The 60,948-nt window shown below is 37.5% G+C and overlaps 2 protein-coding genes across 10 annotated transcripts in view; one reads left to right on the top strand and one right to left on the bottom strand.

The window, feature by feature from the left end:
- Positions 1–2,656: 2,656 nt before the first annotated feature.
- Positions 2,657–26,128, top strand: LOC113945102 (ATPase family AAA domain-containing protein 2-like). 9 transcript variants are annotated; one of them, XM_027638951.1, is made up of 23 exons: positions 2,657–2,714; positions 4,532–4,580; positions 5,432–5,510; positions 6,484–6,573; positions 7,523–7,613; positions 7,803–7,918; positions 9,124–9,298; positions 9,976–10,064; positions 10,396–10,555; positions 11,983–12,073; positions 12,499–12,813; positions 13,405–13,510; positions 14,755–14,935; positions 16,595–16,780; positions 17,978–18,113; positions 18,264–18,460; positions 19,570–19,729; positions 20,069–20,191; positions 20,275–20,358; positions 20,894–21,184; positions 21,898–22,022; positions 24,325–24,453; positions 25,949–26,128. In XM_027638951.1, the coding sequence occupies exons 2-23, from the start codon at positions 4,544–4,546 to the stop codon at positions 25,985–25,987; spliced, it is 3,000 nt and encodes a 999-aa protein (XP_027494752.1). In that variant the 5' UTR covers positions 2,657–2,714; positions 4,532–4,543; the 3' UTR covers positions 25,988–26,128. The 9 variants fall into 9 exon arrangements, with proteins under 9 accessions (XP_027494752.1, XP_027494756.1, XP_027494755.1 ...); XM_027638955.1 differs by having other exon boundaries at positions 2,688–2,714; positions 4,529–4,580; XM_027638954.1 differs by having other exon boundaries at positions 2,709–2,753.
- A 16,935-nt stretch (positions 26,129–43,063) lies between these two features.
- Positions 43,064–60,948, bottom strand: part of KCNB2 (potassium voltage-gated channel subfamily B member 2) — a 189,135-nt gene continuing 171,250 nt past the window's right edge. Inside the window, exon 3 of the mRNA XM_027638949.1 lies at positions 43,064–45,407. Coding sequence (XP_027494750.1) covers positions 43,245–45,407 — 2,163 coding nt within the window. The 3' untranslated portion in view covers positions 43,064–43,244. The remainder of the gene's footprint in view (positions 45,408–60,948) is intronic.

The following is a 60,948-nucleotide window of genomic DNA, read 5'->3' as shown; positions in this document are numbered from 1 at the left end:
TGAGCTAAATTAACATTATGAAACAATCTCAGATATGGTATTGCTGATCTCCTGAATGAGTCACTGATGTTCTCTTAATGCAGACTTTCTTTTGCCTGAGTGTTTTAGAATGCAAAATCATGAAGAAGCAAATACAGAATTAAATTTATAAAGATTTCTTATTGTTGCTGGATCATTCCACATTTCCAAACGCTAACCATAAAGGAACAGAATTCAAATGTATAACTTATATTAGCTAATCTGGCCAAGGGCAATTCAATAGTTTAACTTTACAGCTTGTTTCAGTGACACCAGTGGTCTCAGCTGCTTTCCTACTTGAACATATCTCAGAAAATGCTATATAGAAGTGTGACTGTTTTAGTACTAGACTCTATCAGACATTAGTTTAAATTTTTAATTTATGTTTTACTTTTTGTTTAATAATTCTTTTAAATCATACTTGCATACTTGCATATTTCAGAAGTTCAACATTACAACAAGTAGAGATAAAATGTGGATTTTTTTTCAATGCTGTATTGACCCAATTTGACATGTAACCTCCCTAGGTGTTTTTCTAGGTTCCTAACACGATATTTGTATGTATGTCTGCATTACCTTTCTTTTGTCCTTTATCTCCTTAAAAACACAGCACAAAACCCCAAATGATAATCAGTCTTATTTTAAAAATTACTTGCAGTTATACATCATGCTAATTCCATGTGTGCTGACTGCTTTTCAAAGAAAAAAAAAATTCAGAGGCAAAAATCAGCAACTGTACAGAAGAAATAAAAACAAAAACCAAACAACCCTCCCAGCAATTAATTCATTTACCTCCCTTTTCATAGTTAGTGTCACCTATGATTTCAATAAAAAGATAACCAACTAATAATGAAAAGTTGTACATTTTTTGTTTGGGCCTTTTGTGGCTTTTTTGGGCTTTTTTGTGGGGCGGGGCAGGGCTGGGCAGGGCTTGGCTTGGCTTGGCTTGGCTTGACTTGACTTGACTTGACTTGACTTCCTCCACCCACAGTGGATCTAGATCGTCGCTTCAACCAACAGACATTGAAGCTGCAACTAACAAGTTTCATTGCCAGATCCAGTAGGTGGTGACTATATATATATATCTTTCTACTTTTATCCTTTCTTTCTCTTTCTTTCCTTATACACTTCCGTAAGTGTTATTTTTATGCTTTAATGTTGTTGTATTACTATAGATGATAACAACCAAAATGGCTATACACCTGTTTTCCTTTTTAACAAAATTGTTCTAAAATAAACTCTACATATATATGTTCACAAACACCAATTATTCAGTGTTGTTTCACTCTAATCCACCCCAAGGGATTTATTAACAAGAACCGGGGTTACCGTCCCCTTCTGGGCTGGTCATAACAGAACTGCCTATAGCTGTAAGGCCTGGATGGGCTTAGACCTCCTGACTTTTACATCTGATGGATGATCCACACTGTAGGTTTTGCTAAGGTTCCCCACATGTCAGCTTCCACATCTGCTGAAACAGAAATATTGTGTTTTAGCAACTTACAGATCAAAGAGTATTCGTGACCTTCTCTTCTGGATCACAGTTGGAATTTTTTTTTTTTTTTAATATTTATTGCTTTCTATGCCTTTTTGCAAGTGATGGGAGACCTTGAGCATTCCCAATTCTTACTGGCTTGACTTGGAGAGCTGTGAGCTACATACACTTTAGGAACTTTGAAGCTGTTTCTGTTCTGCTTTGAAACAGGAAAGGAACCATTTTAAATTAGCAGGTTTGGATAGCCTCTATCGTCCTGTTGAGGAGTTTGACTATGTTGATTTTCAATAGTTCTTGCTACACAGGGAAAATTTCAGGAGTGCAATAGAAAGTTAATATGCCAATATTTAAAAAGAATAAAAGTGACAGCCACTGTAGTTATAGACTTGTCAGTGTCATGTAAATCCTTGTAAAAATTATGGAAAAGGTAATGTAAAACTGAATTAATAAATAGTTAAAAGTGAGTAGCAGAATTAATGCAAGTTAATTCGTGTTTATGGAAAATAATCCTATCAAACGATCTTCATGTTATATTTTCTGTAATATTGGTTGATTAAAAGATAAAGAAAGTGAGGATTTGGAGATCCGTTGAAGCTGAAGACTTCAACAAACTTGTTACACCACTACAAATCAATCATTTTGTTTGGCAAACTTAGAACAAAGTAAGTAGTTTTTTTAATAATGTGAAACTACTAAAATGAGCCTTAGTAGCAAGCCTCTGTGCTATGGCATAATATTGTCTAGGGGCTTTCTCCTTCTTTTGACAACAGAAGAAGGTGCTGTTGTTCCTGGCAAGAAAAGGTAAATGTATTCAGTGGTTAGGCTGAAAAATCCCTATGTGCTGCTACTTATATGATACGTCTTTATTGTGAGGGTGATGAGGTACTGGAACAGGTTGTCCAGAGAACCTGTGGATGCCACATCTCTGGAAGGCCAGGCTGGATGAGGCTGGGAGCAGTCTGGTCTAGTGGAAGGTGTCCCTACCCATGGCAGGGTGTTGGAACTAGATGACCTTTAAATGTCTGTTCTAACCCAAACCATTCTATGATTCTGTGATCATTAGGTGCTGTGTGGCAGGTGCCCTGCACAGCAGAGTCCCACCAGGGACTTGGGGGTTGGGCATGGTCAAGCTTGGAACTTTTTGGGGCATTGCCAAGCAACTTCACAAACATTCCATAAACGTTCCATTGCAGTTGCTCAGGTAAAGTCTCCTGCTTGCAGCTTGTTTTAAAACTTACAGGTCTGAGACTGTGTGTGGGAGGATGTATTTGGCAGGTGCTTCATGTGTAAAGATTTAGTCACAGCCAGTGCTTAAATTGGCCACTGGTGTTTTTATTTTGGGATTGCCAGTTGCAGAGAGATCTTCACACCAGAGCATCTTTTATGTGTGGGCTGGTTCTTGTGAACTGAAACGATGACTTTATGTTGTGACTTTCAGTAGATTTGACTTGCCCTCTCAATCAATCTTCTTGGCTCCAGAAGCACCTTCATGTTTAATTAATTTTTCTTTCCTGCTTATGAGTAATTTTATAATGTCCTGTTGAGTTAAGAAATGAAGACATTGGATACAGGCAAAGCAAAGCAGTCCTAGTGTTTCTGTCTGCGTGTCCATGACTTAATTCTTTCTGTGAAGCCCAAATTGACATTGTTTTCTGAAAGGTTTGAAAAGTGTAACAGCAGGGAGGTTTGTTTTTTTTTTCTAGCGTATATAGTCATGAAACATCTGCACGAGACCTTAATTCCAGTTAAGAGAAGAATAAGCAACCTGTTGTCTGAGGAAGGCTGTAAACTAAAAATGACTTAATGCTATAATGAGGAACAACTTAAGTACTATGAAAAGCTGCCATATTTTCTTTTTGTCATCCTCCTATGATCTTCAGAATTATTTTTTTCCTTCTGAGATTTCTTTTTATTAAAATATCATATTGATTATGTGTGTTGTTTTCAATGGGGTTTTTTTGTACTTGCCTATCTGGATGACACAAAAAAGAGGCCTAGACAGTGAAGGATGGGAGACCATGGAGTGTTCCACCATACAGAAGTAGATACTAATTTAATTTACTGTTTTTCTCTATGAGTGGCATTTCACATAGAGAAATTATTTAGTTATAATTTTAATTTAGCTGAAAAAAACTTCCAAAGCATAGTGTAGTCTAAACAAAAATGTCATTCTTGCTTTCTAATTACAGTTTAACATCTTACTGTTATGCCACAACTACATTGTAAGGGTGAAGAAAATATCTTCTTCAGAAGACAAGAAAGAACAATGATATGCTGAAATACATACTATGTTTTCTGAATTGTCTTATGATTTTTGAATGGACACTGTTTACAAACAGCTGTTTCAGGTCTTACATTTTTACTTCAGATCTTAGTAAAAACTGAATTCACTGATAACTGCTTTATCTATGTTTTCTCTTGTGCCAGCCTTGCCTGTGAGCTCAAGCAGTCCTCTCTCCTGAGAGAAAGTCATGTTAAAATGATAGACTACAATCAATCATATTTCCTCTTTCTCTGTTTTGCTCTATTAAATTAGCTTACTCCACTGTCCTCTTGAATGACAGGTGTTGTTTTTAAAACATATTCATAGCCTGCTTTCATAGTTGCTTTTGTTTAGATCTGAATTAGTTTGTAGTTTGTTTCGATCAGAATTTACCATAGTACTTTATCATTTCTCAAATGACAGTATGATTTTTTTTGTCTGCTAGGAATAGCTTTGTCTGGGGTTCTACCACACTCTTGGATTATTAACCTGATAACTGATAAATCTTAAATTGATACACTTAGTTTTGTATCTGGCTAAGTGTTAAACTTTCACATCTATTAAACCCTATTTTAGAGTAGAAATCCTTGTTACTAATCCTGGGTGCCAGAGTGATGTTCCTATTCCTTCCTCCGGTACCTTAATTAACTCTTTTGTGTAATGGCATGCCTTGATAATGATACTATATAGGCACCAGATATTCCCACAGGGTTTCTGCATGTTTGTGCCTGATCTTTCTTGTTTCTTTAAAGTAGGCAAGCCTAGATATGGAAGCAACTGATGAAGAAACAGCTGACAATCCAGGTAGCATTGTAGGCTAGTTCTCTTTTAAATTTCCTTGACTATGCCCTAGCCAAAAGCCTTGTCTTAAACAATTGAGATGGACTGAACTACTGGGTATTTTTCATCTATTAAAAAAATCTGTATTGCTATTGATATTAAAAGCTACAGCCAAATATTCTAGGGCTGTTCTGGCAGTGAGCTCACAGGTATTCAGAGAAAAAAACCTAGAAATCCCCATGTTTTTCCAAACAGCTTACATGATAAAAGGCTGTGGACAGGTGGGAATATATGTCATGTATTTTGAATATATCATAATTTGCAGTAGTACTTAAACAGTTCAACATTGTGTGCAGTAATTTCACCAGAAGGAAGTGAAGCAAAAGAAAGTGATGATGAAGACACTGAAAAGCATTGCCTTATTGAGCGTTATCAAGATCCATTGGAAAGTTGGTTATAAGTTTCTCTTAAGAGAAAATTTCTTGCATGGAAGTGAGATTTTTTTTTTTAAGTGGAAATGCATGCACACACACCACACTCAACTTTAAATTTCTTACCTTCATTCATTAAATGCATGTATCCTGTGGACATTCAATTTTTTTTTTTTTGCTATTTGTCATCCTTATTGTTTTCAGTAAAAAAAGTGACCTATCTATCCTTGAAAGAATAGTAATTAAAGAGACCTGATAATCTAACTCATGTGGTTTTCAGTTCTCCTAAAAAATCAGGTGTGTCTTTTTTCACTTCTACTGTGCACTGATTAACCCCCATCCCCCTTGAAACTTCCCATGAACTTAGAGGTGGGTGATACACGTCTTGTTTTCTGCCTCTTTGACTATCCTGCTTTCTCTTAAAATTGCCTTTGCTTTCAACAGAACCAAGAAAATGTAAGAGAAATTCTTCAGTCCCATCTTCACCTGTCAGAGAGAGAGATTCATGCAAAGGGAATAAAAGGTTTGTGTATGATTAAGTGATAGTTTTTCAGTCTGAAAAACTGAATAATGCTTTCAAGAGGTTTTGGATGGGTGATAATGATAGATCAGTAGTATGATTATTGCCATGGTAGTCTAAGGGAATAAAGAAAACAAACACTGGCTGGGGGAGGCCACCCTTTTTACCAGCCGTTAGGTTTTATTTGAAAATGTAGACTGCTGTGTTTGAGGTCATTGATAAGGTGATGATGAGGGTTGTGGCCGAGACTCTGTAACTGAAATCCATTTGTTCTGGAACTGAAGGCAGAATGTCCCTCTGAAAATCTTAGACTATTTAATATTGAGGGATGTAAATTGTTTTCTTAAAACTAAAGAAAATTTAGATAGAGGGAGGGCCTGTATGAAAGTTTTAATGGACTTTTTTTTAATCACTCAAACAATGATTCTGGTGTCTCTTTGGAATCAGTTCATGTTTCTGTATGAAAGTATCCTTAAACAAGAAAAATGCTAAATGAAATTATAAATTATAAATTGTAATAGTAATGACAAAACAGTATGAGATCCTGTAAGCAGTTAGAGCAGAGAGAGTGCTACCCCTTGCTAGATAGGAACACTTTGTTTAGCAACCTTGAGAGCAGACAGTTATTGAAGGAAGGATTTTTGAAGCCAGATTTTTAAATGAGTTTAAAAGATTAATGGTTCACAGACTGGCTACATAATGCTAAGTGAAATTTGATTTGTGTATGTGAGAGAGAGATTGGACAAAAGGAGAAGCTTGGTTAATAAATTTCTTTGCATAAACATTTTACCTTCCTAAGAAAAATCAAATAATGTACTTTGAAATCAGATTCGTAAGGAGTCTGATGATCTGAAAACTTATTATATCTCAAAGTAAACTCTGAGATAGTGTTTACTTAAATTTTGTTATTACTTAGTGCACATTTTAATTTTTTACTTTGAATTGTTTGAATGTTTGTTTATTGCAATGTTTGCAGACAGAGATATGAGGTCCCAAACAGTGATTCCCCTTCCTCATCTGATCATGAGAATTTTGAGATACAGAGGAAGAAGAAAAATTTAAGAAGGTTAATGAAATTGGAGAATGCGGGAGGGAGGGGTCTACTTGGGAGGACTTTGCATATGCCTATCCATGGAGTGTTGCCATCTCCATCTTGTACTCTTTCTAAATTGTGGCAATACTTAATCATATCTGTTGGTATTGACAACTGTAATTGGACTGTCTAAAAATGGATTTTTAGAGTTGATTTTTAATAAGCAATTTGATTTCTAGGTGAGAATGGGGAAAGGGGTAGAGACACACACTTTGATGTAATTTCTTAATGTAAAATTTTACTGCTTCTGTACTTTACTTTGGTTTATTCAGAAAGAAAATCACCACAACAGAAAATGTTATAAATAGGGAAAATAGGTTTTGTTACTTAACAAATGCTCTAGAAAAATTATTGTAGTAACAGCCTAACAAAAAAGTTTTCAGCCTGATATCTTTCAGACATTTCTTGCCCACACATTCCAAAGTCCTCAGGAAGGTCCAGGAGTGCTGGGCAGCCTTTATAATGTTGATCTCCACTGAAATAAGTATTCTCTTGGACTGTAACTTTTTGAATGTAGAAGGTAAAACTATTTGAAACATATCAGTGTGTTTGGGGAGGGGAGGGATTCTTCCGTCATACAGATCAAGGTCAGTCCATGGTCTCTCCATATGGAATAACTTGTTCTAAGCTTGCATTCCTATATGTGCTGTGTTGACTGGCATGGATATTCCTAAGTGCTAAGAGTTGTTAAAATAATTAACTTGGTTTAATGCCTGGAGTGACCATTTTCCTTTATTTAATCATGGCCATTAAACATAAAAGGTGGAATAAATATCTGACTATTTAGGAAGTTTATGCTGATTTTTAATGTCTTCTGCATTCACTTGCTATCATTAGAAAATCAGAAATCCTCCATCTGCATCATAAGTTAGAAAGCACTTTTTTTTTCCTCCTTAATTCAAGTCAGATCTCTTCTGCTCAGCTTTCAGAAAGGTGACTTAAAGGGAGTTAAGAAGAATACCACAAAAATTGGAGCCAGTCTGGCTGGTGTTGAGCAAATGCAAATAGATGCAGTAAGTATTTTTGATTCATGTCAGTGAGAGGTTTGTCCTCTACAGCTCCCTCAGTTTACAGTTTTCTCAAGAAATTTGAAAATTGCCGTGAATGTTTCTTTTGTGCTGATGTCTAATTTCTGATGGAATCTTATTGAGGTTGCATTTTTCTTTAACATATAAAATATGTTCTGTTGACTTCAACTTTAGGTACAATTTGATGGCGTGGGTGGTCTTTCTGACCACATTTCATCTTTAAAGGAGATGGTCATTTTTCCCTTGCTTTATCCAGAAATCTTTGAGAGACTGAAAATTGAACCTCCAAGGTAACAGACACGATTTAAAACTATAAGTTCTCATTCGCCTATTTTCAGGGGAATATTCAACTAAGGTATCAATAAGTTCCCATGCTTCAAAATTCTCAGCAATGTTGTTTTGTTTTGTTTTTTAACAGTAGTAAAGTGTAATGTTTAAAAAATTGATAGAATCCAGCATATATGTAGGTCCAAAGATTTACTGTGTGGTGAGATTATCTTTTAAAAGTGTCTTGCCTTTCAGACCTGGAGTTGGAAATGTTTACTTTAGAGTCCCATATACAAGTGGACTTGATTAGTTTGTAAGTAGGAAGGAATTGTCCACTCATAGTCAACTGTGGTTTGTTTTATGAAAGTCCAGTTGCCTCTCCCACCAACTTTTTTTTTTTCAAGTGCTAAAGTATCAGTTTTACAACTGATAGGACTTGCAACTTAAAGCTTGCAGTGCTTGTTGTGCTTGAGCTAAAATAAGAAACTCTCTGCATCTTACACAGCTAAGTGACTTCTGTGTTACAAAACAAAATTCTTAGAGATTTAATTGCTAGCTTTATATATTCTTGGTCAGCAAAACTCAGTTGTGATATATTGAACTAGGACTTTAAATTCTTTGCCTTCAGCAACTTCAAAAGTATTGCAAACAACGAAAAGAAAATATTTCTGTGTTTTGCTTCTTTATTCATTGAAATTCTTTTTGAAGCAGCACTGTACTGGCTTTTCTAGTTGATGGAAATGTAGAAATGCAGAATATCTTTCCAGGTTTAGACTACTTCCTCTTCAAAAACTTAAAGTTTTTCAAGGGAGAATTAAATGTTTTACTATAAAATCATGCCTTTTGTGAAAACAGGAATGTATATGCAGTGTATCATTGTAAAGTCAGCCCAGTCTCAGATTCTGCACTGGAATTTTTTTCTTGTTTGGCTCCAATCACTCCTGTTGGTTTATCAGAAGTTTTAAGTGTCTTTTTGGGACACTACAATCTTTTCTCAAGGTTTTGTATTTCTGCATCTCCTCTTTATTCATTTTGTTTGCTGCCTTATTGAATTGTGTAGGAACACTTTTGACTTTTCTCACACTTCAGCTATTACCACTATCTTATCCATTAAGTATTTTGTTTAGGAGAGCAGAGTTGTGTGTTTTAGGAATGGGGGATTGTAACAGGTACTTTTCACGATGTTTGTTCTTATGTCATTTTCTTAGTGTATTTTTTTAAATTGTAGAGGCTGTCTATTCTATGGTCCACCTGGGACTGGAAAGACACTGCTTGCTCGTGCACTTGCTAATGAATGCAGTCAAGGTGACACGAGAGTAACTTTTTTTATGAGGAAAGGTGCTGAATGCTTGAATAAATGGATAGGAGAATCTGAACGACAGCTTCGTTTATTATTTGAGCAGGTAAGGTTGAAACATGCCCTGCGTTCTGACCAAGTTGTAAATAATTTTCTGTGGTTGAGAAGAATTCCTTCTTTTTCATGTTTTGTCAGCTCCTTCCACTGAAATGGGACCGTCAGTGTTTCCTTCTTCAGTGGAGTTTTGGGGCTTGAAATCTTGACATGTATTGGGAAAGACTAGTAAAACAGACAAGAAAATTCTGCCACGTGCCACCACTACTACCTCCACTCCCTTGCCCTCTAATAAAAAACCCCCAAAAAAACCAAAAAATCCCAGCAGCCACACAGTCACAAAAGAATTTTCGAGAAGCAGGAGGTGGTGACTATAGATCAGAGGGAAACAGATGCAGGCTGAAAGCATGGTCATTTAAATTGGTAACAGAGGGTTGCTTCCCAAACCTGTAACTGAGTTAAGTCCTGTCTCTGTTCTTGGTGGTTACCAAATAACTGTAAAAACTACTGGTATGATTTGTTTCTTGTCACTCAGTCTCAGTGGGTTGACATAGGCTTCTGTCTTTTGTTACTTGTGCCTCTTCACTCTCTTAGCTCAATTAGTAGAGTTCCCCGATGCTAGTGTGAAAAATCTAGTTTGTGCCTTTCCAACCAGAATGTTTTTCATGCATTTTGTCTTTCAAATAATGCTGTTTTACTAATGTCAATATTCCTGTGTTTTCATTGTAGGCCTACCAGATGCGACCTTCAATTATTTTCTTTGATGAGATTGATGCTCTTGCTCCTGTACGGTCTGGTAAACAAGACCAAATTCATAGGTAGGACATGTTTTGTATCTACACAGAAGCTGCTTGATCTTTGTGAAAAAAAGACTGCAACCTACTTAACTCGGTGTGACACATTCATTTATCCTGAAAACTAGTAATTCAGTGCCAGTGAATCTCAGATGATTTTTTAAACAGTAATTGAAAACAATTCCAAAGCTTGATATCAGCACAAGGTCTGTGATACATTATCTGTATTTTGTTATGTCTTATAACAAGTTTTCTGCTAACCAGCATCTCATCAATAAGAAGTTGTCCTTTTGAGTGATGTGGAACTGAAGAAAATTTCCTAAACCAGTGTATGAAAATTGTATTTTTCTGTTAGCTCTGTTGTGGGGACACTTCTGACACTTATGGATGGCTTAGACAGTAGAGGAGAGATTGTGGTGATTGGAGCTACCAACAGACTGGATTCTATAGATCCTGCCTTACGAAGACCTGGACGCTTTGAACGAGAATTCCGCTTCAACTTGCCAAACAAAGAGGTCAAAACTTGAACTCAACCTTAATGCTTATGTAGCAAAGTCTGCCTTTATAACAAACCCCTGTAACAAGGCAGCATTGCAAAGCTGTGCAAGTCTCCATCAGTAGTGTACAGCTTGGACAAGAGAGGGCTGTCTGGAGGGACTGTGTTATACTGTGGAGGGCAAACCTGGTACTGAATATATATGATTATGATGATTTCAACAAGTAATTAGTTCTGTAATTAGTATTGGTTTTGCAGTAACTAGTGAAGAAAATGGGATGCTGCCAGTCACTGAAATGTTTAAGAAAGAATGAATGTATGAATTAGTTATAAAGTACTGCTGTAGCATCTTGGAAGTGAAAGAAATGGTCTGCACACAGGAGTTCTTTGTTGGTAACAAAAACTTTGATCAAGGGTGGTACTGGAGTGAATTACGTCGGGATTTGACGTTCTTACTGGAACTTATTAACAGGGACTTGGACTAATATGTGAAGTACACTGCACAGTTGCAGTGCTTGGAAGGCTTCTAGTTCAATTGCAATACCTAAGCAATGAAAAATGGATGTAGAGCGATCAAAAAATATTGGGGTTGTGGGGAGATAGTGTGCAAAGCTGGACCTCTCTTTTTATGTTTTCTCTCTGACTATTACTGATATTTCTTAGCACTTTTTGGTAAAAGGATAATAGGCTTATTGAATTGAATTGAAAGCTAGTAAAAGTACACCAAACAGTGCATTTAACACAAACATTTCTCTCCAGTTTTCATCTGCTCTCAGAAAGATAAAATGAGGTGTCATGAAACAAATCTAATACATGATTCCCCACTGTGGAAGAATTCTAGAAATCTGCCATAATTAATCTGTGTACCAAGAAATACTTCAATGAAAGTCTTGCAAAGATCTGAGATGAGAATAGGCAATGTTTGACATTTTCTGGATTAGTGACAGTAGTTTAAGTCATACTTATTGTTCTTCTTGGCAGTAATTCTAGCAATTTGAAAGAAAGTGTGAGGACTTTTACTTGAATGAACTGGCAGAAAAGCAAATCTGATGAAGAAATGAGATTGAAATTTTGCTAGGTTTGAGAGAATTTTCTTTGACAAAAAAATCTCCGTTTGAGAAAGGTTTTTGCTACATTTTTTTCTCCAGCATCATTAGGTCTCACACTTGTGAAAACTCACTTTTTATGGAAGATAGAAATGCCTTTTATTTCGCTGCAGGCCCCAGCAAGAGTTTAGTGTAACAATGTTGTAACAGGTAGCGAATTATTAATTTTCCTACTTGAAAATGCAAAGGGCATATTAATAACTGACCTTTAAAATACTTAAAAGTTTAGCAGATAAGAAAAGTATTTTTATTAGTGTAAAAGGTTTTGTGGGTTTGCGTTGTAGTTGTTTTTTTAAGAGAAAAATTAGGGCAAACTAAAATGCAACTGTTTTGTTTTCAGGCAAGAAAAGAGATTTTCAAAATTCACACACGAGACTGGAACCCGAAGCCATCGGACAATTTACTTGAAGAACTGGCTGAAGAATGTGTTGGTAAGTTTGAAAACAGTGTAGGTTACTGCACGCAACTTGAGTCCTAGGAAACTTCAACTTCTACCAGGCAGTACTCGAGCTCTCATGCCTTGCTGCAGAGCAAGGCAGTGAGGCAGCTGACATGCCTTAAAAGCAAACAAAGTTAGATACTGCTTTCAATTTTCTTTTTGTCTCTCAGAACATTGAATGGGTTTGGGGCATCTTTCCCAGGAGCAAAGTTTTGATGAGCAGGCTGCTTCTTAAGTGCAGAATATCGGGCTGTAAGCCATGTAACAGAACTTCTCTGCAGTGCAGGAACTCTTTCAATTGTCTCTTAATCTGGTAATTTTTTGGCTGCATACAAAGTCTTTCAGCGCTGCAGTTTAGAAATCTTGGCCTTGAATTCTGAGACTGACATAACATTTGATTCTTGTTTTGTTTGTTAGGATATTGTGGTGCTGATATTAAAGCCTTATGTGCTGAAACTGGCCTCTGTGCTTTGCGGCATTGCTATCCTCAGCTGTATGAAAGTAGAGAGAGACTGCAGATAAACATGGATTTGATTAAAATAAAAGCAAATTATTTTTCCATGGCCATGCAGAAGACTGTTCCAGCTTCACAGAGGGCTGTGCCTTCCCCTGGGCGGGCGCTATCAGCTATTTCAAAGCCACTGTTAAAAAACACACTGGAAAGAATTTTACAAGCTTTGCAGAGAGTATTCCCCCATGCAGAGCTTGCACCAAAGAAGGACCAACAACAAGGTATGATAATAACATCCATTTGTTTAAAAATCTGCCGAAGAAAAACTTTTGATTTGTGCAGTCAACATACACAAACCTGTCAGCTGTAATTACAGCACAGTTTTATACTTTGCATGTGCACAGTGCAGGATGGAGCTGTGAGTGACTCGCAGTATGCAGCAGACAACTATGTGTTCTTTGCTGGAGCATCCAGTTTCTGACAGTAGCTAAATTTGCATTTATAATTTCAAAGACGGATCTAACGTTTAAAGTATGAGGCACCTCTTTCCAAAGAAATGCTTACATGGAGGGAGAAGGGTTTTTCAGGTGTCTGGAAACTACAGAAGTTGTTTTTAGTCATCTTTATTCTAAGGAAAAAAACAAGTTTTTGTCAACAGCGGAGTAATACCTAATGCAAATCATGGGACGTAGGACAGCTTTGTGTAATTTCCTTGGATCTGTGGTAGAATGAACTCTTCAGAAAATAGCATTCAAATGACGAAATACAAGAGAAGTGTTTTCCAGCACTGATTTTGAAGATGTATTGATGCAAGGGATATGGACTATTCAGGAAAGTTAACAAACTTCTGTTGTCTTTAAATCCTATTGTAGGAAATTATGTGATTGACAGTGATGAGGAATCACCATCAATCTCTGAAGAGAAGCCAACTCATAAAACACCTGATCACAAAAAGGCAGAATTCCGCACTTTTAGCAGGTATGTTTGTCCCCTTTGTGGTTACGTTTTTAAAATGGCCAGGTCTGTAAACTGGTGTGAAGGGTGCAGGATGGGTTGTGTGTGTGGTGATCAATATTTGCAAGAAGTAAGCATGAAGACACAACTGTGTACTAATGTTCTGAGTACACTGCCCTAACCCATCAAACTGAATGGCCCACACCTCTTTTCCTGAGTCAAAGGGGTTCACAGCTTATTAGAACATGTTGCTTTAATCCATGCTATTCCTTGGAAGACTCAAGACCTAAAAAATGTGCTCTCTGTCCTTTTAGCTTAAAAGAACTCTGTGGATTTGTGTAGCCATCTTTTATCCTTTTACTTTCCAAGATTGTTAAACCTGTAGCCGACTACATAGCAGAAACAAAATTGAGAAATGGTTTGCTGAACAATGTCTGTATTTTGTATCTTTAACCTACTGAGTTTATGTAAATATTTTGATGTTTTAATTGTGGTTGTCCTGTAAGCCAACTGTTAAAAAAATATATTATCATTGTCACTGTCGGATCAGTTATTTTTCTCTGTTTCTATTCCTCTGCTGACCTCTCCACAAGTGTGTTTCACACTAGTGAAGCAAGATTACCAGAAAATGAAGAGACTACTCAAGATGAAACCATTGGAATGACTGAATAAAATAAATATAAATTTTATGCATATGTAGTGTACTGCTGTAATTTAACTAGTCATATCATGTGTTTCTTCAGATACTGCTGATGTATTTCGGTACCCACATTAATTTTTTTCCTAGATATGTTTTGCACCTTCCTTCCTACCATCTCCAGGAACTATGGCCAAATTTCAGCTAACCTTGACAGGTGTAGACACGTCACAGTTACCTAAAGACATGATGAAAATGGTTGTGTATGGGCAGTAAAGAGACCTGAATTGGTTTGTGCTGAGAGAAAGAGTTGTTCTGCCCCGTATCAGGTTACTGACCAGTTGTTGTGTGTGTGTTTGGCTGGCCAGTCCCCCTGTTGGATTTAAGAGCTGTTACTTAACCCAGCCAAAGGAATAGCAGACATGCTGGGGATTGCAGGGTTCCTTAGTGGAGGTATGGTACCAGTTTGTGAGAAAGGAGGCTTTGCTAGTCTTCCTGGTCACAGCCCAACTTATTATTTGCTGGAACAGGGAGTATATTTACAAAAAAAAGAAGTTCATAGGAAAAAAATTAACATCTGTGTGCCTATTCATTCCTCATTTTTAAACTTATTTTCTTCTTATTGCTTTAGAAATCCTCGTGACCAGCCAACATCTTACAGGCCACGGTTCTTACTGGTTGAAGAGCCAGAATCTGGGCAAGCTTTTGATTTGGCAGCTGCAGTAATACATACCCTTGAAAACTTTCCAATTTATACACTAGACACACCAACTTTGTTTGTTAGCACATCACCAGATGAAACATGTATACAGGTAGCTTTTTTTTCTTGTTAATCTTGTAAGATTGGTGAACTGTATACAAAGTAGTGAAGTAGGCAAAATTGATTGTTAATGGAGGTGGCCTGATTTTAACATTCTGTTACATTTACTTCTGTCTTTAAATCCACTTTTCTTCTACATGGGGTGATACCAAGTAAGGATATTATACATAGCCATGTTTTTCATTTGAAATGAAGCAAGGAGAATGTTGTTAGTAGCTTTGGAAGCTGGGAGGTGCTGCTAATAAACCCCTCTTTGTGGCAGGAAATCCTGCTGGTCTCAGTGGGATCCAGAAAGTTGTTTTCGTTGCTTCTACTGTGCTACCAGTAGATGGCTCTGCATCAACCTGACGGCATGTCATGCACATTTTGTAGCCTTTTTTTTAATTATATCTGTCGAAAGCCAAGGTTTTGAGGAAAAGAATAGTTTCGTTTATACACACAGATATACAGCTTATACTGCTGCAGTACATGGAGTAAAATAATTAAAATTCATGGAACATTTGAATTTGTGCAGTGATGTGTTTTCCTTAACTAGAAAAATGAAATATAAGTGGCTGGAGAGCAGCCAGGCGGAGAGGGACCTGGGGGTGCTGATCGACAGGAGACTGAACATGAGCCAGCAGTGTGCCCAGGTGGCCAAGAAGGCCAATGGCATCCTGGCCTGCATCAAGAACAGTGTGGCCAGCAGGAGCAGGGAAGTGATCCTTCCCCTGTACTCTGCATTGGTGAGGCCACACCTTGAGTATTGTGTTCAGCTCTGGGTCCCTCAGTTCAGGAGGGATATTGAGGTGCTGGAGCGGGTCCAGAGAAGAGCAACGAGGCTGGTGAAGGGACTTGAGCACAAGTCCTATGAGGAGAGGCTGAGGGAGCTGGGGTTGTTCAGTCTGGAGAAGAGAAGGCTTAGAGGCGACCTCATCACTCTCTTCAACTACCTGAAGGGAGGTTATAGCCAGGTGGGGGTTGGTCTCTTCTCCCAGGCAACCAACAATAGGACAAGGGGACATGGGCTCAAGCTCTGCCAGGGGAGTTTTAGGTTAGATGTTAGGAAGAAATTCTTTACAGAGAGGGTTATCAGGCATTGGAACGGCCTACCCAGAGAGGTGGTGGATTCACCATCCCTGGAGGTTTTTAAAAAGAGATTGGACGTGGCCCTTAGTGCCATGATATAGTAATTGGAGTTGGATCAGGGGTTGGACTTGATGATCTTGGAGGTCTTTTCCAACCCAATCTATTCTATGATTCTATGATTCTATGACTTGGGTGTGTATGCACTCTGAACTGAAAATGGGATAGTCGCAGTTGTGTAGCGATTTTTCCAGACTAATGCATCTTGCTGAAGGGTAAGTATTTGTTTTTTTCAGGCACACCACCACATCAGCTGAGTTCTGAGGCTCTTTAGGAGTTATGTTACATCTAAGTTAGTTTTGAAATCCAACAGAGATTCAGGTCTGTTTCTGTCTCTGTAGCAATGTCTGTATTTTAGTAAAAGTGAAAATTTTAACATATTGTTAGGAGTCATTCATTTATTGGCTTGTCTTGATATTTTGGCATCAGGTACTCCTGTTTCATAAGACAGTTTGACTGATATGTAATCATTTAGTAGCCTGTTCTACATGATCTAGTTCTCTTACCCAAGCATTCATTTTACCAGTTAATGCGAGAAGCTCAAAGAACAGCACCAAGTATCATATATATCCCACAAATCCCTTCCTGGTGGGAGACTGTTGGACCTACACTGAAATCTGTTTTTACAACACTACTGCAGAACATCCCAAGGTTTACTCCAGTTTTGCTCCTTGCGACATCTGATGTGCAATACAGAGATCTCCCAGAAGAGGTATTTCTGTTGATACTTTTCTTTCTTTATTATTCAATTTCTTCTTAATTTATAACTCCCTGAAGCATTGGAGTGCTGTGCTGCTCTTAAGCAAATTCATACTCAAACCCAAACCAGGTTTCTTAAAACTTGCTTAGACAAAACAATGATGAAAGCATTTCTCTAAAGTGTTTTCTGACTAAAGATTGACTTTAACCCAACTTTTTTTCCCTTCTCACATACTCAAGGTTATTAGATAGATATATAGATTTGCTTCACACAATTGTTTCAGTGGCTTCAAGATAGTTAAGTGTGTCCTTAATGAAGAATATATGGCACTTGAAAGGTAGCTAAGAAAAAGACTGTTTTTCTGAAAATATTTATACTGAAAAGAATATGGTGGTCACACAGTTAACTGATGGAATATAACTTCAAATTTAAATTATTTTATAAAGATTTCAGTTACAGTCTTCATCCAGGTGAAAACTTGACAAATTAGAAAGCTAAGGTCCAATTCCTGTTTAAGTAACTTTGAAATAAATTTTTAGTTGTGTTCCTTAACAAAATTGATTAAGAGCATATGCTGAGCTTTGTAGACATCTGAGAGTGTTCACTAAAGGAAGGTGTTCAGAATGTGAATATTATGCTCTGATTATTTTGTCTCAGTAACAGTTTTTATACTGTTAATAAAGGCCTTCTAAAATAAGGATTGAAATTCCTTCCATACCTTTTGGTAGTAGAGATGGAAAAAATGGAGCATAGCTTGGAAGTATGCAATTTGGGACATCTCATTTAAATTAATTAAAAATATAATTAAAGAAAACCCAAACACCTGACTAAAAAACCAGCACTTTTCTGCTGAGCCTTGCCTGTTTCGCTCTCTGGCTGCCATAAAGATTCAATCTAAAAGACAGCAAGGCAGGTAAATACAAAATAATACAGTCTTGGGGGTGGTGAGCGTCACCCCTCTTTCAGTGGTTTATCTTGCAGTTTCTTACTGGAGCTTGAACTCTACAAGGTATTCTTTAAAGAAAGTATTTTAATTTGCCATGCTATAAAAATCTAGCCTTTTAAGGCCAAGAAGATAACTTTTCATTGATTGTCTTATCCAGATGAGTATTCAGTTTAATTTAGAGAGGTACTCATCCTTTTGGAACAGAATATAAAAAATTTGTGTGGCCTTGTTTATCTGAAATATCTTTTCTCCTCATGGTTTAGATAAAAGCATTGTTTAATAATGAATATGAAGAAGTTTTCAAAGTCCCGCGGCCTACCTGTGCTGAAAGAAGACATTTTTTTGAGGACTTAGTTATGAAACAAGCTGCTCAACCTCCTGCATCAAAAAACAACACAGGTGAGGAGGATATTCTACGTATAAAACTTTGCTAACTGTAAGTTAACAGCTAATACACTATTTGCTTTGGTGGTAATTTTTTATCAATCATTTCTCATGTGCTTGTATTTGAGTACCATCAATTGACTATCATTTCCTGATTAATTTAAGCTTGGCAGCCATTGGAAGTCTTGCCCGTAGCACCACCACCTAAGCCTCGACAGCTGACAGAGGAAGAAATAAGACAGGTGGAGGAGCAGGAAGAGGATACATTGCGTGAACTTAGAATTTACTTAAGGGATGTGGCTCATAGACTTGTCATTGACAGACGTTTCAGACCATTTATGAAGCCTGTTGACCCAGAGGAGGTAAATTAGTGTTGATTTGTAATCCCATTATGGCTGTGTGTATTCATAATTTCTCTTTGTGTATGTTTCTTGGTGTTTGCTGTTTCTAGGAAGGTTTATCTTTGTTTTTAGGACCATACTATTCTGATTTTCCAAGAAGCAGGAAGTGAATTTTACTTTTACTTTTGTTGACTCCTTGAAGCTCTCAAATGTCTGTATTTGAGTCTTCACTGAAAGTCCTGTGTTCTTTTAAAATGTTTTTAAAACTTTAGAATATTTCAGTTGGAAGGGACCTACAAGGATCAGCTAATCCAAGTGCCAGTTACACCAAATGCTAACACAGTTTGCTGATGAAAAAAAAAGCAGAGAGATCTCTCTCTGTAATTATAAACAGTACCTATATGGTTGTTTTATTAAAGCCAAAAGCTCTTTAATGACTGTCAATAGTTTCTGTGAGAACAGGAGTAGAAGCAGCAGCTTGTCAAATAACTTTTCAGATACTGTTCTCACTTTTATCTGTACCTTTCCTCAGTATAAGATCAACCATAAGGGGTGCATGTTTTTTCCTTCCTCCCATACATCTCTCATTTAATTTATTGAATAAGTCTAAGCCAGAGGCACATACTTCAAAGTCAGTTTTAGTTTTAAGATAGCTTTGCCTTTCAGTGAGGTCCCATTCTCCTAAGCATCCACTGACTTGTCTTTTTCTTTCTTTGTAGTTTCTGAGATTTGAATAATCTAAACAAATGTAGATGTCCTAATCTAAACTAGTCAGTAGGCTCCTTTTATGATCTGAGTAAAGAAATCGTCCAGTTAGCTCATTTGAAAATAGATGCTGTTACAACCCTCCCCTGAAGGTGGGGTAACTGAGGTTCTTGTTAATAAATCCCTTGAGGTGGATTAGAGTGAAATAGCACTGAATGACTGGTGTTTGTATATATAAGGTTTATATATATAAGGTTTATTTTAGAACAATGTGGTTGCAATGGAAAGGAGATATGTAGCTGTTTTGGTCATTATCTATAGTAATATAACAATATAAAAGTGTAAATATAATTAATAATTAATAATAATAATAAATTTTGGTAGCTACTATATTAAATCTCTAAGCACATATATTTCATTTACAGGCACCCAATTACAAGGCTGTTATTAAACAGCCCATGGACCTCTCGACAGTTCTCTCCAAGATTGACATGCACCAGTATCTAACTGCAGGAGATTTTCTGAAGGACATTGATCTAATCTGTAGCAATGCTTTAGAGTACAAACCATATGAAAGTCCTGGAGGTGAGGATGTGCTTTTTATCCCTAGTTTGGAAAAATTTTAAAGATGTAAATTGATAAATGTCATCTGCAGACAGTAGGTGTGGGAAGAAATGCTCTCTGGGGTTGTTTAAAATTGCCAGGTTGTAAATAAACTGTTTGCTCATGAAATTGGGGTAGATGTGTTGATTGGTAACTAGTGCTTTTGCTTTAATAATTAACTTTTCTGTTATTATGCTGAAAATATTATCTGAGATAACATTTCAGAACCTGCCTATGAAAAGAGAAAAATCATTCTAAGTAAAACAAAATAAAGGGTTTCATTGTCTAGTAGAAAACGCTCAGTTCCAACTAACATTTCAGATTGCCTCCTGAGTCACAAAGCTTATGCTTTGAGTGATACTGCATATTCCATAGTGAGGCACGAACTGGATAAAGATTTTGAACAACGCTGCCAAGAAATTAAAGAATCTCGTAAGGAAAGAGGTATGTTTTTTGATGCTGAGGATTTTAAGACTTGTCTCACTCTTTGTAAACAACTATGCAAGAAACAATTCTTTGCTCTGCAGGGTGTAAGAAAACAGTCCCAAAGTGTAATGAAAAAATAACGATGCCAGCAGTGCCTGTGGATGCCAGTACCCCCTGCTCTAATGGCAACTTAAGTTTTATTCAGACTTTCTTGGAGAAGCTGATAAAGACAATGCCACTTTCTCTGTTCCTGTGGCCTAAGAGCAGGTTCCTATGATGCCTGGTTTTTCATGCTGGAGGCATTAAATTTTTTATTATGCTTCACAAGGTGGGATAAATCCTGAGGTCATTCATTCAGTGTGGTTATGAAATTCAAGTGCAGTGGGTGCTTGACTTTGTAAGAGCCTGGCCTTGATGACCCAGCTGACATTTAATGGCATTTACATCTTAAAGTCCAAAACATTGTATGTGGCTGTTTCTGAATATTCAACTAGTTTTTAGTTACATGGAGCAGTGTATTCCCTTTCTCTGCCTATAATATATCTAGTAGCAAACTGACCTCATTAACTTGCAGCTTTTTCTCTAGACACATGTAGGGAGATGGACAATGGTACTTAAGCTGTGGTCATTTTCCTTGCAAGTAAAATGATGATGCTGCGTTTTGGAGAAAGAACTGTTTTGGTAATGGTTTGGATTACTTTTTCTTGTATCTCTTTATAGATAAGTCAAAAAGAAAACACAAAACAAAGGAAGACTCTTCCAGTATTGCAGCAAAGATGAAGAATGTTCAGTTTGCATCTTCCCAGGGTACTTTTGTGGAAGAACATGAAAATGTACTTCAAGGACAACAGAAAAATGGGACAGAAAATGAAAGAGAGAAAGTGACCCTTGTGGCTGAATCTCTCACTGAAAGGAAGAGTGTCGTACTTCCTGAACAATCAGACCTAAGAAAGGCAAGCGGCATGCCAGATTGGCAAAAAACTGGAACTTCTGAAGATGGACATTCAAATGGTAAATGAAAGGTCAAACAGGTCATTTATCTCCTTTCTCTCCTTGAGGAGGGTTAAACTATTTATTAGGTTTTAACCTTCTTTAATTCGCTTCTATTACTTCCATTGTGTGTCTCTCAAATAAGCACAGTGTTTCTTGCATAATGATGCTGCTCCTCTAGCTATGCCAACCAAATTCAGTTTTATGCAGTGTCTATTTTTTCTGATTCTGCAGCTCATTTTTCAAATGGTATCTATTTTAAAGATTCATACCTATTGTACAAGTATCTTCCCTGTAATAAGCATCTTAAGCTAAAAAACTGTACTTGAAGCAGTGAGGAATAGAAGAGTCACATGTGGAATAGAAGAATTATGTCCTAATGTTTGAAATGTAAGATGTGTTTCCTAATCTAAAATACTTTTTTTTTTTACTGTTCCTTTCTTTTTTTTTATCAGAGTTTTACTGTGCAGTGCTCTTGTGGCAGCATGACTATTTTTTTCCTAGTTTTACCCTGCCTTTTTTCTCTAGTGCCTTTTTTTTTTTTTTGTGTCCGATTCTAGTTTTTGTGGAGCAGTGCCAGAAAGAAAGGAGAAGTCAAGTATTTCTCACTGAAAAAATGGTAACACTTATGTCTCTGTTGCAAAGAGGTACTCTTTTCCAGGTACAGGATACTTCACTGATACTGTAGTCCAGATAAAGAGAAATCATGACTTAAGAAATTTGTATCATTCCAGATTCACAAGTCCGTCATACAAATTATGCGGGACGTTCTCAGGTGGATGAGCAACCGCAAGTATGTGACAGGAAAGCAATGAAAATTCACACACGGGGAGTGTCTGTGGATTACTCTGAGCTCAAAGTAAGTCTAATTTCAATTTTGTTAACACTGAAACAGGACATTTTCTTGGTACCTCTATGATTTTAAATTAAGTCAGTTGTTAACCAATGCCAATTCAAACAACTTATGAGAGGGATATACAGCTTGTGAAATAATTCAGCTTGTGAAATAATTCAGCTGTTGTTTCCACAGCTGGTGTGGACTGCTGCTCTTGCTTTTGCTGAACTAAATTTTAGGAGACTGGATTCTCTTCCTAATTTTTAATGTAAAAGGGCTTGTTAAATTTTAAAATAGCCCACTGACTACCTGCTACTACTGTTGGTTATTAATGTCTTAGCAGTTTTTATGATGAACTGGGGATGCAGGTGTTTTTTTGGTTTGCTGTTCACTTGTTTTCATTTATTAGGAATTGGAAAAGGGCCTTGATTTTTAGCAGTGATTACTTGAAACCTGAAATTAGCAGGTTGATCTTAAGCTCAACCTGGATAAAATACTAATACCTGCTTTTCTCAAATGCTTTCAAAATCCAGTGTTAAAATTTTGCCTTCATACAGTTGCAGTGTTACAAGGTTTTTCCAGGCCCCTGCAGGAGAGAAGTTGCTATCCTAGGCTACAACTCGGGAAGGAGGCAAAAATAGGCCTAGCTGCAGGGAGCAAAAAAGATTCCTCTGCATGAGCTGGGATGAGAGATTCCTCTGCATGAGAGGGTAGAAGAAGGACCTGACCTTCAGGGAATATAGCCTTGAGGAGAATTTGAGAAATTGCTAGATTGAAGTCCTGGAGGTTGGTCAAAGCAGTGGAGCCTCCTCTTTACCTGCCATGATGAGAAAAGGAGTATTACCTGGATGTTCCCCCTGTGTGGGGACAATGTGACCAGAGAGAAATCTCCATTGGTGAAGTGGCTTCTCAACACAATTTCTGTCACATTTTTAAGAGTTGGCCTGATTTGTAGAGGTGAAACTAACTTTCTAAGCTGGCTTTCTAAGGAGGTAAATTTCAGGGGGTTCTATTGTTCATGTGTGCCTGTGTAATTCAAGAGGCCACATAGGCTTTTCTAGAGTCAGGGTGCTAACAGCGTGTAATCCAAAGTTATTGCCTACTGACTGGAGAAATGGTAGAGTTATACTTCTTTCAGCTGCAAGCAGAGAGCTACAATCCTGAAACACATCTTTTAGAAAACTTGTTTCCTTAACATGGGTGTCACTGGAACTTGCTGCCTGTACCAGAAAGCTCCTCCAAACTGTAGCTGCTTGGTTTTGTATGGGGTTTTTGTTTGGTTGGTTTTGTTTGGGTTTTTTTGTAGTTTGTTTTTGGTTTTTTGTTTGTTTTTTTGGTGTTCTCTGTGTGTGTGTGTGTTTGCTTTTTTGCTTGGTAATACGTGTAGAACTTGATGAACATACAGAAGAGCATACAGTTACCTATGTGGCAGCAATTGGAAATAGTTTCATATGGGATGTTGGCCATGAACCTCTGTCATGTCCTATCTCTTGTGCTTGCAGCAGCTGAAAGAATGCTATGTGATTTTTGTGCATCTTCTTTGCATGTTGTAGAGGATGAAGCTGAAGGGAATGCTCAAATCTTGTGCTAGCTGATCTGAGGGATGCAGAGTTTGATAGCAAGCAGTTGTCAGGCAGTAATATTTTTGTTTGGTGTGCCTGCTCTCTTAAGCTACATCTTCACAGCCTCACACAACACACAGCTACTGAACAGACACAGCAGTGCTGCCACTAGCGTGTTAGCATTGCTTTCCCAGAGATTATCACATTCACATCTTTGGTAAAAGAAGGGACTGTATGAGAGAGTGGTAATTTGCTACAGGCGGTCACACTGCTAGTTTAGTCACTCTTGAGTGGCAAGGTGGGAGCTAACTGATGTTAGCCACAGTACACATTCAGCTAGTGGGTAAAGATGAGCAACTAAGGATGGTTCCGTTTCCAGCTGTTACAGCTGTATCTGAAAGATCTGTACCCTGGTTTCCAAAGACGCATTTTCCAGAGCCTTGTATTGCATTTTGAATGAAATGCAACTGTGGCTTTGCTGTGGCAGCTACTCTATGACAGAGTGGGTTGCGTCATTCCCTGGTGTTTTAGAAGCAGATGATTGGCAATTATGATCATTGATGTCATACATTGATGAGTAAGAAAATATTGCCTGAAATGTAAACCTCCCTTTTCTCTGAAGTATAAAAAATACTTTGTTTTCTCCAGTTAAATCTTGTCATCTATTTAATCAGTTCTCTGAAGCGCCACTTTTATTTAACAATATAAGAAAGTAGGATGTATCCTGCGGTATTCTGAACTGTAGTTTCCAATTTTTTTTTCAGCAAGTATTGGATTCTATTATTGTGGCAACTGAAAATGTCAGTATGTCTTGCATGGAAAGACTTTATGCTGTTCTCAGCCAGTGCATTTACCAACACAGGGAAGATGATGACAAAACTGAATTAGTGAAGGTAAGTTTTATTGTCTTATAGCACTTTCTATCATACACGATTATGTGTGTGTTTGTGTATGTGTTACATAAATGTATGTGTGCACTGTGAACATTATGCTTATTTAGCATTATTCTTTACTGCCTAGTTGCCTGTTTCACAAGACTTTTTCATTTCAGTCTGGAAGACATTTATCCATATTGCAAAACCATTGTTATGTTTGGCATAATTGTTGGCAAACTTAGCAGGAAAAGGCTTGAAGACAATGGGTCCACCCACACAGGCCTCTCAAACCAGTTAACCTCAGTCTGCCAATAGTCTTTCTCCAGAACCTTTTCAGGGGTGGGGGCTGCAAAAGGAGGGCACTTTTCTCAGTCTGTCACTTCCTCTTTCTTCCCTTGCAGGCAGTAAGGAGCACATGGTAATGCTCGTATAGTAGTCAGTCCATTCTTGAAAAGAAATTAAGTATGAAACATAGCAAGAATTTGAGACTTTTCTCTAGTCTCACCAGACTTTGTTTTTAACTAGCATGGCCCAAGCATCTTTAATTTGACAAATGGGGAGCTTTCTGCCTATGACAGTTTGATGATAATGGGTCAAATTCTCTAATCTCTTCCTCTAAGAGAGGATTTCTGAGTTGTCAGAACTGAGCAGAAATCTTCCACAGGCACCCATGGTTCCAGTTGGGCATTCCCAGTATTGAGTTGATTCAGATAGGCTGGATATTCAGTCTAGCTTCAAGATCCTTGAAACCATTTGTCTTTCAGATGCTTGTGCCTGAGAACAGATAAAATTCTTTATGCCTCTCATTCTGCCTTAAAAAAAAGCGTCTTCTCTTTGGCCTTAGTCATCTTGATCTTTTCTTCCACAACTGACAAAGAGTTAGAAGAGATGCTCTGCTCTGACTGTACAGCACTGAGGATTTTGTGGATTCAGGGAGGCTAAGCCTGAAAAATGCACCCTTCTCTCACAATAGCATAGTGATGTGTTTTATCATGAGAAGGGACCTGTTTATGTTATCTCAGGGCATGTGAACTTTTATGACTGGACTTCATTTTTTTGTTTGTTTTCTACTTCTACCTTTAGCTTTAACCAAAAAATGTCTTCTATTCAGAGTGACTGCATGAATTAGCTGGGAGCAACCTCTACTGTATGAAGAGAGAGACTTTAACAAGTACTTAGTCAGAGTGCAGAACAGAACAGTTCCAGCTTTTATTTGTGGCTCTTCAGGAACTGCCTCTTTTCTCATTGTTGAAACCACCATTGATGAAGATCCATAGTCCCATTATGCAAATCACTGCAGACTCTGTAGCCTACTTCTATTTTGGGTTCCTAAGGATGCGTTTGAAGCTAGGGGGTCTAGAAAGATGTTGTGATGGTGGTAGCACATGTATTGGCTAAATATTGGTAACAATTGTATGTATGAACAGATTCTTAATTCTTTTGATGAAGAAGCAAACAGGGTTCTCAAGTTTGCATTCATGCTGACTCCTGATTTGTCTTTTTTTCTTATTAGGCAATGAAGAAAGAAATTGCTGCCTTAAATTATCTCTGATACTTGACTTCAGTATACTTTCTTTGACATACTCTGAAGTTGATGTATGGCTCCCAAATAGATAAATTATGTATAACATCTCAGTAATTGCAGCAGCTATAGAAAAAAGAATAGAAGAAAGAAACTTCTTTCAGTACATAACTGAAACCAGACATAACCTCGACTCTGACTGTGAATCGTCCCATTGCACGCTGGGTTAAAGAACTCGTTTCAGAACAAAATGTTTTCTTTCCATGAAAATAGCATGAAATTCTTCTAGAGGGTATTGATTCTGTCTACTGATTTTGTCACAAAGCTTCCAAACATTTTCATCACTGTAAGACAGTTCATGGGAACTGATTATTTTTTCCTCCAACTTCATTTCTAGTGAAGAGAAGTGAACTGAGAGATTTAGGTTTTCCACCTTGGACATGGTAATCCTGGATGTATATACGGATAGCAACAAGATGCTGGAAAGCAATGCTGCGAAAAGTGACCTGGGGGTCCTGGTCGATGGCAAGTTGAATATGAGTCATCAGTGCCCTGGCAGCCAGGAGGGCCAACTGTGTCCTGGGGGTCATCAGGCACAGCATCGCCAGCCGGTCAAGGAGGGGATTGTCCCAGTCTGCTCTGCACTGGGGCAGCCTCACCTCTAGTACTGTGTACAGTTTTGGGAACCACAGTATAAGAGAGAAATTAAGCTATTAGAAAGTGTCCAAAGGAGGGGTATGAAGATGGTGAAGGGTCTTGAGGGGAAGCCGTATGAGGAGCAGCTGAGATCACTTGGTCTGTTCAGCCTGGAGAAGAGGAGACTGAAGGGAGACCTCATCACAGTCTACATTTTCCTTGTGAGGGGAAATGGAGGGGCAGGCACTGATCTCTTCTCTGTGGTGACTAGTGACAGGACCTGAGGCAATGGCCTGAAGTTGTGTCAGGGGAGGTTTAAGTTGGATATTAGAAAAAGGCTCTTCATGCAGAGGGTGATTGAGCACTGGAACAGGCTCCCCAGGGAAGTGGTCACAGCACCAAGAGAGTGTTCAAAAAGAATTTGGACAATACTCTTAGGCACATAGTGTGATTTTTGAGGATGTCATGGGCAGGGCCATGACTTGGACTTTGATGATTATTGTGGGTCCCTTCCAACTCAGAATATTCTGTGATTCTGTGAGAGGCCAGGACTAAGATCAGCCTCTCAGCTGTGGCACGGGCTGGCACAGCAGCTGGTCTGTCTTGTGACTCTGTTTGCCCTGTGGCCTCACAGGAGCGGGGTGTGTACCTGGCTGCCCCATCCCCAGCCCCAGCAGCCCTTACCAGCAGCAGCTGGTGCAGGATAGGACTACACCACCGCTTTGCAGCCAGTGCAGGAGTGTTGGAAGGAGGTAACCTTTAAGGTCCCTTCCAAACTCAAAGCATTCCATGGTATGTGTGGCCAGCTGTTTATAAATATTTATGTATAAATGTGATGTATACGTGTGCTCTGTGTGCATGTGCCTACTGAGAACACAGCTTTTGCATGCTTATAAAGTGAGCATTAACTATTGACACTGCATAAATGCATTTTTTTGCAATTATTTTCTGGATTTTAAAAGGAAACAGATATGGGGAAAGGAAGGATATGAGTATAGAACATGGGTAGCCTGAATTTGACTTTAAATGGGCCTGACGGAATTCCCTGCTGAAATGAAGAGGTTCTTTAGTTGGCATCACAGACAAGTTAAAGTTTATATTCTGAAACAGATTAAGTAATTTTTTATATATATCTTGGAAAATATGCGGAGATTCAGTGGCATTTCTATTGCTGTTTACCTCACTAATCACTGGTTTGCACTGTTACTGCAGATGTAATGGTTTGGAATACATTCTAGTTCTCCAGGAACTTCAGAGTCCTCCCAAAACATTCTCCATTTCCCCCCCCCCCCCCCCCCCCCCCCCCCAAATGGTACAAATTGCAATGATTTTCTTGGTCTGAAGGCCTCCTTTTCTTTTATATCTCTGTGTGAATTGGTTTCTTATTATTTTCATCCTGCCTCAACTAGAATAAAAAATCCTATTAAAAAGTACTTATTAGAAAAGCTGGGAAGGTAGAAAAAAGAAGTCATGCACTGAAAACTCCAAGGTACCTGATCTAAGCTTTTTGCTGTGTTAGTCCAGTTTAGCTCTTTAGCTGTCTTTCTTTCAAAGCTGCTGAGCTTTGTCAGGTGTGCTGTATTACAGTCCTTTGTTGCCTAATAAAACTGCTTCTTTCTCACAAACTGTAATTCCTCCCTTAAAGTGTTACGGCATAGTTTTGGTGGTGGTGGTGGTTTTTTGTTGTGGTTTTTTTTTTTTTTTTTTTTTAAATCTTACTAGCAGTGCTGAGCCAGGAGACAAACTGAACCGGTAGACTTTAGAACGAGATACATTAAAATTGTCACACCATGAAACATACATTTAATTATAATAGTGGTTATATAGTATTACATGCAGTTACTTTGGAACAAAGGTGAAGGAGATTGTTTAATACTCTTGATACATGTTTAATCAGCTAAAAATGCTGCTCTGCTATAATATACCTTATTAAATTAGTTCAATGGTAATTATTATGTTGTCAGGGTTGACAGAGAACCTGTCAGCAGCCTGGCAATTAGTGATGAGGAATTTAAACGGCTTTTAGGAAATGTTTACTGTAATGGTGGACGGAACAAACGTAATGCAGCCCAGACCAAAGGTCACCAATCAAAATGTGTATAATGTCACCAATAGCATGTCACAGCATGCTCAGTGTTTTCAGTGTCACCAGTAAGAGTGTGTGCAGTGTCTTATGCTTGAGACTTTTGACCAATTGTGTTGTGACACGATAGTGTACAAAGAGTATAAGAGAAACACTTGACAGCAATAAACAGCTTCCTGATCACCTTGCACCTGGACTATGTCTGACTCTGATATCTGTGTCGCCTTGGCCGTTCCAACACTATCAGCGACATTATGTGATATGGAATGATGGAAAAATCAAAGTAACAAAGTCTTGAAAGTTCTTTTAAAATAATATTACTGAAATTATTCATCATATATAGAAATACAGGACAGACTAGACTTCTGGTAGAATAGTATCTAAAAGAACAGATCTTGGAAAATCAAATTACTGACAGTAACTTTCTATTTGGTGAAGGATTTTACTTATGAGTATGCCAAGATTATGCAAGGATAATACCATGTAGACATTTCACAGATTTATGGGTGTTGTTCCTGAGGCAATCACACAGAAGTAATTAGATGCAGTAAATTTCTGAGAGGAGAAAAATACAGTGGGTAAGGCTGGTCTGCAATAGCAAATAGTTATAGCTCTGCAACCACCTTCTGTCTTTCCTTGATTGTCTGGGTATGCATCTGCTGTGTTTCTGCTGTTGTTTTGACTTTGCAGGCAAAAGTGGCAAGGCTGAACCAATGACTCCCTTGTAACAGTCACAGGCCATGCTGGTGCTGGGGAATTCCCACGGTGAGGTCTAAACCCAACATTTTTGCATGTCAACAGCCTGTTCGGGAGATCTGGAGGTCACTGCCAAAGCACATGGCCCCTTTGTGGATGGATATTTTTGCTTCCAAGGGGAAAGATTTCTTTATGGAACTCTACTCAGCAGGAAAGGAAGAATTTTCTGTTTAATTAACTACAGAAAGTGAAAGAGAAAATGAGTGTAATTTCCTTGGACCTGCACAGAAGCAGGGTATTATCCAACATATATGTTCCCATTTTGCCTTTCTAACTTAGATTACTTGATTAAGTATTAAAGATTTAGACTGCTTTCCTTTAAATAAATGCATTTTATGGAATAAAATGAAAGGGGAATTTAAAAATAAATGAAAGGATAAATTTCTCCTGTTGAGAGTACTGTTAGCACTTGTAAGATATGTGGATGATTTCTGAAGCTTAAACTATAGATCTCATTGTATGCTTTAAATACTAGACATTTTAATGGCTCATTAAGCTAATATACGTATGAAAGAATAAAAACTGCATTATTCTCAGTTAATGTAATGCAGTTTTAGAGACAAATGTATTACAGTATTCAGAATAATGAACTCAGCAGGGCCTCCTCCCCTTTGCTGAGATTAATTCACACACAGAAAAGGAATTGATAGGTATTTTATTCTGTCCCAGCTGAAGAACTACATGCTTTAATGGATTTAAATTATGTTTATGGATTGCCTTTTATGTGAATGAAGATTGCCTGATAAAGATATACAGAAACTGTCCCTGAGTTACTGGCCAGGTACCAGATATCTTTGGTATACTGAGTAATGACTGACATTTGGCACCATTTTCTGTGGAATTATACCTGAGATACACAGTTTCATCTTAGGTAACTATATTTCCATGAAATGGTCATTAGAGACCTCTCAGAAACTTCGCTTGTTTAGAAGTAATAATTTATTTATGTGTTTAAGTTTGCCAGGCACTAGGAACTAACAGCTTTGCAACTGTTCCCAGTGTGAAAATAAGATCTTAAAAATATGGTTGTCTGGCTCTGCTGGTTATCTGAACATTGTATGTGTTTAGCAAACTGGAAGAAAAAGGATGAACTTGCAACAACTTTAAATACTGTGATAATATTAAAGAGAGACATACTTAATTGTATTTCTGTAGAAGTGTCAGAGGAGATGAGTTGTAGTGAATACCAGAAAATTTGAGGTTCAGTTGAATGGGTGAAACTAAATCTGATGCTGTTACCAACCCAACTGTTGTTTAAAAATGGGAGGTTGGTAGACTTCATTAGATTTCTAACACTGTTTTAAATAGCTCTTGTGATAGACAATACCTTTGAACATATGCATAATAAGAAAGTAGTTTGCCTTGATCAGACATCACAATGAATGTAAAATTAATTTGCAGTATTAGTATACTCCTGAAATTACAGTTTTATTCATTCAGAGCTCTGGATATATTGCTGACAGTCCCTGTGTTTTAATTCGGTAGAAGTCATGACTAGAAATTGCAAGGAGAACAAAACATGCTGATTATCCAAAAATCAATTTCATTGTTAACTGTGGGGAAATACTGAAATGAAACTTTACTCAGAGAAAGCAGAGGTAGTGGCATATTTATGCAGTGATGCCTGTTAAAATTTGTTTCTTCTTTATTAATTTTCTTGGCTGAGAATGAGGGCTCAGATATGAAAATTGAAAGCTACTCTTTTCTGTTATTATTTCACACAATAGAATTAATTTTCTTTCTGTGTGTACTAATTTCTTTAGATTACTGGGAATCTTACTTTGTCCTCCCCAAGAAACATACTTGTGAAACTTGCTCAAAGTTACTAAACAGGGTTTGCTTACGTGCTCCTGATGAGCTCCTGATGGTCAGGCAAGCAAGAGTGGGTAATAATTAAAGCAGCAGTTGTACTGTTGCTGCTATAAGAAAATTCTTGTTTGGGAGATGTAACTGTTCATGCCAGAATGAAATTATCCTAGTCTAGGTATGTTTTAATTTAGTGCCAGATATATAATCTTCATAGCAATTACAGTGAAGTGCACGTGTTAACACTTCCAATTTTCTCTGTGCATGGAAAATGATGTCCTAGTAAATGACTTATTTTCGTTCAACTGTGAATGAGGGCTCTGGGAACTGTGAGATCTTTCTGCTGTGCCTTGGTGAACTGAGAAGTCTCTCTAGATTGTAGCTATATCATAGCACATATTGCAAAGTATTTCAGAGTTTTGGTTTGCAGGCTACAGTGCTAAGACAGTGCCAGATTCCATATGTGCTCTGTGTGTGTGTGGGTGTTTGTATATGTATGAGGAGTCACTTGCTCAGGTGGTCAGCAGACTTGCCACTGGAAGATGAGTCACAGGTATAAGATGTTTCTGTCATATAGCATCCTTGTAAGGGATTGGAGAACTGAAAACTCAGTTCCTTTCCAAGAATGGTACAACTATGCTGGCTCTTTATATATTTTAATGAAATCATCAAACCAGAACTGGTAAGGAATTACAGTGGAAAATGTGGTAAATACAGATTGTTCCTTGAGTGGCTGAGCAAATGAATTATACTTCTTTATGGATCTGTGTTCTGTCATTGAATGCCCTAGTGTTTAATAAGGTCAAAACATTTCCTGCAGTTGGGGGATTCATAATAGCTCTTTTAACTCTGGATTGTCCAGAGTCTAATCGGAGTGAAATTCGCTTTAAACTTTTTTCCATAATGAATGCGCTAAATTGCAAAAATATCTTAAGAAGCTTTTTTAACTTCAATAGCATGGATATAGATAATGTACTGATACTTCACAGTTGACAGCTCATCTGTTGCCATCTAGCAGAAACAAATTGACCTGGGAAGAGATTTTGAAAAATAATGGCAAATTGCTACTTGAAAACTGCAACATAAGAGAGAAAATCATAAAAATAGATTTCTTCTGCAAAATATAACAATAGTTTCATTAGTAGTTTAATAACAGTGAATGATAAAATAACTCAATCTGAATGTTTTACAGTAGGAATACCTAAATGCTAATTTAGTAGAGATAGCAATAAATTGTTCCTGTGCTGATTTCCAGTGTGGGAAACGTGATAATCTATAGAAAACATGAGTATGAAGGGTGAGAAACACCAAAACAAATCATGCTTATTTATAATAACTTAAAAATGTATTCCTTCCGGTGCTGTATGCTTGATATGTCTTTACTTTCTGAAAACAAAATGTACTTTATAGTTATAGTAGCTCGACATTATTAAATGCTTTTTAAGATACAGTTTAATGCATTTGAAGGCACATTGTTGATTAACAAATATTTCTGTCTCTCTGGTCTTGTGGCTGTGTCTTCATTAGAGAGAGGAAAATACACATTCAACTTCCTCTTAGCTCACCTGTAGCTACTAGTCCCAGATAAAATCCCCATTAAGCCAAAGGGTTTGTAGTTTTCAGCCAAGTTAGCCAACAGACAGGTAAGCCCTTGAAGGAAGGTCATTAATTGACCTATGGGTTTTCAGTGACAATGTCTAAGTTCCCACTTTTTGTTCTAGTGCAGAACAAAAAATATAAGTCAAAACTTCTGTGTTTCTTGCAAGATGCAGTTATGATTTTTATTAGTGTTTTCATCATATAATGATGAAATGAAAAGGACTTTACATTTTGCAGTTCTGGTATCACTTCAGTGTATGACTGAGGAGAAAATAGTGTTGAAATATTGAAAAGTGCTTGCTTATTTACATGAATCTTCTTTGAGATAGAAGAATGGCCATGGGTTTCTGGAGACAAAAAGTGGTCTGAACCAATTTTACTCAACTTTTGATATAGTTTCTTTTCTACGCTCAATGAAAATTTGCATTCAGAGTCAGCAGAAACATGATTTAAGCCTATACAGTAAATTAAGATTTAATATTATATCCTGAGTATTGAGGTTATTTCCTTCCCTAATATTTGTATCTAGAGATTTTTTTTTTCTCTGAATAGATTAGGGAGGAATAGGAAGAATGCTTTTATGCTAATCTACTGCCATCTCAGTACTTTGTCAGTATGATCTCTATTGACCTGCTCTGTTCCTGGTCTGCCAAGAATATTTCTTTCTTTAGGATCTAATCCCAACCACATATCATATTTGTGGGTTACCATAAAACAGTTTGCTTGCTTTCTAGCTGTACTTGTGTTCAGTCATAGGTCAGATTGCACCAATAAAATAGTAGATTTTCTGTACTTTATTTTCTTGCTAGCACTGAGTCAGTTCCTTTCTTAGGCCACTTTGGAGCTGGGATGAGATGGTGGAGTGCTAGACATTTGTTTGAAACGTGCTCCCCAAGAAAGAAAAGAGGGAGAGGAGAAGACAGGAAAAGACAATATAGCTAGAACAGAAAGATCTCAGCTCAGGGCATGACTGGAGAGATTTTGAACTTGGAACTACAGTGGTGTATCTCGGTCCCTTGACTGACCAGACTCAGTGTTTTTAGGAAATGCTACCACTTTTTTTCTCCTATGTGACCTTTCTGTGCAGTCAAAATCTGGAGGGTCAGGGGACGTATACAAGGCTGACATTTGCTGCAGGATAGAAACCTATGGTAGCTGGAATATGGATGCAGAACTGCAGTTTTGCAAGTACTTTTGGGTACCATCATTAGATATGTGGGCTGCAGGCTGCTTGGTTATTGAATAATATATAAACCCCCAAGTATTTTCCTTAGAATGCAAATATTCAGATCAGTGCCAAGAAGAAGAGACAGGGAGAAGCAATAGGAAGGATGTGGGTTTTGTTTATAAGGAAAGAGGAGGTTGGGAATGTGTTTGAGGCAGAATAGGAGGATGGAACAAATTTAGATTTATGTTCAGTGCTGCACATTCATAGAGGGAAACCTTAGATTAAAAGCTGAAATGGGAGAAGTTCTGCCGTGCAATGAATAGTGTATTAAGAGATGTATAGCACAGTGAGGTTGTGAAACTAAAGTGTGCCTCAGTGCTCTCGCATAGAAACTATTATCAGCATGGCCACCAAAGGGATGAGTTTGGACTTCCAGTTTTATTTCATTGTAATGCTCTTCAGATGTAGAAACTTAAAAAATAGCTTTCTAATTTGAAGGTGAGAAAATCATATTCCTTATTTTTTGAATAGTAGAGTGGCTCTATTATAGGTGGATTTGATGCAAAACTTACCCTGTAAAAAAAAAAATCAGTTATTTCCCTGATTCAAAGGAGTAAAATAACCACCACTACAACTTAAATTTTCTCTTACAGATCTTGACCTATTTCAAAATTGGTCCACTTTAGGCAAGAAGGTGATGGGGTCTAAGCTAGGTTGTTCCTTATTTGTTTATTCACTATGTCTGAATGTTAGGCTGAGGTACCTAGGTTTGACTGGCCAAAAAAACACTACTAAATATTTCCATGCTTGTGCTTTCCATCCTGTTTAGCCACCCTTGTAAAGTCATTTGAGGTTTTGTATCTATGACAGTGCAAGTAATAATTAGCAGTAATTCTGAACAGAGAGGAAAAAAAGGCTTAGAAGCATTGCATTTAATTAAAAAAAATGGATTCTGACTTTATTTGCATAGCCAAGTGATTTATTTCTGTACATATTGTCTGCCAGAGATCCTTTCATAATGTTAAGTAATGAAATCTGAAGACATTATGGGTTATTATTTTGGTATATATGCAATGTTCAATGTAAAGTGGTTTCATGACGAGAACTGAAATGAGACACAGATGATTCATTTACACATTTATTTACTATCCTGCTTGTTCTATCAGACTGAAATGGAGAACAATGCATTTATTTTACAGACAATTGACATAAATTAAACAGATATTTTGATGTTGAACAATTGTACAGACTACAACATGCATATTAATATGTAGATTGGTGCAGAAATATTTAGTTGATCAGCAAAATCTATTATGACAAAAATAATAATCACATTTCCTTTCTTATGAAGTTAAAATGCAGCTGATATGGAGACATTGATACGAATATCACTAAATGTGAGAAGTTATTAGTCTAGTGAAATCAAATGGTTAGTTGAAAAAATAAAGCTATTGCCAAAGTTTTATCTACAGAAAGAAACTAAATCAAAATATTTCTAACAAATACAATAATAATGAAAAAAAGCATGTTTGATGCAATTACCATTGCAAAATGCCCTATTATTCCCCTGCCCCACCCCCAAATACAAACAACGCATGAAGCAAAAGCAGCATATTCTCCCACAAAATGTCTGGGGCATTTTGTAAAGGCAGATGAATGAGATTAGACAAGACTTATCACATATGTTTTTATCTCCTAGTGACAGTACTTTTAAAGAAAGATATGTTAATAACATAGCAATTTGTGATGAAATGTTGCTAAATCTGTAAAACTGAACAATAGTGAAGACACTACTACGTCCCAAGAGAACTTGAAAAAATACTGTTGTGCTTTTTTTGTTTGCAGCATTCAGAGCATTCACAGAGGAATACAAAGTAAAGTTCATTAAATTCAATAAAACTAATAATAGTCATGCTACTGTATCTATGAAACTAACACAGTAATAATGTATAAACATGAATTAGTACACATTTTTAGTTGATATTTACAGTGATCTTAAAGCAATAGGCTATGTATTCAATGCTCAGCTTCTTTGTACACTAATCCCTCCATGTTTCATCTTATCAGCATGGCTCCTTTGACTTTTGAAAGAGTTATATAGGTAAAACTCTTCAGTACTCTAAAAATTTAGAGGTATAAATCCAGAACTCTGCATCCTAGCAGAAGTACCCATGATTGTCCCCAAAAGTGGTTTGTTTTTTTTTCCCCCACTTTATAACATGTTACAAACTGTTCCTTTTGCCTAATGCTATCATATATTGCTCCATCCTTCAGTTTTATACAGGCAGAATTCCAACTGGCATTCTGCTTAAGGACTTCAAGAACAGGCATAAGTGTTTTGTATTCTGAACCTCCACTGAGAGATGCTATCTGAGCAAAACTTAGAGCAAAAATATCACTAAAACTTATGTCCTTCACCTTGAAATCATTAAAAAAGGTAAGAAAAGGAATAGGCTTTTTGTTTCATGCATTACTTTTTACAAGGTATGTCCTAGACATCAGAGCAACTCAGCACACAATCAAAACCCTACTAATTCCTCAATTTAAATAAATTTAAACTGTGATTCAAATGGAAAGATATCTAGACATGGTAGATAGGCACAAAATACTCAAGCTGGGCTTCTGATCCTCCATCACTGTGCGGCCATTTGCTTTTATTCATACCATATAAAGAGTTACTGTTAAGTGAAATAGGGCTACTTGCAGTCAGTTTTAATAATTCCACTGATTCTGGAGTAAGTCAGTCTAGCGTTGTCTGTACTCTCTTAATCAAATATAACACCAGCTTTAGACTAAACTGACTGTAGGACTATGCAGTACATACGAGTTTGGTCCAAACTACAAACCTCAACTATCCAAAGGTTATCAAGAATTTATCGTTTGAATGATTTCACCTGTGCTAAGCTGGAGAACACACTGGCGACAGCTTCATCTTTGACTATATATTGATCTTTTTATGCAATACTACTGATGACAATAACAAAATCTGCTTGAATAAGGGATTTAGCCAAGACTACATGGACTGGAGATAGTAATTATGGGTGAGATAGTCTATGTCTACATTAGCACGTAGTACAATACAAGCAGATTTGTTGAGGAAAAGAGTTGGTGCTGACAATCTATACTACATGTACTGGGGTACAATTTTGGACTAGCTCTCATCTGGTGCCAGGGCCTGAATGCTTCATCCTGGCTGCAGCATAGCAGATGCCCTCATGGAAGAAGTTTTCTGGTTCAGCTTCATCTAAAAGTAATCCAGTTTGCATGGTCCGGGATTGCTCTGTGATGTGAACCAAAGCATGAAAAGCAGGGATAGCTGAGAGATTCATGTCAGGAGTGCTCTCTTGATTTCCACTAAGATGCCAGTGTAAACATAGCCATAGAATTCCAGGTTTAGAAGTGTACATCACTCCTGCTGATGCTGAATATGTATTTAAATACTTATTTGAGTTAAAAAATTACCCTAATGAAATTAATTACACAGACTGCTCTTAGATTCAGGCTTTACATTAATCACAGGACTACAATCAATGCCTAAGGTAATGACAGGTCCCCATTCTGTTGATAGGTTTAATTAGGAAAATCTTATCTTCTTTTGGATTAAATGTTAACTAATACCATGTTCTTTAGCTACTTTTAAGTAAAAAGAGCACTAATATTTGTCTCCTACTTCCTTGTTCCACAATGGCATTCATCTGGATCTGTGTTAGGTGTCATAAAAGAAAATTCAATAGTAATCAATAATAATGTAGGACTATAAGGTATCACTGCTGTTTTGGAAGAAATCTCCATTGTACTAAAGGGTAATACTTCCTAAATATCATAACACAACATTTTCAAAAAATACTGCTTAAACCTGCCACAAAATAAATACAAAGACAAGTACATTACCTCACCTGCAGATGTCCTGTGGTGTATGATCACTGAACAAGAAAACATCACATGATGCAAACAGTTTTGTCTCTCATTTTTGCCTGCCAGTCACTTAACCTTTCTTTGGTAAGGAAACTGATAGAGGACCTGCAAAGAATTTGGCTCCCAGAACACCTGATCTGTTGTTTTAGAAAGCATTTCAACTGGAGTTTAAACTGAGTACCGCTAAGTAGTAAAAACAGATTGGACAAGAGACAAATGTTCACACTTAGACCAATGGCACTCTTAATAGCATTTACCAGTCAAGTGCTTTTACAAAAGTTCTTGCAAGAACACTGAAACATCTTGCATGGAGTATGGGGACACTGTGGGGGACACTGGAGGATTCAGAGCACTTTAAAACTAGAAAATGTGAAGCTGTGAGATGGTATGGCTAGAACAATAACAGGAAGAAGTGACAATCAGTTCTTGTTCCTTGGCTCAAATGCAACAGAGTTCATCTGGCTATTTGCACCAGACTACCAAAACACTTCCCTGACAAGACACACTTATCATCTTCTTGGGTGCGTTGCCTTCTGCGTGCTCCCAAGAAGAAGAGAAGATTGGTATTTGGATGGCAATAGGAAGAGATCCAAAGATCAACAAAGATAGCAATACATAGTAACTTCTTTTTCAGGAAAGTCTGAAAAATGATTACACGTTGGATGTTCATGTGGTAGGCGAGTGGGTAATAGCATCACTGAAAACCTCAGTAGAGACCTGTTGGTTCTAGGATAAAAATTAAGAAGGAGTTGGACTGGAATTAAATCTTTTGCTACTGACATTCTTCCTCGTTAAGTGTGAACAAGAAGTATTGTATATATGATTTATTATATCTCTTTTTTTACATAGTTTACTAAAATATGCCTTGTTTACTTACAGTTTTCGGCCCTTCTTCACCCTTTGCTGTGTTTGCATTTCTTGCTCAATCTGTGCTGGCTACTTTGAAAAAAGAAGACATATTGCATTTTTTTGCTTTTAAAATATTTTTTACATGATCAAAATATTAAGATTTATTTTCTATCCAAGTGATTCAAAAGCTATTTGAATGAAAAAGCCAGTCAGGTAAGCCCTGGATATTTTTACTAGTCTGAATGTATTTGCAATAGGGCTTCAAAAAGACAACTGGTTTTGTACTGGACTGTGGTTTAGAGATGAGTTTGAAGGAGTTAATTAAATAATTTGAAGGTAAACCTTGAAGGAAACAGAAGCTCAGTCAACATGTAGGGGAAGAGGTCTGCTTTTAAAAGAATTTGTTTTCCAAGGAATACAAATATGTTGCCAGGTGTTACCTGTTAGGAAATGACTCCAGAATCCAATTGTCAATTTGATTTATGAATGTTATAGGTAAAAATACAACTGTCTATACAGACTTTGGGTTATGTAATAGTGTGCTAAAAAGCTCTTCAAGTCAGTTGCTCTAGTATTAGATCAGATATCACCTCTCTAAAATGAATAATGTTTGAATTTTGAGACCAATTGTGAAGTGAGGACACAGTGCATTAGATTGCTGCGTTAGCACAGAGGCTCCTATGTTCTATACAATGTAGCATTAAAAGGCCTTTTGTGTTTTCATTTAAAAAAGTGTATTTCATATAAATTCTGTAGTGCAAAAACTTCCTACACCATGTTACATTCTTTACATTACACTGTATGCTTCCCCTGTAAACAGCTTTCCTGTAGGAACTTCCTTTGCAGTTTGTGCGATATATTATTGCCCCCATCCCACCCAGAGTTGAATTAATGTGACTATCACTCAAAAACTGTTCTAATTACTCTGTGAACATTTTTTAAATACGTGCATTTGGTTTCATCATTGAAAAGGAATTAAAACTTTGATTCACGATTCTGCATTTCATAAAAAATATAAAAATAGATTCATTGCAAAACTATCTCCCTGAACATTCTTTATTTTCCAGTGATACGAGGAATCAGACCCCTTTCAGGTGAACAGGGGAGTCACTTCTTCCTAAGACTCCTTATGTTGTTTTGAAATCACACAGCTGAAATTGGAGACTGACTCCAGAACTCAAACACATTCTCCCCTTACTGTGGTGAATGGGTAATATGTCTGAGATTTCTTGAAAGTTTTAGAAAACCAGAAAAATATACTTGCGTAATTTTGCATAATTTGCTGCATATCAATTCATGATGAATGAAATGTTCCTGGATTGCACTTCTTACATCTGCTGTACTGGATTGAAATCTAAGTCCAGTCCTGCAACTGCTCAAGTAGATGTTTTAATCAGGAATTATGCACGAGCTAGGTATCCAGAAATGGGATCCTGTACATGCAGTCAAGACTGGAAAAACTGTATGTCTAAAACTGTGCTTCTGGAAATAGTATTCAGCATAGTCAAAAGTATATAATGAAATTATTCAAAAGTACTTCCAAAGCTCAATCATTTTGCTTCCAAGATTTAAAAAAAAAAAAAAATCATCTGTTAATAAAGTGAATTGCATTTCTTTTGCTTCAAAATAAATGTGTTTCTCTGAAAACATTTAAAATACAGTGGCCAATAAGGGCCTGGTCTTTCATCTGATTTATATAGTTAAAACTCCTGTTGATTTTCATCAAGAGGGAGAGAGTTTTGCCATCCTCATTTATATTTCAGTCAGTCCCTTTTTCCACCAGACTCCCATTGGTTTGAGGGGAAATTCATCTGCACAAGGATTGAGGCCTTAATTTTACCACTTTCGAATTTTTAGTGATTTTAATAGGGCAGAATAAACTTTGCATAAAGTTCAGCTCAGAAGAGCTTAAGGAATCAAATCTGTTCCTGCAATATGATCCCTATGGCTGGACTCCTCCCTTTCCATCAAGTGGCACAGGTCCGAGGGGGCTTCTCCAAAGTGTAAGGGTCACGTGGGAGAAGAAGGACACAAACCTCAATCTTGCCAGAACACCATTATTGTCTTGAAAGATAATTTTCTGTGGATCCAGAGTATGGAACCAGGTCCCATTTGGTCTTAATTTGGACTTCAATAGTTCACTAGGATGTAAAGGCAGATTGAACAGGCCCATGTGATTTCATAAAACTGCACATAGAAAATACAAACCAACACTTCAGGCATATAAAAATTGACTGGCATTTGGTTTCAGTCACCAAAAATATCCAGGAACTAAAAAATAAATAGAGAAGATTAATGACTATAAAATATCAAGAGCTAAATTTTGGGACAGCGAGACACAACATGATTGAAAAATGTTACGCAGAATGCCATATAAATACACAAAACTGAATGCAGCAACAAGTTGCAATGAACTGCAACTAAAGAAAAAAAATTATTTTGAGAATTAATGACCAGATATTTTTTGAAAAACCCCCATTATATTCCCAGTTATTGACTGAAGAGACACTTCAATATTATCTTGTTACAGACATTAGAAAACTTATGGAAATATAGAAAATGGGTTTTTTTAACCAAATGATAGTGCTGTGCTCATTGTTGGGCCCAGTCACCAGGATCCTTATTTTGGGGCTCTTTAAACTTGCCTCTTTTCCATGGGGCTGGCTTGAGTGAGGTCTGTGACATCAGTCCAGCCATTTCAATCAAAGGGCAATGTTGCAAGAAAAATGATTGCTCCTTTGCATTAAATGCATTAGGTGCCTGGTTGCTACTTATTTAAGTGACAGAAAATGACAGATGAGTAAAAATTAACCTAGATCCACTATGGTAAGTAGAAGCCTGATGTTCCAAACCATCCATTGGTTGGTCTAAAGTGCTTTTAAGGCTTCCTAAGAAAAAAAAAGGGGAATATTTTGCAGGATGGGCTTTTTATTATTTTGGGAATTAAAGCAATCTATAAGTTTTTTTTATATTATAGCATAGGAAGCTAAGGATGCTGGATAAAATAAAAAATAGCTTTTTTTCAGATGGTGGTTAGATGGGTACTTTGTAATGAAGGATTTGGTTCAGCATCTTTCTTTTAAAAAGCTGGAGAAGTCAGAGAAACCAAAGATGCTTTGGTAGTTGTCAATGGAATGATTGACATTTCCCTTTATTTAAGTATAGCAGAAAGCCTATACTCCGATTTGGAACAACAATGGAAGGATGGGTTGAGGCAAAGTTGGTGAGTCAAGTGATATCTTCTGTCAGTTCAAATCACTGAACTCAAAACCACAGACAAACTTTGGGGTATGGAAGACCTGGGGCAAATCACATATACTTGAAGCCTGTTTTTCTTCAGCTATATGATTCATGACAACAAAAGGTACCACTTCCCCCTACAAAACTTGTCTCTTATGTCCTTACACCACAATGGCTTCAACAACATTGCCATTACTGAATTATGAGCACTGCATGTAAAACAAAAGGAAAGAGAGCTCAAAGACCATGTAGAAGCAAAAAGTGTTAAATCAAAGGAAAAAAAGTGAATGTGGAAAATATTTTTAATACCAAATTATATTCCAAGAGGTTGAAAACTTTTGTATATATCTGTATAGCCATTTGGCACTATTTATTGCCACAGAAATAACTATGGTGTGTAAATTTTAAAATGGAGCTTTTTCTTCAGTTATGAAATGTTGGCAGTTTTCTATAAAAATATCCAATGCTTCAAGTTCTGGTCATTAAATCTTTGCTTTTCCTTAGGATCATTAATTAAACTGACAAATGCAATAACTGAAGTTATGCAAATAAAAAAACTATCATGATTTACAGCACAGATAAACTAAAATACTGTAGTCATTAATTAACAGATATACTCATGAGCTTTTTAACAGAAAGCAAGATACGTGAGATGCTTTAAGTAGAAGTTGCAATTTTGCAACATAAGTCTGTACAAAACCTCCAGGCAGCACGCTGTGAAGGAAGTACCTGTGTCCCAGGAAATGCTTTTTCCATAAATCCTTTTTAACAGTAGCTGTACCCCCAACCCCCAACTATTTACAAATATATGCATTTTGCAAGCTCAAAGCACCTTGTTTCACATCTTTATGAATGCATGCATTGACATTTCATCCTTTCATGTGCAAATTCTAAAATTCATTATAACCAAGAAAAAAAATTAAAAGAGTTCAAAACCTGTCTACAATCGTAAGTGAAAGGATAAAAAATGTCAGATGTTGCAGAACACTGGCTCCTAACAGAGCTCTCTTTATTTTATTCACCATTCTTGAGTAATTTTTTCTGGTTTTTTTTCAGTTTGTTACAAAAAGCAGTCTTTTTTTTTTTTTAAATTAAACAGTATTTAAACTAAACAACTCTTCATGCCATGCAAAAATAACATTTTATGCACTTTTGTTGAGGCTTTCCATGTTTTAGTTCATAGGCATTACTAACAGTGTTTTAAGAAAAGGTATTTTTATTGCTTCTGCAACTAGTCACATGCTAGTTTCACGTGTGGGACAATAACCAGTTTCTCCTGGACTTGAATGAATTTCTGGGGCAAATAAATGGTTTTCCATTTTGTGACCTTCTTGGTTACTGTCTGGCTTTACCTCACCCACAGCATGGTAAATGTCTTGAGTACAGTTGTGGCTCATGCTTTTGGGTGAAGAGCTGACCTGTGGCTCCTCTGTTAAATTGTTGCCATCACTGCGTTTATCCCCACAGCAATTTGTCTTGATATCCTGTTGTTTTTCATGTTTCATACCATGTAACTCCATAAACTCTTCTTCTTCTCCAGTGTCTATTTCAGTGAAGCTCCTTCTCTCTTTTGAAGGGAAAGTGAAAATCTTTTGCTTGGGAAAGAGAGGGGATGATCTTTTAACAGGTCCCTGACAAAGTGCAGATGCATCAGCACCAAGTACAGGTCGTTCACCTTGTGGGGAATTTTCTTCTAGGAGAATGGTGCTGATGTGCTGGGGGGTGGCCTGTGTGAAGTCTGCTCCTGCTATCACTGGCAGTGGCCTCGCGGTGCTCGGTGGAGTTTGTGGAGCACCACCTCTATTGTCTTTAAAATTAACTTTAAGGGATCTAGATTTTAATGGGTTGCTACCTTTCAGGGAACTTTTGGGGCTTTCCATGGAAGTGTCAAAATGCAAATGACCATGTAAAACAGTTTGGGACCCACTGCCATCACTGATAACAGCTCTGTTGATTGGATTATAGTCAAAGGTGACGTCAGTTGGAGAAAATCCTCTGTCTTTTGCAAATGGTATAAACTGAGAACTCCTCAGTCTTTGGTTTTCTTCCAGGTTAACAGTATCAGCTGGAAATCTCATTTGCAAGTGAGAGCCAGGAAACAGAGAGAGGGGAGACCTCTCTGTTTCTGTGAAGTCAGTTGCACAACTGGCAAAACTGTCGATACTGGATGTGCTTCTCATGTCCGTTATGATGTCTGCAGGTCCAGTTGGTAACGGATCTCTCTGACCTGAAACTTCTTCCATTTCTATTTCCTCTTCATACATGGGTGGCTTTGCAGACTGGTCTTGGTAACCAGCATTAAGGTTAGGCTGAGACTGAGTTTTAGTAATTTCATTATACAACATCTCCAGTTTTTGGGCACTGAGGTGCTGAGGGCTGGAGGATGCTGCAGCATTGTTTAATTGCTCATGAGAGTCTTGTTGACTAATTTCTTGGTACTTGTTCTCATATGACTTGTTTGAGCTTGTTTCAGACATTGTCCTTCTGGCCCATTTCCACCGGCTTGGGGAGAGGTGGTTGTCATCAGATGTCTCCTTTGGACTGACTGCTTCTCCAAGCTTACCTGAATCTACTGCTACATCTATCATTTCCATACTGCGAGCAAAGGCATCTTTAAGATTCATGGAGACAATACTGCCATTTCTTTTAGCTCGCTCAAGTGCTTCTCTCCTCTTAATTGCCTTCTCCTGTCTTTTCTGCTCCTTATAAAACTCTGAGAAATTGTTCACAATAATTGGTATGGGCAGGGCTATGACCAGCACTCCAGCGATACAGCAAAGTCCTCCAACTATTTTACCTAATAAGGTCTTAGGATAAATGTCACCATATCCTACAGTAGTCATAGTGATTGTTGCCCACCAGAATGATGCAGGGATACTTGTAAATTTTGTAGCATCCTCGTCCTTTTCAGCAAAGAATACAAGACTCGAAAATATCATTATTCCCATGGCTAAAAATAATATCAACAAGCCTAATTCATTGTAACTCCGCCTGAGTGTAAAACCTAAAGACTGAAGGCCTGTTGAATGTCTGGCAAGCTTAAGAATCCTTAGGATCCTCATAATACGAAATATCTGAACCACACGTCTGACGTTTTGGAACTGCAGGACACTTTTATTGGACTCTGTGAGGAAAATGGTGACATAGTATGGCAAGATAGCCAGTAAGTCAATGACATTTAATGGGCCTTTGAAGAACTTCCACTTATTTGGTGAGGACAGAAAACGCAAAAGGTACTCCATGGTAAACCAAGCAATACACACAGCTTCAACGTGTGCTAGCTGAGGGTTGTCATTTGGCTGCCCAAATTCATCTATTTCTTGCAGCTCTGGCAATGTGTTAAGAGACAAAGCAATAGTGGACAGTACGATGAACAGAATGGATACAATGGCCAAAATCTGTAAAACAAAATAAACAATAGTTTGGTTAGACTGATAGAAATGTACTTGTCAGGGCTTGCTTAAATCCTTTTAAATGTGCATGTGTCAAATAAACACAGAATGGTGGAAGCTGCTTTGGCTGCTACATTTATTATTTTTTTTATTGTTTTGAATTTTGCACAGAGAGAAAACATTAGAATCATCTTAAACATGGTCAAAACCTGATTGCTTTACTGCCTGCAGTAAACCAATTCATTTCAGAAAGCAAGCCATGACTGGTCTTACCATTTTAAAATTACAGTAGGAGGTGATATTTATTATTGCATGTTACCAAGTGAATATATAGTTCCTGCTAATGTGATGAACATTATTAATTTTCTGCATTAATTGTCATTATGTAAAACTTTACACAGTGCAGAGAATTGATTGGGAATTACTGTGTTTAAGCTCTTAATTTAGTACTACATAGTGCACACCTTTCTAGACAAGCATAAATCTACGAGCTGGATAAACAAGAATCATTGTTCAGGAGACTAGTCCTGCCTAATTGTCATATCTAAAAAAATTTCAGATGCTACAAGAATTGAAGGCATTGGCCCTGAATTAGGTTGAGAGTAAGATCTTATAAAGCAAGTAGTATGAAGGAGAACTCAGTTTCTCATCATTATTAAAATGTATGTACAAAATTGCTTCCTAGAAATGATGTTTTGATTTGCCTAAGGATATGGGTTTTCTGATAAATTTTGTTACTTATTTTCATAGAATCATAGAATCCTAGAAACATAAAGGTCAGAAAACATCCCCAAAATCATCAAGTCCAACCTTTGACCAAACGCCACCATGCCACTAAGCACCATGCTAGTCATTTCTTGAACACATCAAGGGATGGTGATTCCCTAGGCATCCTGTTCCAATGCCTGACAACCCTTTCAGTGAAGAAATTCTTCCTGATGTCCAAGCTGAACCTGCCCTGGCACAGCTTGAGGCCATTTCCTCTTGTCCTGTCACTGGTTGCCTGGGAAAAGAGGCCAACCCTCTGCAAACCAAGGCCAACCTTGCTGCAAACTCCTTTCAGGTAGCTGTAGAGAGTGATGAGGTCTCCCCTGAGTCTCCCTTTCTCCAGGCTGAAAAACTCCAGCTCCCTCAGCCACTCCTCATAGCACTTGTGCTCCAGTCCCATCACCAGCTGTGTTGCCCTTCTCTGGACACACTCCACCACCTCAATGTATTTCTTGTAGTGAGGGGCCCAGAACAGGACACAGCACTTGAGGTGTGGCCTCACCAGTGCCGAGTACAGGGGGACAATCACTGCCCTCGTCCTTCTGGCCACACTATTTCTGATCCAAGTCATGATACCACTGGCCTTTTGACGACCTGGACACATTACTGGCTTGTGCTCAAATGGCTGCTAAGCAGCACTCCCACGTCCTTTTCCACTTGTCCACTTTCCAGCCACTGTTCCCCAAGCCTGTAGCACTACATGGGATTCTGGCCAAAGTGCAGGACCTGGCACTTGGCCTTGTTGAACCTCATACAGTTGGCTTCAGCCCATCAATCCAGCCTGTCCAGATCCCTCTGCAGAGCCTTTCTACCCTCCAGCAGATCAACACTCCCATCCAACATAGTGTTGACTGCAAACTTACTCAGGGAGCACTCGATCCCTACATCCAGATCATTGTTGAAGACATTAAACAGGACTGGACTCAATACTGAGCCTTGGGAAATCCCACTAGTGACAGGATGCCAGCTGGATGTAGTATCCTTCACCACCACTACCCAGGCCTGGACATCCAACTAGTTCTTAACCCAGCAAACAGTACACCTGTCCAAGCCACAGGCTGCCACCTTCTCCAGGAGAATGCTGTGGGAGGCAGTATCAAAGGTTTTATTGAAGTCCAGACAACATCCACAGCTTTTCCCTTATCCACTAGCCAGGTCACCTGGTCATAAAAGGAGATCAGGTTGGTCAAACAGGACTTGCCTTCCCTAAACCTCTACTGGCTGGGCCTGATCCCCTGGTTGTCCTGTACATGCCATGTGATCACACTCAAGATGATCTGTTCCATAACCTTCCTGGCACTGAGGTCAGGCTCACAGGCCTGTATTTCCCTGGATCATCCTTCTGACCCTTCTTGTAAATGGGTGTCACACTGGACAACTTCTAGCCATCTGTGACCTCCCCAGTTAACCAGGACTGATGATAAATGATGGAGAGTGGCTTGGCAAGTTCTTCAGCCAGTTCTCTCAGTGTTCTCAGGTGCATTCCATCTGGCCCTATAGACTTGTGAATGACTCAGCAGGTCACTGATTCCTCCTGGATTGCAGAGGGTTTATTCTTTTCCCTCTCCCTGTCTACCAGCTCAGGGGGCCAGTTGCCCTGAGGATAAATGGTCTTTCTATTGAAGACTGAGGCAAAGAAGACATTAAGTACATCAGCCTTCTCCTCATCCTCGGTGACAATGTTCCCTCCGGCATCCAATAAAGGATGGAGATTTTCCATATCCCTCTTTCTGTTGCTGATGTATTTATAAAAACACTTTTCATTATCTTTCACAGCAATGGCCAGACTGAGTTCTAGCTGAGCCTTCTCCTTTCTAATTTTATCTCTACATGGCCTAATGACATCTTTGTACTCTTTCTGACTTGTGTTCTTCTTCTTCCAAAGGTGTTATACTCTCTTTTTTTCCTGACTTCCTATGAAAGCTCACTGTTCAGCCAGGATGGTCTTCTTCCCTGCCAGCTTGTCTTTTGACACATAGGGAGGGCTTGCCCCTATGCCTTTAAGATTTCCTTCTAAAAGTATGTCCAGCCTTCCTGGACCCCATTGTTATTAAGAATGTTTCTGAACTCTCTGAACCAGTGTTCTGAACAGGCCAAAGTCTGCCCTCTGGAAGTCCAAGGCGGAGGTTTTGTTGACCCCTTTCCTTACTTTAAAGCTCAGTTGAAGCTCATTCATAAAAACATTTACTCTCATTTCTCAGAAATAGTACTGTTAAATCCACTTGGTGATGTTCCAAGAACACACTAAGTCTGACAAAATTGCTGGAACACTGAAGAAGACTGAAATGCAGCTAAGCAGAACGCAAGTATGAAGGGTGTATGCAGAGAAATTGGTCACAGTGGTGCTAATGGGTACAGAGATGGAAAGGCCACCCCACTGTAGCTTTGAGAAAAATATCAGTAAACTTTTTTTATCTATGGGTTACTAATCAAAGATTCAGTTCTTTAAGTACAAACTGAAATTGGTCATGGTGTGACGGTCTGTGTTTGGCATCATCTTGTACTTATATGCTAACTTCGGCCTTTTCCAGCTACTAATTGTACAGAACAGGTATCACCTTTAATATTCTGAATTATTCCAAACATATTTATTTGTATTTCTCCCTACCAGTGCTGATTCTCTCTCTCTCACTTTTTTTTTTTAACTATATTTATTGGAGAAATAAGATCTGTTAATTTCTCCTGCCAAGTGAGTTGTGGACCACCTGTCTTCATTCTTCATATAGCCCATTCAAGAAACATCCTTAGGTTAATCTATCCTATTTAGGACGGCTATACATCCCTTTAAAATTTCTGCTACCCATATCAGCAAAAGAAGACGATCTTAGTAAAGAATGAGGGCAATAACACTGCATACTTGGGCAGAGCTAATTAACAAAATTTGTGATGTCCTGTAGCTAGGACAGAAACAGACAAAGGGCAACACTATAAGAGAGCAATAACTGCCTTTCAAACTGTGAAAGGTGCCTGTATCAGATTTCACTGGAATAAAACTACAAGCTTAAATAATATACTAGTAAATAGTATACTAGGTTATCCACATCACCGAAATCACTGTGAAATAGCTAATGCAGTCTTGAATTCTCTAAAATACTCAATAACTTAATTATCTTTTCAGAATCCAAAGAACAAATGAACAAGACAGAGGTCTGAATTGTTGAGCTTGCAGTTTCTGCCAAGCTGATGGAGCCCCACTGGGGCTGGCATCAGAATGTAAATAACAGCACTGGAAAAAACTGTATAATACCAGGACCCAATTACTTGACATGCATTGTTCATTAAAAAAAGAAAACTGTAAGAACATATCTGCCCAATTGTCATCAAGCTGATTTTAATTAGGCATTTCACTCTGTCATGAGGAATTTACTTTATCCCTAAACGTTCACCAGCATACAAAAGATCCTAGAAAAGAGGTGAGTCAGTGAATGTGACATCACTAAAACTACATGCATTTTATAGGTCTTGAACACAAAACTTTCCTGTTCAGAGTTGCCACCCAGGGTGTTTTATTGAAAACAACCATCTATATGTTTGTTCCAGCCATTCATTCACATGCTTGTAACACACAAGCCTGAAGTCTGCCAGCTATTTAAAAAAAAAAAAAGCAGTATATTCCAGTCTATCAAGCCTGGAATTTTTAGTGTTTTATCCGTTTCATCTATAAGCATGAGTCTGTTCTTGGTGAAAAAAAATTACAGCAAAGTACAGTAGTTTGGTTTCTTCTAATGTAAGAATCTAAAACTTTTATTTGTCTGAGACACTGTTATGTATTTAAAGTTATGCATCATTCCACATAGAATATGTTTTAATTATTGCAATTCATTAGATTTCACAACACATTAGGCATAAAAATGCCGAGAGAATACCAGGAAGAGCAAGAAAAACTATGAGAAAAAGAAGAAGAAAAAAAGGAACTCCCTATTCTACTATCTACAAAGAAGACTTTGCAGATAGTACTATGCTGGTAAATTATCATAGAACAGACGTATCTTACATTAACAGAAGTACAGAGTTTATAAGAAAGACCTGTAGCAATCTGCTAGGCTGGCTATGCTGAAGAGTAAAAAACCACTGCTGACTGAATCTTTCCCAGGAAAATTTACTGTTTTCTAGGTATATTTCTGGAACTGTATTCTAGACTGAAATAACTGGAAAATTTGTGTACTCCAGGTATTAAACTATGACCAGTTCTTGGCATACTATTTTTAACCTGCATTTCAGAATATAAACAATACTCTGTTAAATGACAGATTTTGGTAGTTTATGTTATTTAGTTAGCACATAAAAATCCAGCTTTTATTAAACTTTAAAAGGATTTCCTTATAAATGGCAAAATGTTTCTAAAAACATGGATTAATATTTAAGATTTAAATTCCTTTCTTATGGGCTGGATATGAGGCATTTGAACCTGCTGTTGATGCAATGAATAGTAAAATATTCCTTAAATTAATGATGCAGTCTTAACAGAGTCCTCCAGATGCCGTTGTTTCTGATTTCTAGGGGGCAAGGACTGATATCATTCTCCCAAAAATATTGTGGTTTCCCAGTATTAAATTGCCACTAAAATGTGGCTTTTTTCCTGTGTACCCATTTCATTGCTCATTATTGCCAGCAGTGTGAGGAATTCCTCATAAAATGGGCATACAACTGAGGCAGAAAACAAAGGTGTAATGGAACAGCCTTCAAATTGCTCCTTGCTGTTCTGCAACAACTGATATGATATATGAAAAAGCTTCTGACATAATTGATATGACACTGTTATTGTTATATACAGCAGTGAAAAAGTATGTATTAGGTTCACATTGAAATATAGCTGCTCAGAGGAAGTCTAGTTGAGCCCTACCTAAGAGCCAGTACAGTAAAATTGATTAATATAGGTTACAATCTGGAACCAGGTAAGATTGTATTAGCAATGGTGTTTCTTTAGTCTTTTTGTTCCAGGGTCAGATCTAGCATAGGATCTAGACCATTTAAATAACAGACAGCAGTATAGTCTCATTACTTTTCAAAGTTTTAGCTTCCATAGGCACCGAAATTCATCAGGCTGTTACATGTTCTTATCTTTCTGCATTTAGATGTATGATACTGTCTTCAAATAAAGTGCTCTGGCAGTATCTTTAGTTCTCCCTTTATAAAATCTCAGAAAAAAACCTGTAATTGTTCAGCTTTTTAAAGATTTCTGGAGCACTCTATCAGCTTTCTTGGGCAATTAGCTATATAATTTCAGAAGCATCTGCTCTTGGGAAAGAGTTGTCTTGATCTAGATTTGGACAGCTGGAGCTGGTCTAGGTTCTTCAGATCAACCTGAGAGCTACCAAGTGCTGTAGCCTGCAGGCTGTGCTGTATCTTGCATGAAAGTGTTCTTAGCTTATAGCACAGAGCTCCCAGCATCAGCCAGGCAATCCGCTGACTCATAGCCACACTGGCAAGAGCAGAGGGTCAGATCATGGATGTTTTCATTTCTCTGAGGGAGTAAGCCCATGAAAGTGGAAGATATATTGGTAGGCTTGATGAGAAGTTAATAGAAAACAGTTTACATCAGCAGCATCCTTTCCTGTCAGGTGCCTTCAGCTCGTGATATTGAGTTTGCAACTGAATGGAACAGAAAGTTTTGCTCAGTAGAAGCTCTGTCTTGTACATCTGCCTACATTTGTGTGCGTTCTGTTCTTGACATCTGGGACTAATCAAATGAGATGCTCATCGGAGCAGCAAAGACAACACTACAAATTGAGCTGCCTTCCAGCTATAAGTATTATCAAATGAGGAATTTCAAGATTAGTCAGGATATCAGTCTGTAGATATTCAGGAGAAGGGGCCATTTTAATTTCCTTCAGTGATGCAAAGGAGAGGCACATTTGTATAAACTGCGTAAGTGCAAAGATATTTACCAACTAATAACAGCACTCATCAGTACAGTACCATGGCTCTGCCTTCAGCAGCCGACACTGCTGTTCCTTACTAGACACTACAGAACAAGGTCAGGACACAGCATCTCTGTCCCTTGTCTCTTCATGGTCTCCCATAATTTTTGTCCCTGGGACTTCCCAGTTACAAGCATCACCTGACCCACAATTCTACAGAGCTTTGCAGAGAGGACTGTACTCAGCTCACACCTGCACTTCTGCACTCAAAACATCTGCTGATGTGTCACAGATCACATCATGAACAGTCTGACAGATTTAGAAATCTTACTTTGAATCTAAGGTTTCAACAGACCACATTGAAAAAGTTCAACAAAAAGACATTTTGCTACTGATAACAGGGTATTGCCCTCGCTGGCTCATACTAATTTTTAACATAAGGTACTTGGCCAGAAGACACAAAAAAGAAGACAAACAGGGACAAACCCTACTTGGATTTGCTCCGAACTGGAACACAATGGAGTTATGGCAAGCCTTAAGCATAACAATTCTAGCAAATCTTAATAGTCCTGCAACACCAAAAATTATCTAAGAATAGATGTTTATGTTTGCAAATGCTCCTTGTCTTAAGCCATGGAAAAGTTCATTTCCAGTTACTAAAATTAGACCTAGGTAACAATTTAAAGTTATCCTGAAACTGTTACTCGGAAATAAATAAGACGTTGGTCTTCAGTTGAATCAGATACTCTGACCTCTGCCTCCACTTTGTCATTATTAGAGCTGAGTCAGTACTTGCAAGAGTGAAGACAGAATTTCATGATAAAGTAAGAAAGAAGTTTATATCATTCTGTCACAAAGTTTCAAAACAGACATCCTGTGTAGTTATCTTACAGAGCCTGCAAATACTTATTATAAGTGGAAAACTCCCACTGTCTGTGCACATCTGCCCTTTCAGAGTGCAACTTTCATCTCTTCTTACCTCTCTTAGAATAACCTTTAATTGCAGACTGCTGGCACAGGTCTAATAGTTCCATATATAATAGAGTGTTTAATTTTTGAAAAATAAGAGAGGGGAATAACAGAATAACATAAATTTATTTCATCTTACAGCTCTATCATAGTTGCCCTTTCAGGAACATATCTGATAATGGCTCTGAAGGTATGTCTCAATCACTGAACAGCTTCTCTCTGCTACTCTTGATTTCCCTCCTTGATGACGTTATTTAGAATTCTGACCTTTCGTTTTCCACTTTTTCCTAGATCATTATTATTAATATCGTTAAGGACTCAGTTTGAATGCTCTTCATTGCTCTTTCAGGGGTATTAATTAAGCCTGACATTAACCTTCATATATGAAGGTTAAGCTCTTAGTGTTGTATTTATCTGGCACCTAAACAATACAGTCTTTTTGTCTCTTTGCATTATCATGACTGCCACTTTAAAAGCTTAGTTTTGAAGCTCATTTAGGAGGTTTTTATTGAAGATTTCATGACTAGTTCCATAAACACTCCTATCTTCCACTTTGTGCTGACCTTCTCATTCCATAGACTAATATTTGCCTTAGAAGACCTAGAATCTCAGAGGGGATAGATCTGCCTAGGAAAAGATCCTTTGTTCTTTGAGATTAGCGAGTATACTTCTGGTTTAAATTAACAGTAATAAAATGCATCTCTCCTGCATTCTGTTACAGGTAAATTACTGGGTTTTGTATTTATGCTATTAGGATAACAGTAATGGAATACAAACCGTCCTGCATTCTGTGGCAGGCCAACTGTGTTTACTTAATGACTTGATTATTGCTTTAGGGAAGGATGACCTTGGGGTTTGTACCACCTAGAATTTCAGCATAAGAATTTAATAAAATGTAGCTTTGAGAATTGGATTATGGCTGAATATGGAGGTGGTTTGGTATAAGGCAGTCCTTAGTGGGTAATATGGAAAATGAGAACTCTGGGAGTGACTGAGTCTGTGAATCTGAACACAGGAACCATTAAAGTCTCTCAGAACATTAGTGGCACATTAGCTACATAGCAGAAAACTAAGTACAACACTGCAAAAATTTGCAGGATGTATTTAATAAATACTGTGACCAAAAAGTGGTCTTGGAGACCAGAGAAATTGCACTATGAACAAGTAATAGGCAATGGATTGCAAGTGTGACTATTAGCTTGATTTTTAGCACAGCCCTGAAGAGACCTGCTGTAATTAGTTATGGGCAAAAGTTGAGGAAAATACTGGGGGCATCTATTAGATTGGTGAAGATGGGAGACCTTAAATAGTTGGAGATGAAGACAGTCTTCATAGTTTGGGAAGAGGTATATGTATTCAATTCAGCATCAGTGGAGACAACCCTGAATGCCAAATTAGCACAAAGCTAATGGGCATTACTTTGTTTCTGTTTTAACAGATTAAAACCCATATCAAGTCAGCTATAATATTTTTTATTGTTGTTGAACAGCAAAAGGCTATCTCAGCTGGAGACATGAAATCAATTACTTAATGATAAATAACAAACTGTCCCCTAGGACTTAATGTAGAAGAAACAGCAGGTCCAGAGTAAATGTAAGTGAATGGGAATTGCTTTATTTTTTTCACTAGGAATTAAATAAGCCCATGACTGTCTGTCATATCATTGGCAGAAGTGGAGCAGGTACCCGCTTGAAATTAGCATGTGACTAGTTTAATCAATTAAATAATTTAATGTAATGTATCTTACAGTGAAAATAAAACGTATATAAACTAATGCTTTCTTTGCTCTATAACAAAAAGACAGATTTAAATCTCCCTTACAGATGAACACAAATAATTAACATCAAGAGTAATGTTAAAGGCTTTATTTACATATAGCTTTTTGACCACGTAAAGATTATTTTTAAATGGAACAATTGTATGTAAGAAACTCAGCTATATTTATCAAAAATGAATGAGATGTCTTTATTAAAGTCTTTACCTGCCCTCATTCAGAAGTTTTCTAAACTTTTGGCACGTTTCCTACATTTAGGTTGTGTTTTGTACTAGCTGTATAATTTTGGGGCAGTAAAAGCTGTGTATTATTACTCAGCTGAATGTACTAGAATCTTCAAAATTTACACTGAAGTCATGACAAGGAGCTTGCAGTTTCCTTTGCATAGCAGACCGTACGCAAGATCTGTTCTGCGCTACTCGCAAGCACAAAAACATTGGCTGCGTTACAGGAATTCCATTTTCACTAAAACCCCACCCACAACAAAACAGCCCAGCCTCTAAGCCGAAACGAGGAAGTCGTCTCCAGCAGCAACTCGTCTGACTGCCGGAGGCCGAGGGAGCGGGGTTGGGAGCGGGGCGATGGGAGCGGGCGAGGCGGGAGCTGTCCGCCGGCGCGGTGCTGAACGCGGGCCCAAGGCAAAGCGGATGCGGCAGGGCGCTATCGACATTCACTGTAAACCCCTTTTATTCTGTCACATTAAATACACGAAAGTATGGAAAGCATACAATCTGTAAAGATAACTCTGGAGAAATAAAGATAACTCTGGCATAATATTCGTTTCTCAGAAAAAATACCATTGAAAGAGGTTGGAATCTCACCAGAGGTGAGATATTTTTACTGCTTGCCACTTAGTAATTACAAACGCTCAGCAAAACTCGGTGGAGCTAAACAAGCAGGAGTAATGAAAAATCAAACCCCAATTGTTTAGCTCTAACAAGTTTTAGCATATGCTGCTGACTGCATATAATGGGGGAAATCAACACACCTGACATACAGATTTATTTTGACACTACTAATTTTGATATTCAAATTCAACTTAAAAGAAGAAAGCTGGATGTAACTAATTTCAAAAACGAGAAACTGGAAGTTAAATGTATTGGTTCTCACTGTTTGTATTTGCCATTTAGTTTTAATGGTATTCACTTATGGCTGAGACCTCAGGTTATTAACCAGGACTGTACACTTGAGTCTAATTTGCTGACAACTATATTAAATTTAAAAAAAAAAACTATTCTCATTCCATCATCTTTTTTTACCATTCACTAAGACTGTTTTTTAGTCATATCATACAGTGAGTAAGGATGGCCTCCCACCTGAAGGCAGTTGTTATCTATCAGAGATTTGCTACTCAGACTTACTTGAAATTAAGACAGGCACAAAATTCAGACAACCTTTAGTCATACTTTTAAAATAGTTTTTTCTATCTTGTATTATTTCAATTTCTATACAAATTTCAGAGCTGCAGTACTATATAAAACATCTACATCAATCTGAAGTTTTATATAAAGGTTATGCCAGTATTTCCCACACTTGTAGAGTCAGAGAAATTGTTAAGAAAATGAGCCCAGTCTGTTGTGCCTCTTTTGCAATACAGTAGGGTGTAGTTAAAGGTCTGTATATCTTAACTGTCTTCTTTTTTTTACTAAACGTAAGGTGACTTTCCTTTCTTTCTCCCTTTTACCTCATAGCTAATTTAGACTTCCACTGGAAGTACATGTAATTTGATAGTTTTTCTCATTGCTACATAGACTTGCATTTATAACACTAAAAATATTAACTATAGCTCCAAGAGAAATAGATGAAACTTTCATATCATATCATGTATTTTAGGATGCTATAAAATTCTAGCAGATTTAATAAGTACACTCATTGCATTCTTCCAAGACTGTTTCCATAACCATAATAAATAGAGAGAAAAAATAAAAAAAGAGATCAAACTGAAGAAAACAGATAGAGCTGTTTATCAACCTTTAGTTGTTTTTTTTTTGTGTGGGGGGTTTTTTGCGTTACTTTTTTTTCCCTTTTTTTCTTTTCCTTTCCACTTCCTGGAGGGTCTTATTCTTATCCTATTGGGACAAATTGCCATCTATGCATCTTCCTTTCATAAAGTAAAGCACTGTTCCTCCTGGAGGCTTTCAGTTCCTTGAATTAATGCAAATTTATTATAAATATATCTAAAATCGAACACTGACTTAACTTTAGAGTCAAGTACTGATATATATTTTTATTTTATGCTCATCTTGCTATAAATCATTAAACAATTTTATATTCCACATAATTCATACTTTATCTTTTCATTATGTTTTTGAGGACAATATTTAATATGCTTTATGTATTTTGCAGTGTTTCGTTATTCTAACTACACAGCAATCCTACCAAAACTTACTGAGAGCCCAGTCATGAAATAGTATGATGATCCCTTGATAATCCATTCATAACTTCCTTATGATAGGAGGACCTGAATTGTTCAATCTCTTACTGCTTTTTTAAAGTATTTTTTTTCTATCCATGGTTCATTGCATATCACTCTTGATTAACTTCTCAATTTTAGAAACTGTTTTCTTAAATAAAACCCTAAAAGTTAAATACAATGATAGGGAAGGTTAATTCTAGAAGATAAAAGAAAATCTGCAGCAATTTCATTCACCATAACACAATCAATGAAGAAAGAAAACTGATTTGGTTACATGTAGATGTGTTATAAAAATTTCCCACCAGTTTCAGTAGCATGAAGATGTGTTACAAAGAAGAAAAGCTGACAACTTGAGAAACCAGAGGAAGGGAAACTAAATAGCTAGTTTTTGTAAATGTAAAGTAAATGGCAGGATTCATAGGCTATGTCTACACTGTAGACTGAGGTGGAGTGGAGCCCGATTTAGAGTACTTTGAAATAAACCATCAGGGACAGCAAAGCCAATGAAGTTGTTGCAGCACAGGAATTGTGAATCTTCCATAAAATATTTAAGCAGCTTAAGTATGAACATCATCAGAAATCAGACAGAGAACTCAAATGAATAATACTAAAGCAGAAAGCAGTCTGCATGGAACTCAACCTCTGATTTCCCCTACCACCATGATCCAAAAGCAGCTGGAGAACTGATTAAAGTAGTTAGGTGAGAGTTAGCCAAACAAAAATCATTTGAGTGATGGATCTTTTTTAACATTTCTGCCTTAATCTTGTTTCTGTTAGAAAGGATGTTGTGGAGGAAGAATGTTTTTTGACACTGACAGCTAAAACGGCACTAAATGTGTTAGAGAGCTTGGTGTGAAACACAATACTTTAAGAAAGGTCCAAACCAGACACAGATTTGGAGAACCTTTGAAGGTGCAATAAATATTCATCCTGCATTTTACTGGAGTACTCCTATTCCAGATTTTTTTTAACCCACAGGAACACACTGCTAGTAGAGCTACTATGGTAAGACTCAAAGATAGATCTGGGAACAAAACTACACATTTCAAGTAGACTTCTTTACCCTCCTCTTCAAGTTTGTCTTTCATGTGGTAAGAATGTTTTCTTCAGTGACTTTTAAAGCTGTGCTGCTAGGAGTTTTACCTCCTGCTGTGGCTACACAGCCAAAATTCGCAAAGGTAGGCATTAGATTGACAACAGTTCTTTGGCCAGGTTGGATCCTGAGCAACAGAGTCCAGGTCCAGAATTTGTGTTAGAAAATTTTCCTTATGTTAGATGCCACTCCAGAATTACTTTTGAAACTTCATCTGTAGTACTCCAGTTTCAAGCCCTTATTAAGGTGTGATGTATGCTGTAACATATCCACAGACTATCAATGCTCTTCAAACAAATACATAAATGTCCTCACATTGTATTTACGAATGTCAAATTGTAACTGAGTAAAGACCTGATGCACAAAATATATTATATGTTATTAAAATACTACTAAAAGGTACTGCTCATGCTGCTGTGAGTTCAGACTAACACAATATTAGATGAGAAAATGCCTGTAAGTTACGCGAACCTTCCAGTTTAGGGCTGTAATTCAGACTCTGCTTTTAGCACAAATAACTAGGGCAGGTGCTGAACAGGGTGTTCAAGGAATGTCTGTTTTATCATAAACTGTGTGTTGGACAGAAGAAGAGCTGAATATTCCCTGCTCTATGGAAAAGACTGGTTCTGTCCAATCACAAATAAACATCTATTAGGCTTCAAACACTTATGGTCTATCTGCATCACAGGCCCTGGTTTAGTTCTCAAGAAACCAAAGGGAAGTTTGCTGTTGCCTTTTCAGACTGCACAAGTGGATTTAGTATATTTTGGTAAGCTCTATCGGGGAGCAAAGGAAGACAGTCTGACAAGCATTAGTCTAGAGTTCCACAAAAGTTTTAATATTTTTCCTATTTTGTATTTTAACCAGTAGATGTCTCTGTTTTATCATGCAGTTGTTGGGAAGGACACACTATTACTGTTGTCACAACACATATTTAGTAAAAAACCCATTTGTTTCCCACGAAATGAATATATGTGAGTGTAAAAATGCCAGCTTAATGCTCTCAGCATAACCTGTTGATTTCTGACCAACCTAAGCCCCAGAAGCTTTGGTGAGAGCACTGGCTGCTAAGCAATTTTGAAAATCATCTTTATGGAAATGTCCCATAGGATTTTACGAGGACAAAAGGGGAATTGGTGAGATTCTATGGATATTAATCTAAAAAATGCAATGCATTTAGTACAGATTCCTTTATCCCATGGGAAGGCTCTCAGAAGCAGCTTACAGAACAGTATGGAGTATTTGATTTCTACATAATGCCTCAGGAAATTCCAAGTTGTGATAGATGAATTATCTGCTCTGCTTCATCAATGTCGAATGAAGTAATGTTTAAGATGATATTATTTCTGCATCTACAGGTATGAAGACTAGTAATGTGTATTATTTGAAACTTTCATACCTAACTGAAAAGATCAGTGTGATGCAATTCTATTCAGACATCTGTATTTTCCTCATTTGAGAAATATATAGAATATATAGTTATTCTAAAACCTTACAGAAAAGATCAGCAGTTTTAACATTATATTCAAATTCTATTATTTTAAATATATATAAAATGAAGATATATGATTTCAGAACTTGTAACTTCTTGACTTTAAGTAATTGACTAAGAACATGATAGCTTTCTATCAATTGTTTCCTGACTGTATTCTTGTTGTCCTGTGGCAATAATCCATATATTTAAAATCCTAGGACCTAGTTTTCTTGCTCTGTTTTCCTGGGTATCTTTATATTTGAAATCCTGGATTAGGTCATCAGAAAAATTGCTAGACTGGATTTACACTGAGCCCTGAACTGCATCAGAACTTTTTGTCTGTGGGTTGCTCCATCCTGGTCAGATGCTCCCTTGGTAGAAATCCCTATAGAAACTGTTAGGATTTGTGGTTGTGCCTCATACTAATTAAACTGCATCAACATATTATCTTAGAGAAGAAAAATGTTGCCTACTTTAGATGACAGTTGTTCCCACATGAATCAAAGCAGTATATTGGGGCTTTTTTTTTCCCATTGAGACCCAAGTCAATGTTGGAAACAGAGCTTATCCAGCTGGAGGGAGCATTCTGTCCCAAGGACAAATATCTGTTACAGACTTCCCCTGCATGTTCATACTTCCAGGCACTGTGGCTGTTTCTCCTACTGTTATGCTCACCAGGTGAGCTGGTTTTTTGCCCACATTTATGCTCCAAATGCACTGTAATGAGAGGCATAGATGACCAGTCTCTGAGTCATCAGTCCTTTGTCACTGGTTCTGCCTCCTCAGAGGGCGGCCCTTCCCGGGAGCCAAGTAGAACACTACACAGTAGAAATATCAGGCCTTACCCTGGAATGACACAGCTTTCCCCAAAATGTATGAACAATGAGGAGTTGATTGTAGAAGGGGAAGTAAGTGCTGAGTAGTTGCAAAAGGACCAAACTGTCTGTTGAATCTTTCTGATTGTCAAACTGATGGTCAGGCCACAGAAACCCAAGAGGTTTCCATGACTGCAGCTATACAGCAAAGTTTCTACAGCTCCATCAGGCTTAAGACAAGAAATAAATCTGAAAATAAATATGTCAGGTATGAACGCAGCTATCTGCAGCAAGGTTATGGACAATAAAACTCATCTTCAAAGAACCCTTGAACATGGAACAAATACATTTACTCTGGCTATGCTCCAGGAAGTATC

Source organism: Corapipo altera, unplaced genomic scaffold, assembly GCF_003945725.1.
Source record: "Corapipo altera isolate COAL_440 unplaced genomic scaffold, ASM394572v1 49, whole genome shotgun sequence".
Lineage (NCBI taxonomy): Eukaryota > Metazoa > Chordata > Aves > Passeriformes > Pipridae > Corapipo > Corapipo altera.
Note: the sequence above shows the minus strand (reverse complement) of the source record. Positions and strands in the feature narration are given on the sequence as shown.

Bases quoted from the DNA above. Each gene is read 5' to 3' on its own strand.
- LOC113945102 (XM_027638950.1), top strand. From the start codon at position 3,832: ATGGACACTGTTTACAAACAGCTGTTTCAG. The intron at 5,511-6,483 runs GTTTGTGTATGA...CAATGTTTGCAG, and splicing joins TCATGCAAAGGGAATAAAAG to ACAGAGATATGAGGTCCCAA. The intron at 10,556-11,982 runs GTCAAAACTTGA...TTTTGTTTTCAG, and splicing joins TCAACTTGCCAAACAAAGAG to GCAAGAAAAGAGATTTTCAA.